The sequence below is a fragment of the Camellia sinensis genome, chromosome 2 (assembly GCF_055761805.1).
Source record: "Camellia sinensis isolate YWXY chromosome 2, ASM5576180v1, whole genome shotgun sequence".
Lineage (NCBI taxonomy): Eukaryota > Viridiplantae > Streptophyta > Magnoliopsida > Ericales > Theaceae > Camellia > Camellia sinensis.
The window spans coordinates 176,047,799-176,119,887 of record NC_138962.1 but is presented as its reverse complement, the minus strand read 5'-3'; the positions used below and the strand labels follow the sequence as shown (position 1 = coordinate 176,119,887).

The 72,089-nt window shown below is 37.1% G+C and overlaps 2 protein-coding genes across 13 annotated transcripts in view; both read left to right on the top strand.

Annotated features, from left to right (window-relative positions):
- Positions 1–3,037, top strand: part of LOC114264973 (B3 domain-containing protein Os04g0386900) — a 5,542-nt gene extending 2,505 nt beyond the window's left edge. For 2 of the 4 annotated variants that reach the window (XM_082916236.1, XM_028205706.2), the window contains exons 3-4: positions 2,138–2,312; positions 2,567–3,037. In XM_082916236.1, the coding sequence (XP_082772362.1) occupies positions 2,139–2,312; positions 2,567–2,875 (483 nt within the window). In that variant the 5' untranslated portion in view covers position 2,138 and the 3' untranslated portion in view covers positions 2,876–3,037. Of the gene's footprint in view, positions 1–2,105; positions 2,313–2,566 lie in introns of all 4 variants that reach the window. The other 2 variants (XM_082916237.1, XM_082916235.1) reach the window with 1 other exon arrangement.
- Positions 3,038–21,543: 18,506 nt separating this feature from the next.
- Positions 21,544–67,091, top strand: LOC114264955 (uncharacterized). Of its 9 annotated transcripts, XM_082916230.1 has the most exons (27): positions 22,603–22,850; positions 26,067–26,147; positions 26,536–26,625; positions 26,710–26,881; positions 30,446–30,556; positions 30,659–30,709; positions 30,807–30,907; positions 36,777–36,870; positions 38,591–38,722; positions 38,830–39,090; positions 39,196–39,274; positions 39,523–39,611; positions 39,696–39,779; positions 41,606–41,680; positions 41,796–41,843; positions 43,743–43,838; positions 45,320–45,549; positions 46,359–49,879; positions 50,023–50,102; positions 50,505–50,585; positions 51,416–51,487; positions 51,572–51,677; positions 51,767–51,821; positions 58,935–59,063; positions 59,173–59,290; positions 63,286–63,368; positions 66,447–67,091. In XM_082916230.1, the coding sequence occupies exons 3-27, from the start codon at positions 26,588–26,590 to the stop codon at positions 66,868–66,870; spliced, it is 6,330 nt and encodes a 2,109-aa protein (XP_082772356.1). In that variant the 5' UTR covers positions 22,603–22,850; positions 26,067–26,147; positions 26,536–26,587; the 3' UTR covers positions 66,871–67,091. The 9 variants fall into 9 exon arrangements, 7 of the variants coding, with proteins under 7 accessions (XP_082772354.1, XP_082772355.1, XP_082772358.1 ...); XR_014362098.1 differs by lacking the exon at positions 26,536–26,625 and having other exon boundaries at positions 21,544–22,850; positions 26,744–26,881; positions 59,173–59,437; positions 66,447–66,674; XM_082916228.1 differs by lacking the exon at positions 26,536–26,625 and having other exon boundaries at positions 21,544–22,850; positions 26,744–26,881.
- Positions 67,092–72,089: the final 4,998 nt, after the last annotated feature.

Below are 72,089 nucleotides of genomic sequence, written 5' to 3'. Positions count from 1 at the left end.
CCCCTAGCCACCTCTCCCTTTCTTGCTGCCCCCCTAGCCACCATTTTTTCTTTTTCTTCAAATCCTAGATTTGAAAACCTAAAACCCTCTCTTTCTGAGTCAGGGCTGCTGCCAGGGTAGTGTGTCATGGGGGTGGGGGTTGGTTGTGGGCCTAGGGAGCTATTGGCTGCATTGTGAGGAGGAGGACTGTGGGGGTGGGAGGTTGTGATGGCAGTACTCACAGGGTTGGAGGGTTGCTGGGTGGGTCATGGTCATGCTGTGGGGGGTGGTCACAGGGTGGGGGAGGACTGCTGGGCAGTGGTTGTGGGGACTGATTGAGGGCTGGGGGTGGTGGTCGGACGAGGAGGAGGGCTGAAATGTTTAGGGAAGAGGACATGTACTCACAGGGTTGGAGGGTTGCTGGGTGGGTCATGGTCATGCTGTGGGGGGTGGTCACAGGGTGGGGGAGGACTGCTGGGTAGTGGTTGTGGGGACTGATTGAGGGCTGGGGGTGGTGGTCGGACGAGGAGGAGGGCTGAAATGTTTAGGGAAGAGGACATGTTTGGAATTATGAGGGGTGTAAAGAGAACAAAATGAAAATTTTAAATTTTAGAATAGGGTGTAATTAGAAAGTGTGTAATGAGCTATTTTTGTTGCATAATTAGAATCACCCAACCCAACATTTTTTTGTTTCTCACCAAATCTCACCACTTTTGGTGAGAAACAAAACATGAGTTTTTAGAGACTTTTTTATTTCTTGCAGTTCTCTCTCTTTCATGCAATTTCTCACCTCCTTGATAATCCAAACAAGTGATAAACATATTTCTCTCTATTTGTTTTCTTCTCTCACCAATCACCTCAGTCCAAATGGGCAGTTACAGACAGAGATATACATATATATAGCATTTCATTTGTTAGAGAAGAAAGGATGATTGTTGTTTGTACAGATAATAGCATCTCCAATGGAGATGTCATTTTTTTAGGTGGCATATAAAATGGTAAAAAATGCAATAAGAACAGCTTCAATCATAATGCCAGATATGTGGCATTTGGCATTGCTTCTCCCATGTCATATTTGACATATTAAAAAAGGAGATGGCAGTTTTTTTTTTTAATGTTAATATGTGGGACCCTTATAAAATGGATTTTCCCCCTGATACATTTAAAACTAATATGATAAGTTGTTATATTAAAGTAAAAATATAATATAATAATAAATTTGACATATTGAGTGCAGTGCTTACTTTCAGAGGTGTCAAATTTATCTTTGACATAATTAAATTTGAAAGTTTGGTTGGAGATACCCAACCATTGTCCTTGCCTATTGAAGTGTAATGAAAAGTAAAAGGGTCTATGCAAATTGGATAAGGTGGATTTACATTATAGTTGTGCTCGTGCATGCACACAAACTGACAGAGAGTATCCAAATGTGGAGGGACTTTTCTTTCTTGTGGTCATGAAATTTTCAGCAAATTAAAATTAAGTGGAAGGAACTGTCAATTTAGTTGATTGGTTTGGACTAAATTTGTTCAAATTTTTACTTAATGGGAAAAATATTAAACATATATTGAGTCAATTGTTTGTATTTAATTAACAGTAGGTTGGTTTGTAGTTTTTATTATATATTCTTTCTTGATATTGTTCATTTTTAAAATAGAATTGATCTAATAATAAAGCTTTATTCTTTGGAACATTAGATAAATTCAATCCAATTTATTATAAAAAAGTTAAAATAGAAAAAAGGTCGTAGCGATTGCACAAGCCTCCTACTTTTTTATAGGTCTGGGTTGATATATCTAAATCAAAGTTCAAGTTATTGGATGATCCTATTGAAGAAAATTTATGGCTCCGTTACTGATGGTAATGCTGAGGAAGAATGGGGTTGGGGAGTTTGACCACTGTTGGTGACATAGAATGCACACAGCCCCATTTGGTTATCTACCATATATCTATGTAATGCTGTGTTCAAATTGACTCTCTTTGACTCTTATTATCATTTGGGAATTTCTTCACTACATCGGATGCTAAATTTCTGAGCTTTTTGTATTATGCATTCATGTTATCCGTACATCCTTTCGTACAAAGTAACCTGGGGAATAGTTTTTGTTGGATGGATACTTTGGCAGTTGTTCCTTACAATGAAATTGAAAATCCCCAGGATGGAGAACCCATTGGCACAATCTGTTGAAGATCTCCGGATAGATCTGAAGAACCAATGTATGTTGGATTCCGGAACAGCTGAATCTGAGGTTGATGAATTTTGGCCACTATCAGGGAAACCTTACTTTCATGTGTTTCTTTCTAAATCTCAGCTGAAACCCTTGTACCAACTGGTAATCACTGCCCTTATCAAATCCTATGATTTTAATCCAAAGTTTTTAAAGGCGAATGTGTAAGGTGAGATGTTTTTACCCCTCGTGAGATGAGGCATAAGCCTCAAGGTGTAGAGGTGTAATGTCAGATGAGCACAGTTAATGGCCACTCAATCGCACACTTTATTTTTATGAAGGCTTTACTAGAAATTGGGGTCCCTGATATGTTAAATGAACTTAAATTTAAATTATAGAAGTTTCTTTGATTGTGTCAGCATCTTCCGGTAAAAGCCCATCCAGTGCTTCCTAGTTCTAGAATCCCCGTGGTTCTCACCTATCGTGGCAAGAACTGGGAGATTATTTTGCATGGAGATAGCAGCCGCAAAAGGTTTGACCCCCCCAGTTGGAGAACATTTGCCAGTGACAATGATCTGAAGGTTGGGGATGCATGTTTATTTGAACTCGTGGAATTCAGCAGCTCAAATCACAAGTTTCGAGTTCAAATTCTCAGAGGTGATTTCCCATCAGTGTTGTTGGAAAGGGTAAATGGTGAGACTCCAAACACTCCTATTGTCGTTGATTAAGATCTCGATGCTGATATGAGGATTTGTCTAACTTCTGTGACAAGATTATGGCAAGTAACTTGTAGGTATATGTAATTCGTATATGGATTGTTTGCTGTTTTCCATGTTTATGTATATGGGCTTCAAGTTTTTTGTATGAAGATCATCTTTTTGTGCACAAAATTTGTGACTGGACTTTCTTTCCTATTTTAGGCATGTGTTGGGTACCTTGATCTTGTCAACAAAGCTATCCATTGTGTCTCATACATCCTCACTCATGCACACACTTTATTTATTTAAGAATGGAAGTGTGAATAACAATATGTTCTAACAAACTGTTAGTGAAACTGTAAAGGGGACCAGGTCAAGGGTCATTAGTTTAACCGATAGGTTAATTGTAATCGTATTCTTCTAATTGTAATATTATTGTTTCGTGCTTTGTTATTTGTTTTATTTTTTTAACTATTCATCAGTCACAAAAGCTTTGCTTTACTAGCACGAAACTTATTGTTACACTTTATGAACATGAATTCTAATAATCAAAATATTAACGGTTGTTATATCATTATACAATTAACATTGGTGATGTCTTAATTAGGAGTGTAATTTGGATGGGCTTAACTCGAGCAACTCGAGTTTATCCTGAATTTTTTTAGGATTTGGATAAGATATTTTTAAATTTGGTATAGACTTGAGCAAAAATTAAGTCCGAATTAAATTTGGGCGGACTTAAGTAAAGATATCAAACAATCTGAAATTCGAATTTTACATATATAGATATATAAAATTATTAAATATACATATAAATTATTAGCCATTACATGATATTAAAGTAATAATTTAGATTATTAAATCATATTGAATATATATTATATATACAAGTAACACCAAATCTTACTTTTTATTCTCACTCATAAATTGTAAAGACTATTATATCGGCATCTCTTTTACATTGTATAAATTATTTATTTTGATGTTATTACTGATTTTTTATTTAAAAAAATGTAAATAGAGTCTAATTTTAATAATTTTATAATTTAGCTGGAAAAAAAAATAAAAAAATAAAATTCATTTACAATTTAGGCAATTTGGGTTTAACTCCAGTCGGGCTTGGACGAACAACTTGGAGTTACAAACGTGGGGTTACAATTTAGGCTTGGACGGGCCTGGATAGGTTTTAACACAATTTGAATTGCGTTTGGACAACCTCCCAATTCAACCGTCGCTCAAGTTGCACTCCTAATCTTAATTAATTACTTGTAAATATATCATTCTAGTTACTGTTTTGTTTTGTTTTTTTTTAGATTTTGGATTTCGTACTAGTTACTTATTCATAAATATATTAAAATTATATTTAAATAAAAATTATAAGTATTCAGATGTGTCCAATTAAATTATTTTTTTATATTTTAATATACTGCATATATATTTACATTGATTAATTAATTTTTTTATAATACTTAATGTTTGAAAGAAAATTCATTGAGGGTTCGTTTGGTAATGACTTTTTTAGTTGATTTTTGAGTTTTTTTGAGTTTTTTAACTTGAGATTTTTTTATTTGTTTGGTTTTCTTGTTTGCCTTTGTTGACTTTTTTGCATTGAAAATGAGGAGCCTCTATTCACGCACCATATTTTATCTCAAGGCAAACCATTACTCAAGGCACACCTATAATAATTTAATAAATAAATATTTTGCTCAATACACACCATATTCTTCCACCTTTACCCTCACTCACTCACACACACACCCCACTCAAAATCTACCCACAATCTTCCATCTCTACCCTCACTCACACACCTCACCCACCAACGATATTTCATTTCCTCCCATTCTCTGTTTGAATAGTGAAGACCCATTTGCTAAATACACTTTTTTCCTCATCAAAGATGTTGTCGGTGTTCGGTGGTGCTCAACACAGTTGAAAACAACTCACATTGGAGATACAGTAGGTGAGTTCTCATTTAGCTTAGATTTTAGGATTTTATGTAGTGTTTTCCATTGCCATGAAATTTGTATTCGCATGATTGACTTTCCGAACTATTCGACATTGGATTTTTGAACCCCAAACATCTGTTCGGTCAATTTTTGTCGAACAATATGGAGTTCGACACTTGACTTTCGAACAAGAGCATTTTGTCTGGTCCATTTCTGTCGAACTTGTTCGATCTCTTAATGTCGAACATGAAGTACTAATTAATTCAGATGTACAATACCGAACAATAATAACATGTTCGATGTTGTATTGTCGAACACTACAAATTTTATTTTATTTTTCTTCTGTCTTATTGATTTATTGTTGTGAACAGTAGTTAGAGGGCCAGACCTATTCCTCTGATTAAATGGAAAAGTCTCTGTGTTTTAATAGGTAAAGCACACAGGTGTTCTACGTCCAGATCCAAAATTGAACACTACAAATTTTGGTTAAACAGTTGCATAATCTGGTTCACACAGAAATGATTCAGATTTATATCACTAGCAAGTAAATGAACTGGTGATTGTAGACTTCTATAGCTTAATGTTTCTTCAGCATACAATAAGCAAATAATTTCTTTGTTATTTATAGGGTAACTAACAAAGACAACTATACATTCTTCACCCAAAAAAAAAAAGGAAAAAAAAAAAAGAAAAGAGAATGAATTCGTAATAGGTGCTGGAAATTGCAGATGCTCAATTTCTAAAATGCAGTGTATAATTTATCAACGAGCAACTGCAACAACTATGTAGCCAATCAATACATTAACAGAGAAATATTTATTACCATGTGAGATGTTTCATTTTTCATTTGAATGGTCTATCATCATCAGCCATCAACTTATGAGCCCTCAACTCAAAGGGACACTCGCATTTCTTTGTACTTGTTATCTTCACAATTTTTTTGTTTGAATCATTTCCTTTTAATTTCTTATGAGCTCTATATTAACCACTTCTCTCACAGGCAAGATATATCCTTAGTGTCCTATGACCACCCCCCTAGTTCGATGTCTTGATGACAATCACAAACCCATTTTTCCTTCCAACATCCTGTACCCAACCGAGCAATTCTTCTTTGCTTTTGAAAACCTACAAGTCAAATTCACCAAAGTCATTAAACATGCAAAAAGAAAAAGAACAAAATACTAAATTTTGACATGAGACTATCTCATTAGTAATAAATTGATTTGTGTAGTCAACAAGACCCCAAGATCCAATATTACTACATTCCAAGGGCGCACACAGTTCTGGAAAAACCACAAAAAAAAATTATCAGTGTTCGGCAGTAGAGAGTCGAATTAAATGAAAATGTTCTATTGTTTTTAACCGAATATATGGTGTTTGTTCGATACTTACAAACCGAGTTATTGAACTATGTTTGACACTATAAATCCAAACAAATACAATTTGTTCGATTGTAGGTAGTCGAACATTAATATATTATTCGACCCTAGTTAACCGAATTAATACAAACAGTTTACCACTCAGCAAATAAACGAAAACGAAAAAAGAACAACAAAAAATAACCTTTTCCTTGCTCCATTGTTCCGAATCAGTATTGCCAAATGCATCATTCATTGAATCCAATCAAAATCTTCAATAATACTATATTTTTGGTTATTTGTTTGAGGGTTTTTGAAGTCTTGATAGATAAGATACGTAAGTAATAAGTTTGAGATTGTTGATGTGTACTATATTCATTTTTGTCCTTTATGGTAATTATACAAATGATGTGTATCATAACTTGTCTTCTGTAGTCATTTCACCTAAGGTTAAAATTGTAATAAAAAATAAATTAATTAATAGTGTGCCTTAAGAGGAAATGAGATGTGTAAATAGGGCCTCTCTTGGAAATGATGTTCCCAAAGTGAAATGATAAAATTTCCCTCCACTTGGAATTGATGCTTTTTTTAATTTTTGTTTGTATATGGGTCAGTTTGGTAATTTTGCATCCCAACTCAAGTGTTTTAGTATTTTATGATTTTATAGTTTTTTTTTTTTTTGTCTATATGATTATTTAATCCACAACAAATGTCAAACTGGGACTGAATATAACAAATATATGATGAAGTAATAAATAATTATCCATGTCAAACGCGCTTACCGTTTTAGCCTATTTTCTGAAGTCAAGCTGGCGGTTCGAATGGTTTTATAAAGGGAGGTTTATTAGAAAAAAAATAAATTCAAGTGCTTGTATTTTAATTAATACATAAGTTATTTTCGTATTTTAATAAGTTCTATTATTTGAATATTTAATCAATCAAATCTTAATTTTTATATTTAAAGTATTTTATGGACATTTATACCCTTACAAAATAATAACGGTTAATAATTTGGTGATGTGAACATTCATATTTTACAATGTGAATATTCATATTGACGTATAAATGTTCACATTGACAGTGTGAACATTCATATTGACATGTTAATATTTACATTAACGGTGTGAACATTTATATCATGAAACATTCACATGATAAATGTAAATATTATTGAGGGTATTTTAGTAATTATGTCACTCATAGGATTTATTGGAATATAAAAAAATAATATGGACTAAATAAAACATAAGAAGATAAAAAATAATTTATGAAAAAGTGCCCCTTTTATAAAAATGGGGAATCAAAACTCAGTGGTCTTTAACCTTTACTGTCTCTAACAACCGGTTCAAACGTTACTGTCTCTAACCTTTTCTGCTTCTAGGGTTTTCGTTTCGAAGCACCGTTTGGGGTGCGGGAGGGGGGCTCCGGGCTCCGGCCACATCTCTCCTCCTCTCTACCCCTTTTTTCTTCAGTTTCCCTCGGCCTTTTCTAGTCAATAAGCCTTGGAAGCTTAGCTTTCCATATTCTCCCTCCTTGTGAGGTGTTTCTTCCCCTTTCGATGGATTTAGTCTGGTTTTCTTCATTCCTTCTTCCTTCTGCCTTATCCCAGCCGAAGCCTTCACCAGATCCGTCGGCTCCATTCTCTTAGCTTCACGCCGGCGTCGCCACCACCACATCGACACCATATCTACCTCCTTTTGACGGATCTGCTGCCTCCACCACTGGCCTCCTGGGTTCTCCTCCTTCAGCCCGTTTGGTGAAGATCTGCTACAGATCTGCTGTCACGACCCAAACCCGCCCCTATGGGTTTAGCACCGTAACCGCCCAGTAAATCCGTGATTACCAAAGGCCTGCTCAACAGTAATAACAATAATACAGAGTACAGGGGCTGGCAGAAGCCAAAATAGTAATAAAAGATGTCCAATGAGCTGTGACAGTCTGTATGCAAAAAGACTTTTCATAACATGTTCACATTTGAAACAAAACAGTATATACATACATCATATACAGATATTCAGGTTAGGGACCAAATCCCTACCATAACAGTACAGTACAGGTACACATATCATTCAGTCTATACAGTGTTACAAAACCAGATACAAATGGGAAAAACTAAAACACCCCAAAAAGCCCTATCTTGAAGGACTTGGAACCTTGCAGTGAGGCACGGTGGTTGGCTTGACAAAACAAGAGCTAATCTGACGCTCCTAACTCCGGTCCGGTGCCTGAACACCTACATATATATATAAACAGTAAGCTAAAGCCTAGTGAATAACATATGCGCAAAGAGGTTAAGAATGAATGTCCTTTTAGTATTGAAAACAGTCGTTTATCAGTATATCAGTCATTCAGTTTGTGGCTCATAATTCATGCCATAACAGTCATTCAGAAACTATAATAGTCATATGTGGTACATCCAATAGCAAAACAGTACAGTAGGTCTTAACAGACCGAGCAGTCAATGATGGCCATCAAATCAGTAAACAGTAGTGGTTCCAAACATGGGAATCGACAGAGATCTCTGTAACAGTAGCAGTAATAGTTCAGTAACAGTAAATTGCTATGGATGCCACGAATACAGTTCACAAATAGGACAAACATTCATTCAGTAAACAATGTCATTTCATAAAGCAGTACAGTCATTTGTTCAGAAAAATAATCTTAATTGAACATATCTTTACAATATTGTTACTCACAGAGTTCTAGGCTACAAATAAAGCTAGTACGCATCCTCGGATGCCAACCCTATACAGTTATAGAACGAAGACACACTAAGCTACACAGTTGGGAAATAATAACTTGATTCCTAATTTGCCTCAGTGTGATTCTACATCAATACCCTCATTAAGATGCCTTAAACTAGGCCTAAGAATGCCTAGGATGGAATCAGGATGCAAAGATGCACTTTTAAACACTTTTCAAAATTTTCAGAAAATAGGGGTCTCGCTCGAGCGTGGCTTTCTACGCTCGAGCGGACATGCAGACAAATGAGCTCTGCTCGAGCGTGACTTCCGTTGCTCGAGCGGACTGTAAGCTACAGTAAAAGTACTGGATGCACAAAAATCACGCTCGACGGGCACTCGATCCACGCTCGAGCGTGAGACACAAGTCTTCGCTCGAGCGTGAACTCTCTCGCTCAAGCGGACTGTAAACACATGCAAAGTACTGGATACACGAATTTCATGCTCGAGCGTCACTTTCTACGCTCGAGCGGACTTCATGTATTCAGAGTGTACGCTCGAGCGTGGAGTTCCTCGCTCGAGCATGGGTCCAAAATCTGGAAATTCCAGATTCGAACCTCAAGCTCAAAACTCAACTTTAAATCATCAAATTCGATCCTCTTGGGCTAATTTTCTGGAAAACACTTGCAAACTCATAATATGACATGTTTCAAAGATCAATTTGAGAAATCAAAGCCCAAAAGTAGTTCAATTAAACACAATTTTCAAATAAAACTTCAAGAATATGATCAAGCATAGCATGCATATGTTCTAATGAGTTCAAAGCCCCTAATACATGCTCCAATGAGCCAATTCCCCCCAAAACAAGATGATTTCATGATCTAAAATCAAGATATGGACATGCATGTAACAAATTCCATGAAAACAACTTCAAAACCTCAATATAAGAGCATGCATGCATGATCTAGCTCTCAATTCAACATTGTAAACCAATTCTAGACTTAGATGACTAAATTACCATGAGCCATGCATGAATTAACTTAAATTCACAAACAAGAAGGTAAATTTTCTACCTTAGGTCTTGAATTCAAGATGTAGAAGCTCAAATATATAAATGCTCTTCCATTTCTTTAGATTCAAGCAAGACTTGTAGAAATCAACTCATTCTCCTACTCTCCCTCTCTCAATCGGTTTGGTCTCAAGAATGAAAGAGGAAAATGTGCTAAGACAATACAAATGGTGAGAGAATGAGTGGTCTAGCATAACCCACTAAGTGGCAAAATGGAAATAAAGGCAAACTAATGTGATACAACTCTAATTAATCCAATTTAATCATACCAAATCACATTTCAATCAAATATATCATAAAATTACATTAATTCTAGCTAGCATAAAACATTACTCAATTTCAGATTCGGCCGCCGATAAGGCCTTCAATTTGCAGTTTGAAACTTAAAACACAAACAGATCATTTAACAGTCAAACAGATAGAAATGCATTTAACTAACACGCTCAATCAATCAGTTCAGATTTTCAATCAATCAGTCAGTTAACATGCTTAATCATAGATTAGCACTAATCAGTGGTGTTATCAGTAAACAGGAGTGAGGGTTGTCACAGTCTCCCCTCCTTATAAAGAGTTTGGTCCTCCAAACTCGAATTACCTTCATTTTGGAAGAAAACAGGATTCAGTGGGAACAATTCAGGATATCTCTTCATCATATTATCTTCCCTCTTCCAAGTGGCATACACGCCACCATGGTTCTGCTAGTCAACTTTCACTAACAGAATCTCTTTATTCCTTAACTTCTTGATCCATCTGTTCACAATCTGAATAAGCCGTTCTTCATAAGTGTAGTTGTCACGACCCCAAACCGCCCCTAGTAGTTTGGTGCTGTGATGGCCAGTAATCCGTAATTACCGAAGGCCAACTTACAAAATTCACACACAATCAGAGTATTTATATAGGGGGCTCACAAATGCGGAAGCAATAATTCAAGATACAAGTGGTCCATAAGAGCAGTGCATAAGTCAAATGAAATGGCATACATCTTTACATAGCTTTACAACTTGAATACATGAAGAAATGAAGTACAAAATACATATCACATCTTAACGAAAGGGCTTCTCAGCCGACATGTTCAAATACAAAAGCTTCAAGATTGCCGACGTCCTCACTGCCGACATAACATGCATACAAAACACACATCTCGGCGTAGCCGACTTCTAACTTGTTACCTACATATATACATAGGGAGGGTGAGCTTGGATACTCAGTGAATGATATAAGTAATAAAGGGGTAAATGAATGATTTCCAAGGTCCTTGTCAAAACAATACATATATCATAGCTTGTTCAAAACATGGGATGAATCAAGTTCATCAATCAAATCTTGGTCTTTCAAATCTTGCTTGGGATGTTAATAACATCTACATAATACATGGGGTGATGACATTTCGGACAAGACAAGGGAATAATCGACCCGGAATCGATTAGACAAATCCACCCGTTCATAGACCGTCGGTGGGGCCATCCGTTCATAGACCGTCGATGACAGAGATCTCTCAAACATGGTGCTACATGGGCTTAGAGTCCCCTAGCATGGGAGGACTTTCCAAGAATGTCATCAAAACAAAACTTATACTTGATACACAAAATAGAGATAATCATTCATGCTTGATCAAATACTTTTCTAAAACGAAGCAAGGCTTTGTCAAAACTTTATAACATAACTTTATTAAAAATACCACTCACCTAGTTCTTGGGACGTCGGGATCAAGGCAAAGGTCCAAGTCCTACAAACACATGGCAAAGTCTATTGAACGCACTCTTAAAAACAAGCTTCACATGAATGCAAATGATCTAGGGGAAACATGCTGAAAACACCTAGGGAAAACATGCTGGAAACATCTAGGGAAAACATGCTGGAAACATCTAGGGAAAACATGCTGAAAATACCTAGGGAAAACATGCTGAAAACACCTAGGGAAAACATGCTGGAAACATCTAGGGAAAACATGCTGAAAATACCTAGGGAAAACATGCTGGAAACACCTAGGGAAAACATGCTGGAAACACCTAGGGAAAACATGCTGGGTACCAACCAGGTCCTGGAATGGATGCACAGAGATGATCTAGGCTAAAACGACCTAGCTGGGTGAACTCAAGAGGTCTTGGCCGAGGTCCCACACCTCTTGGCCGAGGTGTGGTTACCTAGGCTTCAGTATGCAGCTGTCTGCCGAGGTGTTACAAGGTGCCGGCATGGGTGTACCATGGTCGGCCTAGGTGTGCAGTGGTTAGCCTAGGTGTGCATGCAAGATAAACTAACGTGCAAGTGATCATGCAAGGTAGGCCAAGGTGAGATACGATGCTTGGCCTAGGTGTGTGATCTAGGCAAGAGTGGTGTCGGTGATCACACCTAGGGAAATGAAGCCTGGAAATCTGGGTTTCCTCCTTGAAGAACATGAAGAACATGAGCATGAAGAACATGAAGAACATGAATGCTAAAATCATAACTTGTTATTACAAGATCTGGGATTTCATGACATGAGTTCGAAAACATGGACCTGGGTACCCATACTTTGAAAATCATGCAAGAACAAACACAAAAACATGGATCTAGGCATGAGCTTTCGGATCAAAACATGACTTTTCTTGAAGAACACATGAAAACCATTTTCTCTTTCTAAAACCAAACTTCAAAGCAATGCATGGCTTACAAATCATATTCAATCATGCAATGCAATATCATAAACATATAGAACAACAAGAGCGGATCAAGAATCTAACCTTAGAACACGGATCAAACGGTTCGATCTCAAAGAATCAAGCTTGGAAATCCACTCTCTCTCAAGAACTCTTCTCCCTCTTCTAGAGCTTCTCTCTCTACTCTTCAAAACAAGATACAACAAATGAAGGGTTTCTCTCTCTGCCGCCTGACTTAACTCTCAGCTCGGACACGTGGCAACGGTTGGTTGGTTCTCTTCAAAAAGGTGATAGATTGACAAGACAAGGCCCTGACAAGGCGTATCTAGCAAGCTACTCGGAATGGCACTCCGGCAAGGGGTGACATCGGCTAACCACAAGACTTCGGCAACTAGGGTGACAATGACCTCGGCTAGGAAGGACAACACTTGACTAAGCTGTGCCACACCTCGACCTAGATGTGCCACACCTCGGTCTAGGTCATTCCAGTCCTAGAACAAGATCACTAGGTGCAAGGATTAAGGATCTCGGACGCCTAGGTGATAACATCTCGGCCAATATGCCTAGGTGACGGTGGAGGTCAACCAAAGGGGTTCCAAGATGGTCCAAGGTGTAAGAGGTTCAAAGGTGTGACCTAGGCTTAACATGACCTAGGCTTGGCATGACCTAGGCTTGACATGACCTAGGCTTGGCATGACCTAGGCTTGGCATGACCTAGGCTTGACATGACCTAGGCTTCACATGACCTAGGCTTGACATGACCTAGGCTTGGCATGACCTAGGCTTAACATGACCTAGGCTTGGCATGACCTAGGCTTAGCATGACCTAGGCTTAACATGACCTAGGCTTGGCATGACCTAGGCTTGACATGACCTAGGCTTGACATGACCTAGGCTTAACATGACCTAGGCTTGACATGACCTAGGCTTGGCATGACCTAGGCTTAACATGACCTAGGCTTGACATGACCTAGGCTTGGCATGACCTAGGCTTAACATGACCTAGGCTTAACATGACCTAGGCTTGGCATGACCTAGGCTTGACATGACCTAGGCTTAACATGACCTAGGCTTGACATGACCTAGGCTTAACATAGCAAGGAAGGAACAAAGCATGCATACAACACTTAGGGAAAACATGATAGCATCAAGACAAGACAAGAACCTTTACCTAGGCAAAACAAGTCCAAGTCTACAAATGCAAGCTTAACAAGACAAAATCATGCAAATGTACATGAACATGACTAAGACATGAATGTGGGTTATTACAGTAGTCATCACTTAGCACTACACGGGTAGGCTCAATCACATGGAAGGGATCCCGAAGGTATTCCCTCAACATTGAAATATGGAACACGTCATGCATATGCTCCATTTCAGGAGGAAACGCTACTTGATACGCCACTGGATTAATCTTTTCAATAATCTCATACGGCCCGACATATCTCGGCGCTAGCTTACCCTTGACTCCAAAACGAGTCTGGCCCTTCATCGGTGTCACTTTTACAAAAACATGATCACCTACTTCATACTCTCTGTCTCGCCTTCGGACATCCGCATAACTTTTCTATCGGCTTTGTGTGGTTTTCAATCTCTGTTGAATCAGTTTCACCTTCTCGGTAGTTTTTTGTACAATCTCGGGCCCAAGCAAAGGCCCATCTCCAACTTCTGCCTAGCAGATAGGAGATCAACATTTCCTACCATATATAGCCTCGAAAGGCGCCATACCAATGCTTGAATGAAAACTGTTGTTGTAGGCGAATTCAGCTAAAGGTATATGACTTTCCCAATTTCCCTGGAAATCAAGTACACACATCTGCAGTAAATCCTCCAAAGTCTGGATGGTTCTTTCTGACTAGCCATCTGTCTGAGGATGGTAGGCACTACTCAGTCTCAGTTCAGTACCTAATGCAGTTTGCAAACTTTGCCAAAATCTCGAGGTAAACTTCGAGTCCCTGTCAGAAACAATGGACACAGGCACTTCATGCAATCTGACGATCTCATCAATATAGATTACAGCCAATTTGTCCGCATTATAGATTGTTTTGACAGGTAAGAAATGAGCAGATTTAGTCAATCTATCAACAATAACCACAATCGAATCCATACCTTTACTGGAGTGAGGTAAACCAACAATGAAATCCATAGTGATATGTTCACATTTCCACTTCGGTATCGGTAAGGGTTGCAGTAAACCTGCAAGTTATTGATGTTCGGCTTTAACTTGTTGGCAATGAAGACATTTCGATACAAAATCAACAATCTCTTTCTTCATTCCCGGCCACTAGAAATTCAATTTCAAGTCTTGGTACATTTTCGTATTTCCGGGATAGATAGACAGTTTCGAATTGTGGCCTTCTTGCAGAATTCTTTTTTTCAGTTTATAATCACTTGGAACACACAATCTTTCCTGAAATTTCAACACATTATTCTCAAATTTGAAATTCAGCCTCTGTTTAGACTCTCGTTCTTCGATGATCTTTTTCAAAAAGTCATCATGTTGCTATTTCTCTTTAATCTCTTCAATCAGTGCCGGTTGAGCAGAAATAGCAGCTAAGGTTCCACCTTGTTCACGCAAAACGACCTCAACTTCAAATTTTTCGAGGTCACATAGCAACGCTTTCTGTCCAGTGAGTAAACAGGCTAAATTTCCAATCGATTTCCGACTCAATGCATCGGCAACGGTGTTAGTTTCCCCGGATGGTACAAAATTTACAAATCATAATCTTTTATTAGTTCTAACCATCTTCACTGCCTCATGTTCAGTTCTTTCTGTGTGAAGAAATACTTTAAACTCTTGTGGTCTGTGTGTACCTCACATGTAGACCCATAAAGGTAGTGGCGCTAAATTTTCAGTGCAAACACCACTACAGCAAGTTCCAAATCATGGGTCGGGTAGTTCTTTTCATGTGGTCTCAGTTGTCGGGAAGCATACGCAATAACTTTCCCATTTTGCATTAAAACACATCCCAAACCCTTATGAGAAGCATCACTATATACAATATAACCATCCGCACCTGAGGGTAGGGTGAGAATCGGTGCAGTCACTAGTCGAGTTTTCAACTCTTGAAAAGCTGATTCCCTCTGATCGATCCAGTCAAATGATATCCCTTTCTGAGTCAGCTATGTCAGTGGTAGGGCAATTTTGAAGAAATCTTTGACAAACCTTCTGTAGTACCCGGCTAAGCTTAGAAAACTTCGGACTTCGGTGACATTTGTCGGTCTAGGCCAACTCACTACTGCTTCAATTTTCTGCGGATCAACTGAAATTCCATCCTTACTGATCACATGCCCAAAACATAACATTGTCAAGCCAAAATTCACATTTAGTCAGTTTAGCATACAGTTTCTGTTCTTTTAGGGTCTGTAGGGCAATTCTCAAATGATGTTCATGTTCCTCCGTGCTTTTGGAATAAATTAAAATGTCATCTATGAATACAACAATAAAGTCATCGAGGAATGGTTTAAAAATTCGGTTCATAAGGTCTATAAATGCAGCAGGTGCATTGGTAACTCCAAAAGGCATGACTAAGAATTCATAATGTCCATACCTTGTTCGAAATACAGTCTTTTCAATGTCCCTTGTCTTGACTTTCAACTGGTGGTATCCAGATCTAAGGTCAATTTTGGAGAACACTTGGGCACCCTGTAACTGGTCAAATAAGTCATCAATGCGAGGCAATGGATATTTATTTTTCACTGTTACCTTGTTCAATTCATGGTAGTTAATGCAGAGTCTCAATGAGCCGTCTTTCTTTTTCACAAATAAGACTGGCGCGCCCCATGGTGAAGTACTGGGCCTGATGAACTTCTTATCTAACAATTCTTGCAGCTGAACTTTCAACTCTTTCAATACAGTAGGTGCCATTCTGTGCGGAGCTTTAGATACAGGCTGTGTACCTAGAATCACATCAATGGTGAACTCAATCTCCCTATCAATTAAATCCCCTGGCAAATCATCTGGAAAAACATCTGGAAATTCTTTGACTGTAGGAATATTGTCCACACTAGTTTTATCATCAGTAGGTACAGTTAATACAGAACACAGATACCCTTTATACCCCTTTCTAATCAATTTAAAAGCTTTCATGGATGAAATCAGGTATGAGGGAGGTACTACTCCAACTCCGTTAAACACAAATTCAGGCAGTCCAGGTGGACGGAAAATAACTTGTTTTGTTACACAATCTATGGTAGCATGGTATTTTGTTAACCAATCCATTCCCAATATCACATCAAAATGGTCTATATTCAATGGCAGTAAATCAATATACAGATGAACATCCCCAATAATAATTTCACATGCAGGGTACATATAAGCACAAGCCATGGATCCCCCAACAGGTGAAGATATAGCTAACAGATAGTTCATGGGTTCCAAGGGTCTATTCAATTTTTGCAAAAAAGCATGCGATACATATGAATGTGTAGACCCCAAATCAATCAAAACATATGCATTTTGAGCACAAATTGAGAGTATACCTGACACAACGGTCTCGGTATTCTGTACATCTCCCGATACGAATGTGAACACTCGGCCTTGCCTCATAGGCTCTTTTCCAGTCGCTTTAGGGTTGCGTTTTGGTGGAGCAGTTGATTCTGTTGCGCTTGGTGCAGCTTTGTTATTGCCTTGGGGAGCAGAAGGGAAATCTTTAACCATGTGGCCTACCTTGCCACACCTGTAACAAGCACCAGAGAGTTTATAACAAACCCCCTTATGATTCTTACCGCATTCGGAGCAGGGCGGTATAGAACGGTTTCCTTGACTAGAACTAGTTGTTGAGCCTGTATTTTGCTTTTTGTTCAACGAACTGTTCCGGCCTTTCTTAAACTTGAAGCCTCGCCTCTTACCACGCCACTCGGTTCCCGGTGTCTCAATTTGTTTCAGTGCCTCGATGTTCGACTCAGCCATTATTGCTCGGTCAAGAACATCCACATACTTAAGCAGTTTCAAAACATTAATTCTGTCAAGTATTTCCACATTTAGGCCGCCTTCAAACTTCTTGGCCTTCTTGTAGTCAGTGTCCACCATGTGTGGTGCATATCGGGCAAGTTCAGTAAACTTTGATTCATGCTCTGCTACCGACATGGTGCCTTGTTTCAGTTGTTCAAATTCAGTCACCTTTCGGTCCCTAACACATTGAGGAAAGTATTTCTCAAATAAGGCTCCCTTAAACTGAGCCCAATTCATAACAGTGTCGGTGTTACTGACAAGCATCCACCACCATCTAGCTTCCTCTTGCAAAGTAAAGGTAGCTAATAGGACTTTGTGTGCTTCAGAACACGGAAACACTTCAAATAACTTTTCTGTTTCAAGCACCCACGCTTCGGCCTTCAATGGTTCAAGGTCTCCCTGAAAGGATGGCGGTTTCATCTTGCTAAACTTCTGTGTCAGAGCTATTATATCATCATTAACAGGTGACTCTGGCTGTACTGGAGGAGGTGGGGGCTGTTGGTTCTGTTATTGCAGCCTTAAGGCCTCAGTCAACATTTCAACTGTTCTTTCTAGCCTTGCCATTCTGGCCTCAGATGATTCAGTTTCGTCAGTAGTTCTTGCATTATCCATTTCACTATAGACAATTATAACAATAATAAACATAGGTAGTTGCATACTTAACCACATTAGCACATTAGCACAGATATTCATGTCATGGCCACACACACTTTCATGCTCATGCAATGCCCTATTTACTTTTCTAGGACATCCTATAGCTCAGTTGGACACGTGTGTTCGGTATAACTCGTGGTTTAATATCGTTCTGATACCACTCTGTCATGACCCAAACCCGCCCCTATGTAGGTGTTCAGGCACCTGACCGGAGTTAGGAGCGTCGGATTAGCTCTTGTTTTGTCAAGCCAACCACCGTGCCTCAATACGAGGTTCCAAGTCCTTCAAGCTAGGGCTTTTTGGGGTGTTTTAGTTTTCCCCCTTTGTATTTGGTTTTGTAACACTGTATAGACTAAATGATATGTGTACCTGTACTGTACTGTTATGGTAGGGATTTGGTCCCTAACCTGAATATCTGTATATGATGTATGTACATACTATTTTGTTTCGGATGTGAACATATTATGAAAAGTCTTTTTGCATACAGACTGTCACAGCTCATTGGACATCTTTTATTACTGTTTTGGCTTCCGCCAGCCCCTGTACTCTGTATTATTGTTATTACTGTTAAGCAGGCATTCGGTAATCACGGATTTACTGGCCGGTTACGGTGCTAAACCCATAGGGGCGGGTTTGGGTCATGACACCTGCTTCCGATTCGATCGGCGGTTGAGTCTTGGCTTTCTTTTGTTATTGTTTTATTTTAGTTTGGTTTTGTATTAGGAATCCATCTGTGCGTAGTGTTGCTTACCCACTTTGTGTATGTATTCTATGATCTATCCTCGGCATGCTCTACGGCCGCCTGTCGGGCTTTGCTTGCAGTACGAGCACAAACACTAGTTGTGTAGCTGGGCATTCTTCATAGATTTACTCCTGTATTTTCTTTGATTTTTCATCTTACCTTTGATGGTGCAAGTTTGTTTTTTTTTTGGATGGATTCCTCTTCTTGTAGCTACTGTTGAGCTATTTTAATGGATATTCCTATTTTTTGATAAAAAAAAATTCAGTGGTCTTTTGAATTTTTTTTAGAGATAATGAAAAAAATGGAGAGGGATTTTATTTATTAAAGTTTATCATTAATGTGTACTTTTTTTTCTTCGAAATTTGTACTGTCATATAATTTTTTCTTATAAAAATAAACTTGTTTTTCAATCCGAAACAGGTTCGGTGATTTATCTCGATTGTCATGGCCTAGTTTTAATAATTAAACTTGTTTTGTATTTCCGTTTTGAGAGAGGCTTTTCTTCAGTTAAGTTTTCAATTGAAGAGTGTTGTTAGACTTTCGTAAACCCGCTACGGAACTCACATCGATGATTTGAACCATTAATATGTAGGACTCATCGAGTATTGCATTTCTATAAAAAAATCATGTTGATTGGATATAGATAGCCACTTGATTAGATCACATTTGTGTCAACGACCACTTGATCGGATCACATTACTGTTGACACAAATGTTATCTGACCAAGTGGCTATCTATATCTGATCAATGTGATATTTTCCAGAAATGAAGTATTCGACGAGTTTGACATATCGAACTATTTGAATTATCAACACGAGGTCTGTGCTAAGCCCACAAAGATCTAACAACAATTTTATGTCCGATTTGGACCGGGGAGAAATTTTCCCCTTTTGTTTTTGTCTATTTAGTTTTAGCCTAATTGAAGCTTGAGTTAATGTCTTATGACACTTCAGCCAAAGATGAGAACAAACCTGTCTCCTCATTTTTATTTTTATTTTAAAAAAAAAATTATGGTGAAAATATCATTTCATTGGGGGCGATGACTTTTTCTTATTTAAAATAATAATAAATTTATAAATTATTTTATAGACATCATACCAACATGAATTTGATTCATGCATTTGAAATGCTGACCATTTTTTTAAAAGTATTTGTTTTAGATACTTACCATTAGCGCACAAATAATATGATTTAATATTGGGATCAGTTTCACTCTTTAAAATAAAAATTATAAATTACATTGATATTTATTGAAATTTAGAAAAAATACAAAAATTTTCATAAGTTTGATATAGTTATACTGATACCTTTTAGTAGGATTATAATATGAAAATATAAATATACACAATGTAAAATTTATGTTTCAATGTAAAAGAAATGGTAACATTATTTTTTATTCGTACGATTAGCGAATTTCTTATAAAAAAAGGATCAAGTGTTATATGAATTAAAACTTTATGGAAGTCTAGTGCAATCATGGCAACTTTGTAGGGCTTATTATATTTTTTCTAAATTTCAAGGGAGGCCAGTGTAATTTATCCAAATAAAAAATAAAAAATAAAAAATAAATAAAAATGAAAGGTAAATTATGTTGATCTTTCTTGAGGTTTAGAAAAAATATAACAAGTCTTACAGTTTTAACATAATTATATTGAGTTCCCAAAAAGTTTTAATTCACATATTGATTAACCTCCATTTTCATTAATAATTTATTAGTTATATAAATAGAAAAATAATATTACTATATCTTTTTTATTAAAACATCTATTTTATCTTGTTTCTTTTTGTGCCATCAAATTGTTTGTATTAATTTAGATCATTTTAATCTTATTCAAAAAAAATTTATAATTACGTCAAAAGTGTAAACTTATTTTTATTTTCTCTATTTATTGTAATTTACTATAAAATAAATGATGATAATGATAATGACTAAAAAGAAGGTTGGCATCGGCCATCCCAACATCCATTGATGTTGATGCGTGTTAATTTAGTTGCATATGTATGCATCTCCTCAATTTCTTCGCACAATTTTTATGACTCAAGTTTCGTTCGGCAATTGGATTGGGTTGATTTTTTAGTTAAATTAAGCTAAAAAATTAATAAAATAAAATATTATATTTAAATCATAATCATTTCACTTTTTGCAAGGCATCTCTCCCCTCTCTCTCTCTCTCTCACACTCAACATGTTTTCTTAGATCTCACATTTCTTTGCTCACATCTCTACAGATTTATCTATGTTCTCACATCTTTGAAGATTCGGCAGACAGATTGTTTGGATTATTATATCTAGATTGTTGGACCTCAGATCATTGTTTGGTTGTATATATATTGTTGAACATATAACATATAAGACCTCATGTGATGCATATTTGTATTATCATTTGTATAGTTAACTATAAATCTGTATCTATATATATCTATGTATGTATTTTCATCGTTGATGATCTAAACCTACAAGGATCCATGGTTTGACAGTCCATTGTGTCGATTTTCCATTGTTTTGATGATGAAACAGATTGCCATAGATTAAACAAAAATTAGACAGATCTGTTTATATATGATTCTTGTTGATCTAGGTCAATACAAGGCAACAAAAGGAAAGAGATTAAGAAAGGAAAGAGGAAACTTGCATAGATTTTTTAGATCTAGATCTGAGTTTTTTTTTTTGTTAGGTTGAGTTGTTGAACAGATTTTTCAGATCTAGATCTGTTCAAATTATTACTATTATTACTTTTGTAGTTCTTGTTGTTTGTTGTTGTTGAATTTGAATTTTATTTGTATATCTGTGAGTGTGTGTATGTATGAGACAGATCTAGAAAAAAATCAATTTTGATGATGATGATTGCAACAGATAAATAAAAAAATTGACACAAATTTTCAACCTATAGAAAAAAAATGAATGGATAGATAGAATTTAAGAGAAAAAATTGAATACATAAATAGAATTAAAGGAAAAAATCGAACAGATAAATAGAATTTAAGAGAAAAAATTGAATAGATAGTAAAAAAATTTGAACAGATAGACAAAAAATTTGAATAGATAGTCAACAAAAAGTCAAACAGATAAAAAGTCAAGGGATAAAATTGAAAACAAAAAGTCTTGGAAGATTTCTCACCAAACTATTTCACAAAGTATGGATTTCTTACTAACAAAAAAATATTCACTAGACCTAATTCTTTACTGCTTTCTTAGATTGAATTTATTACTAATTTTCTCTTAAAATTATCCCAATATACAAATAATTTAACTAATATATATGTATATATAAGTATGCAGGTAACAATTTATAGAATGGTAGCGTCAATATTTTCAAAATAAATAATTAAAATCATACTTTAATTTTGATTTTAAATTAAAATTAAAGTTATTCTTTTACAATAATTATTCTACCATCAAACATTTTTTGAAAAAAAATAATACATACATTACACGGGTCAACTACTAATAAATATGAATTAACGATTTAAATTATTTTAATATTATTCAGTAGTTAATAATTTACATAAATATTTATATATACAATTTGAATTTTGTGGTGCTTTGTTTGACGTCCTATTAAAGTCCGATAAACTCTTAAATTTTTTCAAAAAATTCCGACCTGGATTGGGTTGAGGCTGTCCAAATTGTGCCCTAGATTTGCCTGCCTACACACTGGGCCCAAGCCCACATGAATGATGGATATAAAAACCCAGTTGAATCTAGTCTTCTTTTATCTCTGTCCGAAGTGAGGTTTTGCCCAGTACCAGTAGAGAGATATACTGATAGATTGAGAGAGAGAGAGAGAGAGAGAGAGCGCGATGGAGACAGAGCTGGAGCCAAGGGTTAAACCCTTATCTTACAAAATCAAGGGCATGTCTCGCGAATCGCCTTCTCAGAAGGCCACTCATGTCCTCGACCCTGACCTTCGAAATCACTGGTCCACTGCTACCAATACCAAAGAATGGATCTTGCTTGAACTTGATGTACGTTTCTCTCTCTTCCCTCTCAAGAAGATTTTGTTTCAATTGATATCTTCAGCTTTCTCATAATTCAATTCAATTCAGTTGTTTCATTTTTTGCTTAGGTCCATTTAATGCTACAGACTCCTTACTTTCCTTAAATTATTGGGTATTGTATTTATTCCATTTTAGAGAATTTGGTTGTTGTGTCTGTATTTTGCTTTTTGGAGTGGTCATTGTCATTTATTGATAAGAAAAAAAACAGATTGGGAAGAGCACTCAAACTTATGATTCTTAGGAAGAATTTTTTTGGGGATAAGCTAATCAACAGAGGTTTGGTCATATTCAACGGAGATCAACATATCTAGTAGTGAAGACATGCGATGCTGTAACGGTAGATGGAAGTGTTAGGGGACAGGGTAGGCCTAGATTAACGTTGACTAGCGTTATAAATAGAGATATGAATCTACTTAATTTGACTAATAAAATGGCCTTTGATAGGGCCGCGTAGAGAAGAAGGATTCATGTAGCCGACCCCATTTGATGGGACTTAAGGCTTGGTTTGGTTTGGTTTGTAAAAACTTCGTAAAATGCCGGTTGTTCTCGATGGCCTCCATTCAAATTAGCTGCACAACCAATGACACTATTGCGTTTTCTTTGATTCGATGAAAAGAGCTTTGAAATGATCAACTCTCAAGAGGTTTGACTTGAAAAAGAAACTCGTTTATGGTAAAGTGGAGAAGTAGCATGTGAATTACATGCTATAACCAAGGTTTTTAAAAATCGGTGACAACTGTTATTTTGGTGCTTACGTCCATTTTTTATGGCCATAATGGCCACCCAGTGTTACCAGAAGCGTTGATACCCTAGTGAATTATGTTTTGATATACACGTTTTGAAATATAGTACACTTTCATTCTAAAATGCTAAATTTAGTGATCCAAAGTGATCTGTAAGTTTTGTTTTCCCCCAATATATTTCCTCATAGTTTTCTTAGGAGAAAAAAAAAAAAAAAATCAAATACAGTGAGCTAGAATCTAAAGTGAGTGAAGTTTTGACGTAACAAAAAGGTCAAAAATGGGTTATAATGCTCGTAGAAATGCATTGCTGCATGATTAATTTGAAGAAAAAAAAAAATTCTACATTTTATTGGATGTCTAATTGTTAAAAAAAAAATAAAAAATTCAAAACTAGAAATATCTTAAATTCTTATAGTGTAAACTATACCAGTCTACCCTCATCGTACCACAATTTAGAACATGTGGTGTACAATATTCTCGTTCCCATTCCATGTACTAGAATGATCCATGTTTTAGGTAATATAGTGGCCACCATTGTTATGTAAAGGCTGCCGTACAACACAGCTATGGCCATAACGACTGTTACATTTGTATTTTTTGCAAATTTTTTATAAGGTCACATGTTTGCATTTTTTTAATTAAAAAAATATTAAAATCACTGAAAATGCACATAGACCTTATATGAAAAATAGTAAATCTACATGATTTGAGTGTCCAATCTTCAAGTTTTAATAGATTTGAGTTTCTATCAAAGTTGAATGAACTTAGTTTTCTCTCTCGCTTCAAAATTTCGTTACTTGTTTGCTTTTATTGACAAATTTTCATTACTTTGTAATTTGATTCCTTGAAAATTAACTTATATCTATTTGATTTTAGTTTAATTTGTTGAACAAAGTTTAGATATCATGTAATGTACTTTTACATTAATATGTTGACATTTTTTATTATGAACTTATGTTTATGAGATTATGATTTTTGATATTAAACATGTGTCAGTATTTATATTTTTTCATAACAAGTGGGAAGGTATCCATACGTGTAATCAATATAGTAAATAAAATTAAATACATCTAACAAAATGAAAAATTTCTACAGCGACTTAAAACCAGTGATGGAGCCAATTAAGGCCTAGGAGGGGCACCCTTAAATTTTAAAAAACTATTTTTTAGCTAAAGGTTTTGAAAATATCTTTCAATTTGTCTTCTCTAAGATTATATAGTCCCCGTAAATTTGTTAAATTTTGTAGCCCATCTTTTTTCTTTTAAAAATATAATTTAATTATTTATGTTATCTGCTTAAATAAATTAGGACTTTTTTTTTTGTTTGCCTATTGTATCATTTGAAATGTTAAAATTATGGACTGGTTGTTCCAATTATTAAGTTAAAACTTTTTCGATTATATTTCTAACAAACTTGATACACATTGACTCGAACACAGGCATAGATTGACTACTTGTTTGCTTCACAAGGAAATCTAAGAACACATCACCTTTTATTATATGTATTTTATTCACATTCTACATTTTTATTTTTTGTACTCTTATTGGTTGAGAGTTCTCTAGACTTAAATGTTACAATGATTTGTTGTAGTGATATGTATGTAACAGTTTTGAAATATTGATAATTGTTGTTTTACGAAACCAAACTTAACTAAATTGACCCAACCCAATATTTTGTTTTGATATTGCCCCTCTTAACCAAAATCCAGGCTCCACCACTACTTAACTAGTGTAAAAATTAGTATATATTGGATCATGTTTAGAAACTAAACAAAACTTACCAAAAATCATTTTGAACCCCACTAAAAGTGATTCCGAAATAAAAACATGCGTATCGGTAAGTTTTTCTAAAATTGTGCGAAGAAGTAAAAAATTCATGGCCCTGAATGGCCCCACCATTACGCTATGGCTGTTGCACCCTTCGACCATGTCAACAACACCGTTATCATTACAGCGGCCACTACTATTACTTTAAACCTTGGCTATAACATACTTGGAGACTTTAAGAATCTAGTACTTTTAGTTACTGTTGACATAAATTTTTGCACTCCCTAGATCTATTCTAGTTTTTTTTTTTTTTTTTTTGTGTGTGTGTGTGTGTGTGTGTGTGTGTTCTACTTAGTTTAAATTACTCCCTTTTGTAATTGAATTTTGAACTTAGAATTAAGGAACATTTCTTGTTTATGATGAACCGTTGCTATAATTGATCAAAAGGTTCATATATGCTATGTTAGATTTCATTTTCAAGCTTTTGCTCAATTACATGGATGATGGTTAAATTTGCTGAGTTTTTTACTTTTTTCTTTCCTTGGAGTTGGAATTTTTTGATCCGGGAGACTATCTTTGTTATGTATTGACCATTTATCATCTGACCTTTAATCCTTTGACTTCTTCTGACATGCTGCAGATGTAGTTGCTTTCTTACATTTTCTTTGTTGCAGGAACCATGCTTGCTATCACATATAAGGATTTATAATAAGTCAGTTTTGGAATGGGAAATTGCAGTTGGCTTGCGTTACAAGGTTAGGAAATTGAACTAATTGACCATCAATCAATCAAGTTATTGGAGCTGATTGTTTTTAGCTTAATATCCTGTACTGTGTTATTTTGAGATGCGTTTAAAATGTAAATTCTGTCTAGATTTACTGTTGTTTAGTCCTTTCCCTTGGATGACTCCATCTGTCTAGATGGGTTTTTTTTCGGGGCAGTGTTAGTCTGGTGGGTTACTTGATGGGTTCCTTCTTTCCTTTCACACTTTTATTTTAATTCTTCTTCTACCTTATTTATTTAAATTTTTGGGTTGGGGTTAGTAGTGTGAATTCTTTCTTTATTTAAAATGCATATCTCTTGAGTAAGTTTTTGGACACTCGATCAATGGCTACATTTTTATTAATGACTGTTTTAATGCAGAAGCCATATGCATGTGAATTCTTAATTTTCTAGTTGCCACATTCATTATGGCATGCTTGTGTTGAAAACACCATATTGCGTACCTTGGAGGTTATGGAAACTACTATCTTTCATGTTTTGATTGAATAATCTTATGTTGCCTTATTATTTATATTTATTTTTCGATATTAGCAGTTTGCATGCTTTAGTGACTGATTGTCTTTACCAGCCAGAGACATTTGTAAAAGTTCGTCCACGTTGTGAAGCACCTAGGCGTGACATGACGTACCCCATGAACTACACTCCATGCCGCTATGTGCGAATATCTTGTTTGCGGGGGAATCCAATTGCTGTTTTCTTCATTCAGGTCATATTTAATAATGATCATGTGTAGTTTTTGCTTTTGATCAGCACAACCATTTCACTATTGGTTCTTAGCATAGTATACAAGTTCGTTTCTAATTACTCCATAGATTTTAAACTGTTGTTGGTCATGATGTATCATAAAAAAATAGAATTTCTCCCCAAAATTGAGCTTCATATGTTGCGGATGAATATGAATTTTCTCCTGACAATTTATAATCCTCATCAATATGAGAATCCACATCAGTTGATATTCTAATTCCAGATCATTTCCAAACTTCTTACCTACTAGTAATGAATCAAGATTTGTGAGTGTTGTTATAGGTTCCTGGTATTTTTTTTTGGTTGTCATGGCCCATACACTTTCTCATGTAGTACTCAGAAGAATTTAAACATTTCTAACTAATAATATAGTCTATTGATTTTATTGTGTTCAATGCAATAAAAAATTGCTTTTCTTTTATGAATAAAGATTGAGAGCTCTAATTTTGGAGCTCTAAGGGGAGCTTTAGTGATGTGGCAAGGAATGGGGCCCACATGTGATGTGATGTGTGTGCCATTTTTTTTTTCCCTTCTTGTCACATCATTAGAGCTCTCTTTAGAGCTCAAAAATTAGAGCTCTCTATCATTGTGATTCTTTTATTGTATCTTTATTACCTTTCATGGAGCATGAATTTAAATATTAGATCTCTTGGTGTGAAAATTGACCTTGCATCGATGCATGCAATTTAAACAGCATTTTGCATCCTGGTGATAGTCCTATTTTTATATGATTAAAATACCTTGACCTCCTTATGGTTAAGAAGCTACTGTTTTAATATTCTAATCTGCATCAGTTTATATTCTAATTCTGGATCATTTCTTAACTTCCTTCCCGCTTGTTATTAATTAAGGTCTGTTAGTTCCTGGTCTTTTTGCTTTCATAGTTATACTTGTCCTTTGTTGATGTAGTCACTTTGTGCAGAGTTCAAAAAGTTGTAACTAATAATATTGCCTTTTGATCTTACTGTGGTCAGTGTAACAAAACTTGCATGGTTCTTTTGTTGTCTTTCTATTACCCTTCAAGGAACACGGCTTTAGATTTTATATCTCTCGGTGTCGAAAGTGACATTACACTGATGTATTCAATTTAAACAGCATTTTGCATTCCTATGATAGGCCTATTTTTCATATGATTATTCTACCTCTTCTTTTGGCGGGGAAACTACTGATTTTTGTTAATAGTGGAGAAGCGCTCAAAATATGGGGATTTCCATAAATTGCTCATGGATTTTCTTCTTGAATAACTGTTATGGATTTGTCATTGTTATGCAGAAACGTTAGTACGCAATAATGATGTGATATGTTTTTGGAAATCCTGCTCAGTACAGTTCAGATATGTCACAAATAATACATTAAAAAGAAAATGAAATTGATATAATTACAGAAAATAATATTAGGAGAAAATGATAATATTTAGCTGAAGAAGAAGTGGACATTTGTGAAGTCATTCAAATTCTTCTTCTTTTATCTCACTTCGTATATATGTGTGTATATATTTTGGGAGGGGGCTGCTTGTGTTAGAAGGCCAGTACTTTGTGGGACATATTCTAATTTTGTAATGAGTCCACTGTCTTGGCTAAGAGTAGTAGAGACACCTTTTGAAGTGGTTGTAGAAGCACTGAAGTTGAACGTGGGTAAAGCTCTTGGTTTGGATGGGATGATGATTACATTTTCCTAACAAAGTGTTGGCACATGATTGGCAAGTTTTGATGGTGCCTCAGTAAAAGGAGGCCCAAATTAACTGCTTACAAACCCATTGGGATAAATCAGGTCTTACCTTAGGTGGCACATATGTGTTTGACACATAACACAAACTCTTGTGGGACACATGCCAACACATGTCCTATTATTCTTTTTATTTTTCTAAAAATCTACATACACTTCAAAGACGTGTGACATGCATGTCTATTGTTTAGATATACTTGAGGCATATCTGGTGTCTTGACACAAGTTTGAAGAAAATGATTTGAAGGACAATGCCTAAAATAAAAAAGAAATATGGATTTCTACATGTTAATCCCTCCTTTATTTATTTATTTTTTTAATTTCAAAATTTAGAAGTTCAAAATTTATTGATAAAGGCATCAAGAAAGGATGCTACAAAGTACAAAGTAAGGGAAACCAAAAAAAAAAAAAAAAAACCTATACCCCACATGTATCAATTGACACCACAAAATCCAAAAATTGATCATGGACCATACACCTTTTGAGTATTTTCTTGAGTTGTCAATCGATGAGCTATTGTGCAAAGAATTGATCTCACAGGAGCAGTGATCCTTTGTAAAGTTGAGAAATGATACTGTACCTAAGAAGATGTAAAAACAATTACCATCCATCTCCCCCATTAAACTAATAGGGTTTTTTGCCCCCACTTTGCTTAATTCCTATGATCACAATCTAGAGAAGTAGCAGAGCTATATTCATCTTGCCAGGGGAATGGGCTAGTCAATAATCAATGCTTGAGTGTTTTCAATGAAAAAGCTTTTTACTTCTATCATTGTTTACTGAAAAGAAAAGAAACTACTGCATGGTCTGCAATAAGTCTACCACTAAATAAATCATTACATGTTTTTGAATAGTTAAAATAAGAAAACTCCAATGATCAGGAATTGTTCATAACTTAGGTTTTAGTAGATTTTTTTCTTCTTATTCTTTTTGTTATTGATATTGATAATTCGATTTCATAACATTTCAACTAATCATCTAATTCAATATAGCCATTTATTTTGTTTTTGTTTTGTTTTTTGATAAGTAAAATTCATTAAAAAAAGCACCACCAAAAGGTGCCGAAGTCCTTTTCATCATCTCAAGGCTAGGCATGGTGCCGATTCCAAGGCCCCTGTTCCTGACATGCAAATGAGCCCTTAATTCGTTTTTATCCAACAAGACCTTGAGATAGTATTTTAAGTTTAATGCAGCTGAGAAGTTTTCTAAAAGTTGAATAAAAGGCGAGGGATCAAAAAGTTAGAGGAATAGGGGATACACTTATTTTTGTTCTTAGAAATCATGGGTTCAATATAACAAACTTTCAAAAGTTAATACAACTTCTGCATTTTTTTAATTATTTATTTCAAAGAAACAATGACTTGCTGCCTAAGAAACATGGACACTTCTAACAAGGTACTGTGTCGTGTTCGACACGACATGACATGACACTCGTCGAACACTTCCTAATACCTTAGACACAGGAAACACTTTTTCAATTTGAATAAAATAACTTGCAATCCAAAAAAAAAAAAAAACCAGTTCTGGTCCTTTAGACTTTAAAAATTATTGTCTTTGACTTTCTGCTTATAAATGACATATAATAAATATATAAAATTATATATTTTGCACGTGTCCCTCACGTGTGCATCCTACATTTTTGAAAATTTCAGTGATAGTGTGTTGTGTTGTGTTGTGTTGTGTCATGTGTCCGTGCTACTTAGCTTGCTGCTCGTAGTAAATAGTCTGGAGCATTTCTGCATTCCATGAATTGTGTGAACCTCAAACTCAATCTAAATTTAAGGTTTGATCTTTGTTGCAGTTGATTGGGGTTTCAGTTGCTGGTCTTGAACCTGAGTTTCAACCAGTTGTTAATCACTTGTTGCCGCAAATAATATCACACAAACAAGATGCTCATGACCTGCATCTCCAGGTGGTTCATATTATATTTATATGCAAACATACACACCTTACTTGATTATTTATTTCCTCTGTTATCATAAACCCTTGCCTTCTAATGCCAATTAGTTTGTAGTTGCTTCAAGACATGACTAACCGGTTGGTTGCATTCCTTCCCCAACTTGAGGTAGTTTACTCAAAAAGATTTAAGAGTTCCGTTATCACTGCCTTTTGTATTCTATATGCTATGATTTTGTTGTGCATGTGAATTAATTATTTTGTAGGCAGATCTTAGCAGCTTTTCGGATGCTCCAGAGCTCAATCTGCGTTTCCTTGCCATGCTTGCGGGCCCTTTTTATCCGATTCTTCATATTGTGAATGAAAGGTTGGTACACTTTCTCCAAAATATGGTGTAGGCCCTAACCTAAGATGTTGTAGGTTCCATAGCATATTCAGATTAGGTGTTTTGATCATTTGTAGCTCCTTTTGGAAACCAATTGTCAGAATTTGACTTATCTGACATTTGAGAAATAGACTTGTCAGAGTGCCGCTGATTATCTGTTTCATTAACCCAACTCAGTACCGACTCATGAATGGTGTGCCAAACTATGAACAGCAACCCAACCCGGTCCAATCTAAAAAAAAGAACAGGTTCCACAGAAACAAAAAAAAAAAAAAAAAAAAAAAAAAAAAACCCAGCAGCTAAATTATATAGGCCCTGTTTGGTACAGCTTATTTCAGCTTTCAGCTTAATTTAAGCTATTGTGATGTGTTTGGTTTAGCTTAACAATGCAGCTTATAGCTTTTTGTAAGTCAGAAATCAGCTTATTCTTTGAGTGGGGGCAGGAGAAGCTTAATTTATAAGTCAGAAATCAGCTTATGTTCATAGTTATAAGTTATAAGCAGTTAAGGCATAAGCTATAAGTACTTTCTCACAGCTCTACAAAACAGGGCCATAGTAGCTAAAAAATTTGCTAGTCCCTTGGACTTTAACGACTAGAGATTCTAGGCTATTAGATTGTATAAATAGTAGTTGCTTGGTTGTTCAGTACATCAAAGTCTGGATATTCTAGGCTATTAATAATCGTTGATACTGCCCACCCTTCCTATTGTAAGAGATATTGATAGAGAGAGAAAGAGAATAAATTGTATTATTGATTGATTGTATTTTGATATATATTACAATGATTCATGATTCCTATATATAGAAGAGGGTGAGTGTGTAGTAGGTAAGGAGTAGGTGAAGTGGAGGTGGTAGTGGTGTAGTGGGTTAGGTTTAGTGGAGTAGGTTTAAGTGGGTGAAGTAGGTGGAGAGTAGGTGGATTTTAACAGCCCCCCGCAAACTCAAGGGGGATAGGAACTAACCAACTTGAGTTTGGAGAGAGTAACAAAACAAGAAAATACATAAAAATAAAAGAGGATAAGAGACACTGTATGGTCGTGTCAGACCATTGGTGAAGACACTGGATGGTGGTGTCATAACGTTGTAGAGGACACTGTATGGTGGTGTCATAACCATGTAGAGGACACTGTATGGTGGTGTCATAACGGTGTAGAGGACACTGGATGGCGGTTACGGGGTCATGTCGGACCGTTGTAAAAGACAGTTTACGGGGTCATGTCGGACCGTTGTAACAGACACTGTTGTGACAGTTGTTGTGACAGTTTACGGAGTCTTGCTGGACCCTTGTAGAAACTAACCGGAATCAATGTCGGGACAGTTTATAGAGTCTTGTCGGACCCTTTGAAGGAGCGAACCGGAATCAATGTCGGGACAGTTTACTGAGTCTTGTCGGACCCTTGAAGGAGCTAACCGGAATCAATGTCGGGACAGTTTACAGAGTCTTGTCGGACCCCTGAAGGAGCTAACCGGAATCAGTGTCGGGACAGTTTACAGAGTCTTGTCGGACCCTCAAAAGGTGTGCCCAATCTTTCAAAAGGCGTGCCATCAAAAGGCGTGCCCAATCCATAAAAAGGCGCGTCATCAAAAGGCGTGCCCAATCCATAAAAAGGTGTGCCGGACATGATGGCGATACACGTGACGACCTTGGCTTGCGCGCCCATGTTGTCGTCTAGCGCCGAGCGGCACACGATACGCGTGTCTGCCTTGGCTATTTAACCATGACGGAGGCTGAGGCTGAGGCAGAGGCTGAGACAAAAAACCTGCTAAAATCCTTTGAAAAACTCTTCCTTTTCTGAGAGAGATACGCTGTAACACTCTGTTGCCCAGTCCTTCTCTGAAAGTACCAGTCAGAAATCGCTGCTTCGCTGAAACACTCAGTAACCCAAAAAACATGGCCTCTTCTTCCCGTCCAGCTACCCAGAACATGGCATCCTCTTCCCGTGGTCTGCTCACGCTCTTTCCAGACCTGAACGAGTCCACAAGAGAAATAACTGGTGCGAGGGCCAGTGAACCTCAACCAAGCGCCCCAGGGTTTGCTCCGTTGAACTTTCCTATGCGGTTTGTGGAGCAAAAAATGGCAGTGCAAACGGACATTGAAGCCAATCAGTATACTTTGAAGTCCTGTGTGGAGACGATGACGGCAGTCACAAACCTGTCGCACCGGCTGCAGAGTAGGACAAATGAGGTGCAGCAGTTAAACGCCCAACTGGCTCTGCTCCAACGCATGTATAAGGATGTGCGAGCAGAGATAAGTGTGCTAAAGGCGGAAAATAAGGAGTTGAAGCGGAAGGCCACCGTTATGTTCCGATTTGGAGGTCCGCCATATGCTGTAGTGGAGGAGCAGGGTGGAGTGATCGTGCCCAGTGGAGTGGGAAACACGGAGGCAACACCGGCAAGGGCTGTCCAGGACGGAGGCAAGAAGAAGAGACCTGCAGCAGAGTAGAGAAGAAAAAATCCCACTGTGGATGTGGGTGTGTTGTGGTGGTTTGTTTGTTTGTTTGATTTTTTTTTTTTTTTTTTTTTTTTTTTTTTTTTTTGTGTAAAATTGTGATCGGGGTTGATCCCTGACATGAATAAAATGAGTTTGGTGTGCAGTTTTACTTCTTCTGCTTCGTTTCTGCCTTTTTTTTTTTTTTTTTTTTTTTTTTTTTTTTTTTAGAGTGGATATTTGAAAGAGATGAAAAGTGAGTTGGAGAAAATAAATAAAAAAAATAATGAAGTTGGAATCAAACGGAGGAGAGAGGGGACAAGCCCACATGGGTGTCTTGGGAATGAAAATTCAACACATGAATAACAGAGTGTGTGTGGATTTTTATTGTTGGTTTTTTTGTTTTTTTTTTTTTTTGTTTTTTTGTTTTTGACAAAGAAGAGTAAAAAATAAATAAATAAATAAATAAATAAAAAGAAAAGAAAAGAAGGAAAAGAAGAGAAGTACCTGGTGGAAATATATATAAAAAAAAAAAAAAAGGTGTAGTGGGTATGAATGTGAAAGATGGTTTGGTGGGAGAGATGATTATGAAAACAACAAAAAAGATAGAGAGTATTTAAATGATAAAAAAGATAACATAAATTAAAAATTAAAGGGGTTGGAGACAAGTTGGGTGGTGTGGTGTGTAAAGCGTGAAGTGAAAGATGAAAGTTGATGATGATAAAAAAAAAGTGTGTCTGGGGAGGTGCTCCTATATATATATATATATATAAAATCAACAAAAGAGTAGAGTGGGGATTGTTTAGCCGTTGGGGTCCAGTTGGTGGTCTGTGGATGTCAATATAAAAAGAAAAAGAAAGAAAAAGAGAGGGTTTAAAGTGAGAGAGAGAAATTGAGTGGGTGCCCCCATGTGCTGTCAACCCACGTACAGCACCTTGGTGACCAGGAAACTGACAAACTGTGCCTGGAAGCCATGTCCCAAAGCCGAATGTCTCCATCCATAGAACCAGAAAATATTCCTTAAGGCATCAGAAGAATCAACGCCAGTCTGCTCTGAAACCCCTGCCAATAGACCATTTAGAGCAAGACTATGAAGAACCTGAGACATAACACTTGCTGCATCAAACTGACCATCAGCACCTTGCCCTCCCATTTGGACACTTTCCATGATACGCCCAAGGGCAGGAGGCAGCTGTCCTGATGATGTGGAATTTGTATTCCTCATGTTGGCAAGAGATTGCAAAATCTGCTGGCCATTCGTTCTTGTTTGTTGATTTTGACTAGGAGCACTAGAAGTTGCATCACTACCCTTGCTCAGTGATCTTGGTTGCATACTTCGTCTCTTAGGTTGCAAAGCTCCCAGCCCTAATCCAAGTGGAACAGCTGTGGCAACCTCTGGATTATCATTCCCGCAACCAGATCTTGGAGCAGCACATTCTGAGCTAGTAGAAGGTACATCTTTTGAATTCACATTGGCCTCAAGAGAGAGGATTTAGGCAGTGATGGGAAGGTATGTGTAGAAAATAAGCGGAATAGGTTGAGGTCCGGCGGGCGGCTAAGGTGAGGTTGCCGCCCGCCGGGGAAGCGAAAATACTTGGTTCTAAACCTGCTCTGATACCATGTAAGAGATATTGATAGAGAGAGAAAGAGAATAAATTGTATTATTGATTGATTGTATTTTGATATATATTACAATGATTCATGATTCCTATATATAGAAGAGGGTGAGTGTGTAGTAGGTAAGGAGTAGGTGAAGTGGAGGTGGTAGTATTCTGACAGTTGAGAAATAGACTTGTCGGAGTGTGGCCTTCTGAGCAGCGGAATTACTCGTGGTTTTCCCATGCAGTAATCCTCTGAAAGCATTTGGCAAGATAACGTAGAATGGTGGAGCCTAGTGATAAAAATGCTATCACCTTCAGTTTCAGCTCTCTGCAGAATGACTCCTGGTTTTCCCATGCAGTAAACCTCAGAAAGCATTTGGCAAGATAATGTAGAATGGTGGAGCCTAGTGATAAAAATGCTATCACCTTCAGTTTCAGCTCTCTGCGTTGCACTTAATTGGGATTGTTATTTTCATGCAATCAAATGATAACTGATGAATCGACCACCAAGTATTTGATCCTTCCTTTAAGTAATACTTGTGCCATACACTATATGAATTCCTGCTGAATGGCATTATTAAGGATGAGCTGTCTTATGTGAAACACCATAACAGTGTTCATGGAGAGATGCTTGAAGTGCCGTGAGTTCATTATTATCTCATACCTCTTTTTAATCTTGGAGACGGTTAATTTGCTGCTATCAAGAGTGAACCTTGCACTAGATGCATCTGTTGTAGCTATTCATGCAATATAGTTTTGAGGGCTGGAGTTTGAAATTATTGTGTGGAATATACTGGAAAGCTACGTGATCCCCTTTGACACTGGTTCAACATATTCACTTTAATCTCTGATAGATGTACATATAGTGTGGGAATCTTTTGGAGTTGTTTCCAAATGGTTTAGCAGTCTTCTGAATCATTTTTTCCCATTCCAATCCTTCGAGGTCATTTTTCTTGTCTGGCTTACATCTCTCCAATTAGCACCACAATTGTAATACTTGTCATAGATGCATATATACTGCCGAGCTCGGACATCTTAATTTCCCTGTGCTTGTGAAATTCATTGTTTTATCCTTTTTGCTACACTTTGGTGGAATCGCCAAAATACATTGAGAAAGCATTTGGTTGAGGATATGATAGGGCTGCGGGTTGATAATAGTTGGTTGTAGCTGATGCCAAATAATTGGCACTATCTAGGTGTTGAGCTAAATTTTCAGTAATTGGTGACATATCTACGTTGCTTCTACATTTTTTCCATACCTTGTGATCTTAGAGAACATATATTTATCCTAGATTTGGATTTCCTCTTGGGAATTAAAGGATAAAGATATTTTATGGATCTTTTAGTTTGGGTTTTGTAGGGATTAATGAATAAGAATATATGTTATTGGTGACGAATTGTTACTTTTGTCGCGAGAATTTACTAATTTGTTTTGACAGTTTACATTTAAGATATACATTTACAACTTAACAACAAAATATTTCTTAAATATAGATACTTACCTAGGTGCTCCCAATCCTATTCTCTTCTATGTGCTGCTTCCGTTCCCGTTCCTGTTATAGCCTTCACCCTTGCCCCTGGTTTGTGCAACTAAGCATGCAATTATGTTTGCAAGAGCTTAGCTTGTCTTGGAGCTTGATTCCTATTCAGAAAAGGACCAACCTGTATCTGTTGATTATCTTATCTTATATTATCTTCCTACATCTATAGATTCTACAATATTATATGGTTTTTGTAGTTTATATTATCTTAGTGTACCAAATATTATTGTATACAACAGATAACATTAGTGATTTTTTTTTTTTTTTGGTTGTTGGTTCAGAGAAACCTCCAGGTTGGCTGGAAATATTTCGGACAGTGAAGCTTCAAAGAATAGTCAATCATCATCAGCTTTGACTGTTTCATCTAATTTTGAGGTAGCTTCTATTCTCTTTTCTTTGATCTTGTCTTTTTGTCGTTCAATAAATTTTTGCTTTAGCTGTAGATGCACAGTTAATTTTTCACTGCGGAGTATGCGAATAAGAAAAAGGACATAATTGGTAAATTTGTATGGGGGCTGCTTGAGTACCTCATTTGATATAATAATTCTGATATTACATTAGTTATGGTTTAATATGTTGTTTGTTGGTACTGTTTTTTGATAAGTAATGAAGTGTATTAGTCAAAAATGCCAAAAGGGGCACAACCTTGTATACAAAAAGAAACAGATAAAAGCTCCTGCTATATCTATAGGGACATATCTCCAAAAAATCCGCAAAGATGGAGAAGCGCAATGGAAAGTCAAAACACTTTCCTTCAGAGCACAAAGGGGAACTCATTATTCGCTCAAAATTATCTCTGGTTCCTCTCCCTCCATATGCATCACATGAGGCATAAAGGAGCCACCTCCCAAGCCTTCTCCTGAGAAATCTAGAACTTTGGCATGCAAAAAATTTGTTTACTGACCCTGGCATCACCCATGTAGTACCAAAAGCAGAAAGCAATAAGCTCGAAATATCCCATGCCATTCGACAATGCAAAAATAGATGGTTCTGCTTTTGTATTGCTCTTGTATTGTGTTTTGCTTATACGCTTTTTCATGTTTGATTCAGAATAATCTTCTTCAATGTGTTTCTGTTTGTTTGAGAGAAATTTACCTCACTCTCTTTAGATTATCAATTGTGAGAATAGCGTCCCTAGTCGACGTCCATGTGAAGAAGGGAAACTTTGGGATTTGAGCACCACACTTGCACCGCTAATACAGTTATATAAATATTTAACTATGCCCTAAGAAGCTGGGATATTTTTGTAATTTGAGATTTTTTTGACAGGGCTGCTGCTAGCTAGAGGTAGTTTTTTGACAGGGCAGGATAGGTCAAAATGGTTTGTGGGTCACAGTAGGCCCACTTGAGCCAAACTCGGTTGTGAAGTTGGGTGGTTAAGGCCTGTGCAACGTGGCATGTAAAACCCATTTAAATGGATCCATTCCCCCTCCTTCAAGATGATACACAACTACTAAAATGATTGCCTCACAATCTTAAAAAATATCTAGATGGTTTTTGTTAAAGATTAAAGAAAAATGAATAGGCAGACTTTAGCATTCACATATTGATGTTAGAAAAGGACCCAAAAGGGAAAAATCAACAAGAAAGCTACTCGAAGACAATGATAAATATTTCATTTTGGTGTGTTGTTTTCAGTTCGTTTGGAAATGGAAACAATTTGGAGATGTTTTAGAAACACAAGGGAAACAACAAAAAGTTTTGGAAATGTTTGTAAATTGAAACTAAAGCCTATATAAATATACAAGGTCAATAATTAAACAGTTGAACATGTTTGAGGCCGATTACTCTTCAGATAATGGGCACAAGTGTACAATGTGGAAGTGAATTGAATGTGACCCTGGAATCGTTAAATTAATGTCAAATAAATTAAACTATTAAGACAAGTGTATAAGATTGTAAATGTGCATAAGTTTCCAGCCAAACTCTGGTGTTATTTCCAAATCAAATCACATTATTAGATACACTAAAAATCACTTTAGGGATTAACTATATTCAGCCACTTTCACAGACAAATTAAGTTGCTTAGTTTTACAAATAATAAACTGTGAAAATGGCTGGTGATTAATCCTATTCTTTTCCTTTTCATGCCCAGCCAAGGAGATCACGCAGCACATCACCCTTTTTCTTGCCCACAGCAAGTTCCATAGTGTTCCGTCCTGATGTAATCTTTATGTTGCTGAGGAAGGCTTACAGAGATGCTCATCTGGGGACTTTTTGCAGATTGGTAATGTACCTGTTAAAAGATGTCCTTAATTTTACCCTCCCAGCCAAGGTTCAAGTTTCTTTAGATTGCTCGGTATTCACTGGTCCATATCTTATGCTTTATCTCAGGCTTCTAGAATTCTGCTGAAGCTTATAGAACCCCTTAAATTGCAACAATCATCTATTCCTTCATCAGACACCACATCTTCTCCTGATGAAGCATCGAACTCTGAATTATCTAATCCTCCTGTTTTAGTTGATTACTCAAACTTGTTTGGGGATGAATTCCGGATACCTGAGGATCATTGGGATGCCAACTATCTCAGCGTCTTAGATGTTGGGGCAGTGGAAGAAGGGATATTACATGTTCTTTATGCTTGTGCATCGCAGGTGAGCTATCATCAGTCTTGGATCATCACTGCTTCACTGACTTGTATAGTTGTGATGTCTGTCTTTTGTCATCTTGACCATCAATTTAAATGTTCTGTGTTACAGCCTTTGCTCTGTAGCAAGTTGGCAGATAGCATGTCTGACTTCTGGTCTGCATTACCACTTGTACAAGCATTATTGCCAGGTCAGTGGCTTATTGCCTCTTCTTTAGTGTAATCGTTGTTCAGAATTAACATTCAAGGAATTGAAGGCTTTCTTCGCTTTGATTTTTGATATTTAAATATTATGAGATCCTGTTACTATAAATTGTTTCTTTCAACTGGAGGAATTTATTTTTTTAGCAGTATTAGTCATAGTTTGTAAATATTTTTTGAGATCCCTCGTGAAATTGCATTAGAGAACTTTGACTTTCTTTTTTTGGCTGTGTAATAGCTCTTCGTCCTAATGTCAGTGGTCCGGATCATGTTGATGATAATTTCTCAATATGGAAGCAGCCTTTTGTGCAACATGCTCTGTCTCAGGTTGTTCTGTGGTTTTAGTATGATTTTCATTCCAATACTTATCATTAAACCATATTGTTCCGACCATTTTAGTTGTAACTGCAGATTGTGGCAACATCTTCTTCACCGGTATACAGACCACTGCTTCATGTTTGTGCTGGCTACTTATCATCATTTTCTCCGTCACATGTGGGTTACCCTTCCCCTCTAGGATTTCTTAGGATTTATTTCTGCTTTTTATCTTTTAATTTCTATTTATAGGAAAATTATGAAAAATCTTTTATTGTTCTCTCTCTCTCTCTCTCCTCTCTCTCTCTAACCCACACACACCTATGTTACATGGACTCAGGTGCGGGTATGTATCTAGATGTTGGACTCATAAAACAATAAATTTAAGGGTATGCTGACTCAGCAAAAAAAATGTCATATTTTATTTTTAATCAAATATGTGCGATAAAATGGTAATATATGTAACTTATAGTATTAAAAGTCATTTACAATTATACAACAATAAGTAGATATAATAATAACGTTATATACAATTATATAAGAAGTATCCGTTGAAAAATATCCGACACATATCCCATACCCTTGTTCGAGTGTCGAGTGTCCAACACGGTATTTGATTTATTTTGAAAAGTCCGTGTAACATAGACACACACACTCAAAGACATTCATATACACACCTGGAACCCATACTTGTATTTGTTTCATTCCTAAGTTTACAGTATGGAGTACGCATGAAATCCAAAGCTGGTATTGCTTTGATCACATGTTTCATTCATATCCCATACCCTTGTCCGAGTATCGGGTGTCCAACACGGTATTTGATTTATTTTGAAAAGTCCATGTAACATAGATACAGACACTCAAAGACATTCATATACACACCTGGAACCCATATTTGTATTTGTTTCATTCCTAAGTTTACAGTATGGAGTACGCATGAAATCCAAAGCTGGTATTGCTTTGATCACATTGTATCAAACATGTTCACAGCCTTAAAATGCCTTAGTTGCTACTGTTCTGCCAAAAGGTAACCTACTCTCAGCACACTAGATGTTAATTTGTTTCCTAATAGTTATAACTGACTTTAGTCGTCTCCTCTTCGCATGATACAATACAGAATTCCATACCCAAGTCTATAACTATGTAAGATAAAAGAAAAATACTGAATGTCCGGTCAAAAAGTTTTTTCAATCAAGAAGACCCACAAAAATGTTATTTTGATCTACTATAGCCACAAAATGAGATCTATATAAAGCTGACTGTTTACTTGCATGCAATTTCGTTAAATAAAGACTTAAAAAAAAAACCCAAAACCCATTAAGTGCGGCTAGTTGAGCCACCTTTGTGTTCACTCATTGGTAACAACAAGCATATAACACAACCCATTCCTCTGCGCATGCAGTGACATCCTACTCAAATTCAATGCCTATCTTGGCAACAATTGAATGTTGTACTTGTACCACCTGAATTTGATGAATCCATTTCAAGAACACCATGTATACCTCCAACCAACTTCTCAACTACCAGTTTGATCTGTAAGACAAACCATCAAAACTATTTTTATGTTTGTACCATCTGTGGATCATCAAAACTACCATTTTCATCCCCATTTCCTTCTCTTTTCAAGAGCATTTTTATTCTATACCACAGAAGCTAAAACACGAGGTAATCTCTTGAATATGCTGCTAGGTTTTTCTTAGTGGCTTTAAGTAGATATCTCATTTAGATTGTTATGTCTTCTAACTTTCTAAATATACTTTGAGACGTTTTTTTTAAAAATTTTGGATTCATAACCTCTTCCATTGTTATCATCCTTAATTGGATATGTTGGCCATCAAACAATGGAAATGGGAACCTAAGGAAAGTGATCAGCCTGGGACTATAAAACCTCATGTTTCTTTTTATAAGTTCAAATTCTATAAACTTCTAATGCTGATTTTTGTTGTTCATGAACTTATTTGTCCTCACTTGGAAACAAATGGCTTTAATCTTAATTTCTCCCACAGGCTAAGGCTGCATGTGTTCTCATTGATCTGTGCTCGGGTGTGCTGGCACCATGGATGGCTCAAGTGATTGCAAAGGTCAGAGTTTGTTAGTACTAGGCTGTATAACTTGATGATGGTACAGGATTGCTGTGTCCTTTTGTTTATTTCTCCTAGAATGCCTTTCTCAGACTTGGAACCAACTCTAATACAGGTGGACTTAACTCTGGAGCTTCTGGAGGACCTTTTAGGTGTAATCCAGGTATGCTTAACAATTTTTTTTGTGTATAGTTAGCTACATATTTCAAGTTTAAACACTTCCTGGGTGTATGTGTGTTGTTAGTTATTTGTTGAACTCAGAATCACTTAGTTTACATCTTACATGTGCTCTTAGAAAATATTTTACTGGAGTAGTTGTACAATGCATGCTTTTGAGCCACCTCATTGCTGCGCGTTTGCAGCTATATTGAGATTCAAGCCTTGTCTATTGAGACTTGCAATTCTTTGGGATCTTTATGCCTTTGTTTGGGAGATGTGTTGATGTGGCTTTAAAAAAATTTCTATACCATAATGGTTTCTCAGGATCGAGTCCCAAGCATATTAGCTATTCTATTTGGTGCAAAATTATATTTTCTTAGAATTAGTATCCTTAATTCTTACAGATGCTGTATGATGATAGCTTGCATTTCATATTTTGGGGTACAGCTAGTAGCACCCACTCTCTCTTTGGACCTCTCATTTATTTGGACCCCCACCAACGAAATTTTAATTTTGTAAAAATTCTTCGGACACCCCACTTGATACCAAAATTAACCCCCACCCTCTCAAATCCTAACCACCACCCACCACAAGCAGCTTTGGTCACCCTCCCTACCTCTTTTTCCACCCCCAATCTGTCTCCACCCTCCAGCGACACCTTGCAGTCCCTCCTGCCAACCCCTAGCCCCTCTCACTACCCCTAGCTCCTCTCCATCCTCTGGTGCCAACCTCTAGCCCTTCCCCACCATTTGGTGCAATGTGAGCAGGGATGGGGGTGGCAGTTGACTACGGGGGTGGGAAGAGGGTGGGGAGGGATGGGGGACGCTGGAGAGGGTCTAGGGGTGGCGGCCTGAGCTAGGGAGGGGCTAAAGGGTTGTGGCGGCCGGAGCTGGGGAGGGTGGCCGGAGTTGGTGGTGGCTGGGGTGAAGGTAGGGGTAGGGTTAGAGTTAGGGTTTGGAAGGTTAAGGATGGGGGCATAATTGGAATTTTATGATAGGATAAATTTGTAATAAAAAGTTGTTTGAATAGGTGGGGGTCCAAAGAATAAATTTGGGTGCTATTAGCAACAGTTATAATTTGTTAGTATTATTTTGATATGCAGCACTACACTGTCTACCATCATGATCATTAACTAGTTTAATATTCTAGCTGTAGTTAACACCCTTGATGTAGGACAGGGATAGAAAACTTGGTAAAGCTGCCTTTGATATGTTGTCATTTGGCAAAACCTTTTTAGTTGGCTTTCTTGAGTTGGGACTTTTTTAGCTTGGGACTAAAAAGTTCGTTTGGGTTGGCTTTTTTGATTTTTGTGAGAGAAAAAGTGAAATAATTATGGTTTGAATGTGACATTGGCTATTTTGTCTTTTGTGCTTTTCTAGTCCTAACCTATGTTACATGGACTCGAGTACGGGTGTCGGCTGTGGATATGTATTTAGGTGTTGGACTCATCAAACAATAAATTTAAGGGTACGCTGACTTGGCAAAAAAAGGTCATATTTTTATATTCTTAATCAAGTATGTGTGATAAAATGGTACTATATGTAACTTACAATGTCAAAAAGACATTTATAGCAATTATACAACAATATGTAGATATAATAGTAGTGTTATATACAATTATATAAGAAGTATCCGTTAAAAAGTATCCGACACACATCTCATACCCTTGTCCGACTGTCGGGTGTCCGACATGGGCATTTGATTTATTTTGAAATTCTGTGTAACATAGGTCCCAACCAACTTATTTAGCCTTAGCCAAAACAAACTTAGTCCTTGAATATGCTTCATATTGTTATGGTATTTTTTTTTGTCATGTAAACTGTGTACTTGCTTCTGAAAGCTTCTCTTCCCCTTATTTTTCTGATAGATTGAATGTCTGATTGTTGGCTGACATTTGTGTTAGGGTGCTCGCCGTTCCTCATATCGTGCTCGTGCTGCCCTTAAATACATTATATTGGCTCTATCTGGGCATATGGATGATATAATGTCAAAATACAAGGTGTTGGATCATATTTTTGGCTTTTTTCTCTTGTTTTCTTATCTTGCGTAATGCCAAATCTTTGCTTGAAGATATCTTTAACTGAGCTCAATTATTTATTATTATTGCAACTAACCAATTTTATAGGCACAAAAATCCTCTTAGTCAATTAGTCAATTCAGCTAGCACATTTTTATTCTTCTTCTTGGCTAAATGATCAGTTTGTCTCTCAAACTTTGAATGCCATCACCCCCTTTTTTTTATATTTCTTTTATATGTTTCCTCAAACTTTCATGTGTAAAAGTAATGCAGTCTAGCCTGTTTATGTTACTAGATGTGAGAAAAACTACGTCACATGAGAGTCATTAGCTGATGTGGAACAGTGGTGAAAAAATCATTGTCATCTTGTTTCTGTTGCAGCTTGAGCTTAATTCACTGAAGTTGCTATTGGTGTCTTCTGTCCTTCTTAGTTTCTTCCTTCAGCCTAGGCCTGTAAATGGAACGGATTTGGGTTGTGTTTGGCAAAATCCAATCTGATCTGATCTGATTTCTTGCTGATCCGAATCCAAATCAGATTTGTACGGATATCCATTCCGTTTTTGTTTTTCCTTTTTTGAAAATCATCCAGCAACATTCACCCACAAACTTTGGAATACAAATATGGTAATTAAGTGAATTCAAAGACAAATCATCTATTCTTTTTTGCAAGATATACCAAAGCATCACCTTAGTTCATTGTTTAGTAAGCGTGGGTCATATCTATTGACTGAAGAAAACATCATCCAGGTAATCACGACTTTCATCTTCATCCTCAGCCTGATTGGATCGGATTAAAGTGGAACTCCATACCCAAGTTTCTATATTTGATAGTATTTCTTTAAATTAGAGCAAGATACAGATCTAAAATCCAGATCTGAGTGTGCCTAGATATATATTATATCTTGAGAAAGAATAGAAAAGACAAATCCAGATCTGAGCTTGTTTCAACGGAGCCGGAGAAGAAGTCTTTTCGCCATTGCTGACAATTGATTGCACTGTGATGAGAGAATTGCAAATCGCGACTTAACATCTAGTGTATTGCAGATAAAACATTATAATCTGGTCCGATAAATAATTGGATCGGATCGGATTTATCTGAATCTGTTTTGTTTAGATTTGGGCTATATTGGATTCGGATTTACATAAATGAATCGGATTCCGGTAAAACCTGATCCGTTGATAGGCCTACTTTATCTCTTAGGTTGAACCCTGAAATTAGCTGAAGAAACATGTGATGTAATAAGGACAGCTTTTCGTATTTCCTTTAGCAAACTGGACTGCATTGTCTTGCTTGTGAAAGTTTGAGTGATATTGAAGACTTTAATGATGGGGGGGAGGATACTGAGGTTTTGAGCATTGGGACAAAATGATAATTTAGCCTTTTTTTTTGGGGTGTGTAGCTCGCCTATTATTTTAACTGTCAGATGTGGTTGCTATAAAACTCTTTGTTTTGTATGTTTCAGGATGCCAAGCACCGAATTCTCTTTCTTCTGGAGATGCTAGAGCCTTTTCTTGATCCTGCCATAACACCAATAAAGAGCACGATTGCCTTTGGAAACGTGTCTTCAGTTTTTCAGGAAAAGCAGGAACACAACTGTGCAATTGCACTTAATGTAATCCACACAGCAGTAAGAAAGCCTGCTGTTTTACCATCCTTGGAATCTGAGTGGAGGCGTGGTTCAGTGGCTCCTAGGTAATAGATGCCTATCACATACTTGCTCTCATTAGTATTTCTTGGTGTGAAATGTTCTGAGAAAATTTTCACTTAGCAAATTTGGAGGATTCCTGTCATAATGGTTGGAAAATAAGGCTTTGCACTGCTATATTACCTACGCAATTCTCCTTTTACAAGGGTTTACAACTAGCTAGGTAGAACTTGAGATTATTCTCCAGTTATAACAGCTTTTCTTTGTAGAGGACATCTTGTCCTCTTTTTGTTTCTTCTTGTTACTTATCAATAAAATTTCTCTTGTTGCCAATCAAAAAAAAAAAAAAAAAAAAAAAAAGAATGATTCAGAAGATGCAGCTTAGATAAAGCAGATCAAAAAGAAAGATTAATGAGACCATCCCTAGTAGTTGAGATACGAGCCTTTGCCAAGTAGAGTTGTATAGTACTTGTAAATCTATCAACAAATGGTGTTAAGTGGAAAGAATGATTCTATATCAAACACTAATGTGCCATTTATTGAAAAAAAAGGAAAGGAAAAGAAAAGAACAATATACACACACACACAGACATATCAAACATTGATGTGGCAAATCTAATCATGCTTATTTATTTTTGTTAATTTAAATGCACAGGAATCTTATGAAATATTAAGTAAGAATTAAATACAGACTTGCCTGTTGTACACTTCTTTTATTCATTACCAAGTTAATGATCTCAGAAATTGCCTGTTGATCTGTTATGGGCTGTTCTAAAGTACTCAATATTAACGTTGAGGAATATACTATATTTTTTGTAATGGACTATTAATGAATAGATGGACATCTTTTATGCAGTGTACTTCTTTCAATATTGGAACCTCACATGCAGTTACCTCCTGAAATTGACCACTGCAAGTATTCCATTTCTGAGCCTCTTGGGCAGGAAACAGTAAATGTTTCACCTGTGTCTTCTGTGCCTCGCTTTGGAGGAGCCTCTTCAAAATTTAATAACCAAGATGAAGCTGATGGAAAGACTGATGTTTCTGATACCGGTGCAAAGATGGATATTTTTGAAGATATCAGTTTTTTCTTTGCATCATCAGAATTGAGGAGCATGGCACTGACATCTGTGTCTGGCAGTCCAGACAGAAAGAGCTTAGATTCAAAACATGGAAATATTAGCACAGAAGAGAAATATGTAGAGAAAACTATCAATAATTTGGTTAACAATAGGTTAGTATTAGATGCTGGTTGTGCTGCGGAGTACTATAATTTGCATGCAGATTACATGCAACTTATTAACTATCGAGATTGTGAGTTGCGGGCTTCTGAGTTTCGGCGTTTGGCTTTAGACTTGCACTCACGACATGATATTACTCCTGAGGGTCATGATGCTGCTATCGATGCTTTGCTTTTGGCAGCAGAGTGCTATGTTAATCCCTTCTTTATGGTGTCTTGTAGAGATGTACCAAAGATAGTCAACAGGATGAACAAAGATGCTGAAAAAAATGAATTTGCAGATGTCAACATTATTTTGAAAAAGAATGATAATGACTTGGAAACAGTAGCTCATCTTGAAAGGAGAAGGGACAAAGTTGTTCTTCAAATTTTGCTTGAGGCTGCTGAATTGGACAGGACTTATCAGAAAACTATGTCAGATGGGAAATCAAGTCTCTTCTATGCTGAAGAGAATGAAGAGGTCTTAAGTTTATCTCAGCATGATATTGTATCAGCAGATGCTATCACCTTAGTTCGACAGAATCAAGCACTGTTGAGCAATTTTCTGATTCAGTGTTTGCAAAAGGAGCAACATTCCATGCATGAAATTCTTATGCAAAGTCTTTTGTTCTTGTTGCAGTCAGCAACTAAACTGTTCTGCTCTCCTGAAGACGTAATCAATATCATATTAGGATACGCTGAGCACTTTAATGGGCTGCTTACAACTTTTTATCATCAGTTCAAGGAAGGGAATTTGCAGTTGGATTCAGGAAAGGTAAATGAGGTGCAACGTCGGTGGATGCTTCTTCAAAGGCTAGTAATAGCTTCAAGTGGTGGTGATGAGGGTCCTGACTTTTCAATTAATATAAATAATGGTTTTCGGTTTGCAAATTTGATTCCCTCTGCAGCCTGGATGCAGAAAATATTTACATTCTCTTCTTCTACTTCCCCTCTAGTTCGGTTTCTAGGTTGGATGGCTGTATCTCGTAATGCTAAACAGTATCTGAAAGAGCGGCTATTCCTAGCATCAGATCTGTCACAGCTGACATATTTACTATCTATATTTTCTGATGAGCTTGCTCTAGTAGATAACATTGTCGAAGAGAGAGATGAGAACACAAAGATTGAACAAGCGGTAGTCAAAGAAGCCAAAAATGTTGAAAAAGGTTTTGAACTTCCTGGTCAACAGTATGCAGACCAATCTTTTCGAGCCATGTACCCTGATATAAGTCAGTTCTTTCCAAGTATGAGAAAACAATTTGAAGTTTTTGGAGAAACTATCTTGGAGGCCGTAAGATTGCAATTGAGATCACTTTCTTCTGGTGTTGTGCCGGATTTGTTGTGTTGGTTTTCCGATTTATGTTCATGGCCATTTTCTTGGAAGGAGAAGGATCATCTTGTGATCAAGAATAATGCTGATTACTATAAAGGTTTTGTTGCAAAGAATGCCAAAGTAATCATCCTATACACACTTGAAGCCATTGTGATTGAGCACATGGAAGCTATGGTGCCTGAAATACCGAGAGTGGTACAAGTGCTTGTATCCCTATCTAGAACCTCATACTGTGACGTGTCATTCCTGGACTCTATATTGCGTTTGTTAAACCCAATCATCTCATATTCTCTACATAAGGTGTCTGATGAGGAAAAATTATTGATTGATGATTCATGTCTGAATTTTGAGTCTTTGTGCTTTGATGAGCTTTTTGCTAATATTAGACACAATAATGAGAATGAAGGTACTCCATCTGAAAAAGTATACAGCAGGGCACTGACAATTTTTATTTTAGCTTCTGTTTTTCCTGATTTGTCGTTCCAGCGTAAGAGGGAAATTTTACAGTCTTTAATGGCATGGGCTGAGTTTGCTACTTCTGAGCCAACAACTTATTTTCATGATTACCTTTGTGCATTTCAGACTGTTATGGAAAGCTGCAAAATTTTGTTAGTTGAGACTTCAAGAGTCCATGGTGTTATCCCACTTAATATGCCTATGCGTTCTGATGTAAGCACTGGTGTTCTCTCTGATAATAGCTCAGAATCACATTCTACGTTTCTCGATGAGATCTGCCAGGGCGCTTGTGCAACTCAGGTGACTGAGAAACCAGAAGGTAACAGCTTTGATGGTGTAATCTCACGTCAAAAGGTTTGTCATTTATCTGTTGAAGAAGTAGAGGATTTCTCAAAAGACTTGGAGGGGCTTGTTTCCAAGCTTAATCCAACTATTGAGCTCTGTTGGAAGATTCATCATCAATTGGCAAAGAAGCTAACACTAACATCAGCAGAGTGTTTTATTTACTCAAGATGCTTGTCTTCAATTGCGCAAAAAGCTTCCATTTCTGCTCGGATTGAGGATGAGAGTATCCTTCCATCTAAATCAGCTGACCAGTCCACAGATCATTGGAGGGTTGCTCTGGAAGGACTTTCTGAGATGATTATGGTATTGCAAGAAACCCATTGCTGGGAAGTTACATCTGTGATGCTTGATTGTCTACTCAGAGTTCCTCAAAGTTTTTGTCTGGATAGTGTGATTGGTACAATATGTACTGCAATAAAGAATTTTTCATGTAGTGGACCGACAATTGCTTGGCGTATGCAGACTGATAAGTGGTTGTCATTTTTATTTGCAAGAGGCATCCACAACTTTCATGATGGTGAAATTCCTTTGATCAATCTGCTCTGTGCAATGCTTGGTCATCCAGAACCAGAGCAACGCTTTGTTTCCCTACAGCACTTGGGACGACTTGTAGGCCAGGATGGGTACAGTGGAAAAGCATTACTGTCATCAATGTGTCGTGATAACCTTTTAGTTATCTCTGTTTCTGAACCAATTTTGAAATCTCTGGTTTCAAGTACATGGGATCAGGTGGCTTTGGTGGCATCATCTGACACCTCATTACTTTTGAGAACTCGTGCAATGGCACTTCTGGTTGACTATGTTCCATTTTCTCAGAGGCACCAGTTACAATCTCTTCTTGCATCAGCTGATACCATTCTTTATGGTTTGGGAAAATTTGCACACTCAACATGTGAAGGCCCATTGGTACAACTTTCGTTAGCACTCCTTGCCAGTGTTTGTCTGCACTCTCCTGCTGAAGATATTTCTTTGATTCCTCAAGTTGTTTGGAGAAACATTGAAACTTTGGGAATGTCAAATACGGGTATGGTTCTATTCATTTGACATCGACAACACTTAATTTGAAGAATTTCTTGATAAAAAAAAGATAAATAAATTATGAAGGGTAGAGATTCTTAACGGCATGTTGTTCATTATGCCTTTTTCCTTTCAATTTTGTCTGTGTAGAAGGTAAGCCTGGAGATCTTGAGAAAAAAGCTTGCCAAGTTTTGTGTAAACTGAAATATGAAGGGGATGAGGCTAAAGAGGTAAGTACTAATAAGAGTTTTAAGCATAGTTGTCAAATCGAGATTCGAATAGTAAATCGAAATGGCCTTGTACTGAATCACAAGTTGAATCAAATCGTGAATCGTAAAGATTCAGCCACTTTTTCTAAATTACTTGGAAAAATAAATCTACACACTTGGATGTTAAATATATCTTATGAATATGAATATTTAGACTTGAGTCAATGAAAATGTTGTTTTGAATGATGATCATGTAGTTTAATAGATAAGAAGTTAACAAAGGTTCCTCTATAAGATCACCATCTTACCTTTTTCCTTTTTTAGATACTTCTTATCAACCATTCTTAATAAAGATAGTAAACAAAGCCCCTCTTATTATGTACTAATCGTGAAATTATTGACAACCACATTTTGGCATGTAAGAACCTGAAAGAAGTTCTCTCATCAAGTTCTTCAGAACAACCAAATCCAGATTTTGCAAATACTCGTGAATCGATTCTTCAGGTTAGCAATATTTCCGCTGTCATGTAGAGCTATTTAGTTATCACTGTTGATTGTTATTGCGGTAATTCTGTTTGGATTACATTCTCTTTTACTCAGCAACAGTGATGAGAGGTTCTTGATTCCAGTGCAACTTGATTTCCTTTTTTCTTTGTTACTGGCTAATACATATGTTGTAAATTATGATTTGAATGGCATGTTACATTAGGAAACCTCACACGTCAGCCCTTGCTGAAAATAAATGTCTTTATATGCATCCATAAGTTAGTCTTGAGCATTTACACAATAAGCATGCAGTTGGTCTATTAACTAAAAAAAGTTCTCGACATAGAGTTAATACTTAATAACTCTTACTAAATTGGCTATCGAAAAATTGTTTTAAGTTGATAATTAACTTCTTGTAAACCGTCTATTATTGTTGACACTTCTTTAAGTTCTAATGCAGTTAAGTTTATCATTTTTTTGGTTGCGAGATTACAGAAATTTTGTTTCATGCAATCGTAACATAGATTGATTTTTATATGTAAAAAGATCATTAGAGATGGCTTGTCTTGCAATATTTTTATGACAAAGTATGCAATTTGCTCCTCAACACTATCATCGCATTGATATCATTCATATTGACTTACGCATTATAGTTACTTATCTGTCTCTTCTCAAATTATTTGGTTTGGAAAAATAACTTTGCAATATTTCCACTTGAAACTTCATTTCTATTTCTTTATCTGGGTGGATTTCAGGTTTTCTTGTTCACATGACTATATCAGTTACCTTTCTATTTTCTTGAAGGTAATTTACTTGTTTGTTTTTCTTTTTCTATTGTTTGGCGACAGGTCCTTGCCAATTTAACATCTGTTCAGTCATACTTTGATTTATTTTCGAAGAAAATTGACCAAAAGGTTATGGTAAGCCTGCGCATCCCTGGTGCAAATCTTTGTTTCTCTCAAGTCTTGACTTCTAGATCAAGTGATTTAATTTAATGTGTTTAGGAGCTAGAGGAGGCTGAAATGGAATTAGACCTTCTTCAGAAAGAGCAGGCGGTTCAGGAATCATCTAATGATCGCAAAGAATGGTGTCAGCTTCCCTTTCTAGACAGTAATAATTTGTCACTAAAACTGGCAGATTTGATTCTGTGACTATTTATTTATTTGTCATGTACTATTGTACCACTTTATGCCATGCAGCTTATGCGAAGGATGATGACCGCCTTCAGCAAATCAAGGATAGCATTCAACAACTGTATGCACCATCTTTACTTCCTTTGTTCACTTAAATAAGTTGAATTTATTACAAGAAAGAGAAAGGAAAAATAGATACCAGTATGCAGCTTTGGTGATTACTCCTTTATCTAGCCCACAAGTCATTATTCCATTTTCAAAAATATACGATCTTTGTTTATTTAGCTTATGAATCATGTATCCATTTCTTGTATTATATAAAATCTTTGTAAACTATGGTAATGGTACTCAAGTGGCATTGGTCTTTTACACAAACAATTTACTAATGTTCTGTGAAAATGGGATGACAAATCACAAGACTTGTTCACAAAAACTTACCAACTTACCAGAAAAATTGAAATTGTGAATAACCTAGCATTGAGCTTCAAATAAGCAGTGGTTAGGATCCAATCTATATTTCTGAAATTCTTAACTTCCCTGAATTGGATAACAGACTATTGATGCGAGATGATGTGTTTAAGGCTCTAATTAATTTTTTTTTTTTGATAAATAAGCAATTTATTAAAAAAGCATCAAGAAGATGCAACCAATACAAGAAAACCACTCAGCAGGCAACCAAGAAAACAAGAACTAACCAATCACCTCATCTAGAAAATCTAAAAACACAAATAAATCTGGATCGACATGCCCATCCAACCAACTATATAAAAGGAGACGACTTTGTAACCAAGAAACACTATGAGAAACATCTAAGAAGGTGCGTCGATTCCTTTCCATCCAAAGCAACCACATCAAGCAGAACGGAACCAATAACCAAGCGCGCCGCCGCTGCCGGCCAAGACAGACACCCTGCCAAGCCCAAAGGAAATCAAACACCCCTTGTGGCTGAACCCAAGCAAATCCAAAGAGAGAACAGACGAAGCCCCACAAACGCGAAGCCACCGAGCAGTGAAGAAATAAATGATCCACTGACCCCGCATCCGCGCAACACATACAACACTGATTCACAAGAATGTGCCCCCGCCGCATCAAATTATCCAACGTAAGATTCTGACCTAAAGCTGCCGTCCACATAAAAAAGACAACCTTCGTCGGAACCCCCGAAACCCAAACACTTTTCCAAGGGAAGGCCCCACCAACATCTCCCATCAAACCCGGATAAAAGGAGGCTACTGTAAACCGCCCCTTGGCCCCTACCCTAGTCCATACCAACACATCGGGGCCAACCCCAACCGTACCCAAACCATATAAAAAACCCCACAACTCCACCAACTGAGCGACTTCCCAGTCATGAATCTGTCGCCATAACTGAATATCCCAAACTACCACACCCCCACCATCCAAATAGGAAGTCACCAATGCATCTGGATCTAATGCAATATTAAAAATCAAAGGGTAACGGGTCTCCAACACCAACTCCCCACACCACAAGTCTTTCCAAAACCGCACCCTACTCCCCGCCCCCACCTTAAACCCTATCCACTTCCAAAACTCCACCCTTCCCAACCAAATCCCTTTCCATAACCCACACCCATAAGTACAGGTCACAGACCCAGAAACCCAAGCCCCTCTGCCCAGCCCATATTTAGACGCCACCACCTGCCGCCACAATCTGTAAGGCTCCAAAGCAAAACGCCAGAGCCACTTCCCTAACAAAGCTCGATTAAAAGTCACCAACCGTCGAACCCCCAGCCCTCCAAACCGCTTGGGTTGACAAACCTTACCCCAATCAACCAAATGATACTTAAAATCATCACCACCACTCCCCCACAAAAAATCTCTCTGAAGCTTTTCTAACCGATGTGCCACTGACACTGGAATAACATGGACCGACATAAAATACGTGGGGATACTACTCAGCACACTCTTAAGCAATGTTAAACGCCCACCTTTCGAGAGATATTGGCACTTCCAACCTGCCAAACGGCGTTGCACCCGATCCACTACTCCATCCCACACCCTCTTTGCCTTAAAAAGAAGACCCTAAGGGCCAACCCAAATAGGACACTGGCAAAACCGAGACCTTACACCCCAAAACTGCAGCCAAAACAGGTAACCTAGCAACCGCTCCCACTGGAATAAGCTCCGACTTCCGCAAGTTAACACGAAGGCCCGAAACCACCTCAAAACAAAGCAAAACACAGCGCAAATATCCAACCTGCGCAGCTTCTGCACCACAGAAGATCAAAGCGTCATCCGCAAATAACAAATGTGAAACCCCCAAAGGAACCCCCGCCAGTGTCCCCACAACAAAACCTCCCAAGAAGCCCTCGCGGACAGCTTTATCCAACAATCTACTCAACGCCTTCATCACTAAGATAAATAGCAAGGGCGACAAAGGATCCCCTTGCCGAAGGCCGCGATGTGTCTGAAAGAAACCCGTCGGAGTCCCATTAATCAACACCGACATCCGTACAGTCGAGATACAGAACTTGATCCACTGACACCAAGTCGCCCCAAAGCCCATACGATCTAATACATACAAGAGGAACTCTCAATTAACATTATCATACGCCTTCTCAATATCCAATTTGCAAATCAAACCAGGGCGCTCCTGGCGAATCCGAGAATCCACACACTCATTGGCAACCAGAACTGCATCTAAAATCTGCCTCCCCCCAACAAACGCATTCTGAGACTCGAACACCACAGTCGATAAAACACCTCGTAAGCAATTTGCCAATACTTTAGCAACTAACTTATACACACTCCCCAACAAACTGATAGGCCTAAAATCCCGAATATCATCAGCCCCTCCTTTCTTCGGAATCAAAACCAAGAAGGTTGCATTGAAACTTTTCTCAAAATGCCCAGACACCAGGAAGTCCTCCATAGTTGCCACGATATCACCTTTAACCACACTCCAACAATGTTGGGAAAAAGCCATAGTGAAACCATCTGGACCTGGGGCTTTATCCCCACTCATACCCCCGCAAAGCTCCAAACACCTCCTCTGTAAAAGCTCGCTCCAAAGTCTCCCGATCTTCTGCCAGAATCGTAGCAAACTGAACACCTTCTAAACCCGGCCGCCAAACCCCCTCTTGAGGCCGGAATAAATGCTGATAATAACCCACTACCCCATCCTTAATCTCGCTATCAATGTGCAGCTCCCGACCATCCACCCATAATCTACTAATCTGATTAACTCTGCGATGAGCATTAGCCATTCGGTGAAAGAATTTCGTATTCCAATCCCCCTCCTTTAACCACAAACATCTAGACTTTTGACGAAAACAAACCTCCTCCATACGAGATATACGAACAAAATCCTGTCTAGCCGCCTCCTTACGAGTACTGGCCTCAGGAGACACCTCATCTTGCACCTCCAGCTCATCCAAGGATTGAAGTAAAGACACCACTGCAGCTTTTTGACCCTCTAGCCGACCAAACACCTCCTTATTCCAATTTTTTAAGGTCGCTTTCAACATCTTCAATTTTTGAGCCAACACACAACTAGGAGAACCACGAACCTCGTAGCTAGTCCACCAACCATGAACCAGGTTGAGAAAACCCTCGTGTTGCAACCACATATTCTCAAAACGAAATGGCGTAGGCCCACGTCGGATCCCCCCACTGTCCAACAAAATTGGCCAATGATCTGACACAGGTCTTGGTAACCGAAACTGAACCACCTCGGAAAAGTGCTCCTCCCAGCCCACAGTAACCAAGAACCGATCAATGCGAGACAAACTCCGACTATTTGACCAGGTGAAGCTGCCTCCCTGGAGAGGTAAATCAACCAACTGTAAATCATCAATGAAGGAACAAAAAGCCCGCATTGCTCCCGAACACCTAGCATGCCCTGCCTTCTCTGAAGGCCAACGAACAACATTAAAATCACCCCCTACACACCAGGGGACATCCTAGCGAAAGGCGATGTTCTTTATCTCCTCCAAAAACAAACCCCGCTTAGAATCCTGCACAGGCCCATATACCCCAGTAAAACCCCATCGGAAATTATCGTCCGCACAACGGACCAAACAAGAGACAGAAAAACCTCCTATCTCCTCCTCCTCCTTCACCACCACCCTCTTATCCCAACAAAGAAGAACCCCACCTGCCGTGCCTAACGAAGGCAAAAAGGTCCACTCCACAAACCTCCCCCCCCCACACCTCGCGAATCAACTCCACTCCCACCTCTGCCATCTTCGTCTCTTGTAAACAGACAATGTCCGGGTTGGTACCCTGCAAAACCGCCTTCACCGCCACCCGTTTATCCCTATCATTCAACCCTCGCACATTTCACGATACAATTTTTAACTTCATTTCAACAACAATGGGCCCCTCTGATCTCACCTTTCACCCCGTCCTACATCCTTCAAACCATGATCATAGTTCACTAAGCATTCCAAATTCTTGAGCTCCCGATATCCTTTGGAAGGGGTCCCCAATGAGCGAGAGACCCTAGAACTGGGAGTCCCTGGCTTCTATAAAGCCTCCACTGCTGCAAAAAGACGCATTGCCTCAGCTTCATGGCCTTCAAAGGACAAGCCCAAACAACGACTAACTTCACTAATTCGATCCAACACCCATTGGGACATAGCTTCTGCCGAAGGAATTTCCTCCCCCGAGAAACCCCCTATATCCTCAAACCTCTGTTTTTGTTTGAAACAAGTGACCAAGTCACTATCTTGCACTGCTAAAGGCTGTAACTCCAAGACTTGGGACTGACCCACACATTCGTGCCCCTGTCCTCCCTGGGCAGCCCATGATTCAACGTGAGGCATCTCCAACACCACTGGGGACTATCGTTCCACCATCTCTGATTCCAACGCTTGGTCCCCCACCGACAGCGTACTGTGAGGTATCTGAAGCTCCAACTGGGAATTTCGCTTAACCGACGCTGATCCCGCCGAAGGAGCCAATTCCGACGACACTAGTAGTCGCGAGCCTGAGTCCTCCGCAGATGACGCATCGCGAGACATCACCAGGTCCACCGGGGACTGACATGCATCTAACTTCGAGGCCACCATCTGCGAAGTGCTGCTGTCCGACGCCTCTACCAGTCGCGATCCAAGTTCCGCAGCAGATGGGGCACGGTGGACCACCAACTCCAAACCAGACGGCGACACCGAGCCTCGCTAAGAACCCCCTACCCCAAACGAAGCAGCCCGACCCGACTCACTCAGATATGGATCGCATGAAGGCCTACAACCCAAACCACCCTCATTCCGACCCATACCCGTATTAACAAGAGGAGTGGGCTGCTCTGACAAGCCCAAATGACCAACCCCTTTGAGGCTTAAGGAACCACCCTCCTGTGGGCCGGACTGATTAACCGCCGATGTCAGCCCCTTAACCAAACGGGCCCCCAAATGAGACCCTTTATTATTAACCACAGCCCACCTACGGTGACCCATCTTGCCATTATCAAAAACATGGGCCCTTCTCTAGCCCAACTGCCTTTCCTTAGGCCCACGTGAATGACCCAACTCAGCCCCCAAACGCTGGGTGAAAATACCCTGATAACCCATGGACCTTCCCCCTTTTCGAAATTGTTGCAAATATTTGTTCACTCCCATACTCGGCCGAAAAATCTGCCCTAATTGCGCAGAATCCGTTGTTACCAAAATCGGCGCAGACTCCCCAGCTTTCACGTTCGCCGACGACCACCGTTCCACCACCGGATCATCTTCTACCCAGACTGGCAGTGAAAACTGCCACAACCCCCAGCGGAAGGAGACTCGCGAAAGCATAGCCTCGGAACCTCGCACACGAAGTCGAATGGAGCCTAGATCCACCGACGACTCGTCTACCTCAATGCAGCCACCACAGCGATCACCGATGAATCGATACACCGCCTCCCCTCGAAGATGAATAGGCAGACCCATCAACCGAATCCACACTCTTCTCAGGCCGCGACGTCTTTGCCGGAGTGCAGAGAGCTAGTGGTGACCACCACTCGAGAAATAAATCACAGCCTTCCACTGTCCAACGCCGTCACAATAACGCCTCCGCCGCATCCCTACTTGACAGAACAAACAGAAAAGCTTTATTCCCCACAGGTCTGACGTCCACCTTCCCCGAATGCTTCCACCACCGGGCAACCCAATCAAAAATGGTTGCAAAACTCAGACCTTTGCCCCCCAAACCCCCCAATGTACCCACTAACGACCTATCCAAAATGCGAAACCAATCGACCTCCACCTCCGAGCAGACAACCCCGACGGACTTACAGTTGTCAGCAGAAGTGGATGCAACCTTCGTCAAGCCAATGGGTCGAGAGGCCTTTGCATCACACAACCCAAAGCCATCGACAACCAACGCCACCCCTTCCCATCCATCGCCGAACGCAGACACAGTTATGTAAACTTGTTCGTGTCGCTGTCTTGTGGTAACCACAATTTGAAAAGAAGTCCCCCCACCTTCCTCACCTCGTACCCATACCGCTGTAGTCCGACTACCCCCACTGGGCCGGCCCCAAACCATTAGACTGCTGGGCTCCTTAGATGCTAACCTCATCCTGACCGCTAACCAATGAACTTTTGAAACATTCAGCACCACCGCCCGGCGTAGCCCCTTCCCGCTCTCAACAATCGACAACCCACACTTCCCATTCGCTCTGTCGGACTCCTCAAACTCAAACGACCGGCCACCAAGAAACAAAATTCGCCGGCGTGGCCCAACTTCTTTCCTTACTAGAAACATTATGTTCCTATAATTGCGGAGCACATTTCTAGAGAGAGAAATCAAAATTTCTATAACTGCGGAGCACATTTCTAGAGAGAGAAATCAATGCATTTAAGGCTCTAATTAATTTGCTCTCCCAAATATACCCCGAAGGTAGAAGGTGATCCTTTTCATTCTTTTGAAACTTAAAATTATTATGATGAAGCATAGTCTGGCATTCCCAACCATTTGACCATCAGGATGTGGAACTAACGCATTTAATTCATGAAAGTGCCTTCTTTTGACTTCTTTACATCAGAGATGACACTATCATTGAGTTTCTAGAACCTGTGATTTGTTAGGGCTTGTTTTGGTGGTTTTATATTCGCTGCTTCAAATGCATTGACTTTTATTTGTAGCAGATGTTGCTTATTTTTTGTTTTCTTGAAGGATGTACTTTGTTCAAGGATTACACGCTTATGTTTTCTAAATTTTTTAATTTTTCTTTTTTTGTTCTCTCCCAATTTTCTTATAATATAATTGAATGATACTCCTGTCCGATCAGAGAGAAGTCCAAGATCAGAGAAGAGATAATAGGTCGCAGGCAAAAGAAGCTACTTGTACGACGTGCCCGTCAAAAATATTTGGAAGACGCAGCTTTGCGAGAATCAGAACTTCTTCAAGCACTTGATAGGTTTTACTTCCTGATCTGTAGCTCATCGTGTGTCCTTAAATTGTGATGGTTTCATGGTTATAAAAGATTGGATTTTCTTAAAAATAACCAATGCCCTCCTGTGTGTTAGAGAGAGGATGACTGAAGTAGAAAGGGAGATTGAGAGACAGCGGTCGCTGGAACTTGAGCGTGCAAAAACGAGAGAGCTGCGTCACCATCTTGATATGGAGAAAGAGAAGCAATCACAGGCAAGGCCAGAGGATCACAAATTAACCCTGAACTTTGTTTATCTTCGTTTGATACTCTTTATTTGTCTGTTCTTGTAATAGAACCTGTTACATAAATGAAGAATATGGCTGAAACGTTTCCTGAAGATATGATGATCAGGGACAATGGTGTGTCTTTGGTTATATTGTTTGATATGGTTTAATATATGCCTTTCCTTATGTTCTCCCAGTGCATATAGGATCACTGTGGTCCTTGGTCCTTGTAATTTATAAGTCATAAAGAAACTCTTTTGATCACTGTGGTCCTTGGTCCTTATAATTTATAAGTCATAAAGAAACTCTTTTCTGATCTCTTCGTGTTTACTTTTTTCAAAACATGTATGCAGATTAGGGACATTCCCGCTTTTATAGCCCATATGCTAAATTTACCAAATTTACGAAAAGATTTGTGTAGTCAAAAGCTCTGCAATTTTTTATTAAACCAGGACAATTGCAGCAGCTAGAGCTGAAGAATGTTACTTTCCCCTTTTAGTACCAGTAGCTAGGGTAAGGTTTTGGGGATGAGAAGTTACAGGTTTAGGGACTATTTAAGGCTATTCTAATATAGCAAATAGGAAACACAGGGTGATGTTCATGTCCTATTTTTGGTTGGTTGAATGGAAAAAGTTAGGCTTGCCTACAGGGGTTCTAAGAATGAGAAAAAAGCAAAAGAAAGCTAGGGAGATATGGTTATGGGGATTTTAAATGCTAAAAGTGCAGAATAAAAAGAAGAGAAGAAGAAAGTTAGAAATTCCATTAGACTATCTTAAGGGAGCTTCAAAAGATTTACAAATTCCCTAAACAGTCTTTATTTTAATTAGAAGAATCATGTGTCTATTTGTAGCCTTTAAAAGACTATGCCAACTATAAGCTAGTTTTAGAAAGGAAACTAGACTTTTAAAAATTTGACTGACTTATGAAACCTATCTAAATATATCTTCACAACAAACCAAACCAAACCAAGCCTTAAGTCCCATCAAATGGGGTCGGCTACATGAATCTTTCTTCTCCACGTAGCCCTATCAAAGGCCATTTCATAAATATATCTTCACAATATAGTGACAAAAATCTTGTTATGTATAAAACTTGGCAAAAGAATATAAATGAGAAACTTGTAAAGATATGCATATATATGCGAAGAAAAAAAAAGTAAAAACGCAGTTAGAAATGTTAGATTGGAAGTACATGATGATCTTTACAATAAGTTTTGTAAAAAGGATGAAAGTATAGACTTGCTAAGTTGAGGGGGAGGTAAACTAGATATTAAGTGTAACAAGAACGAGGATTCATGAATACTATTGCAAGAAGAGTAAATCAAGGAGAGGTGTAGTAGTTATTAAATTGAAATCATATAGGTAACTTGCTGTTAGAATAAAGTGGTAATAGTAAGGAGAGAGTTGGAGTAAAATTTTTCACAGAATTAGGGTGTTAGAAACGGAGACCTCACTAAGAAAGATAAAAATGGGAAGATCTCTAGGGTAATATGGCATTCCTATTGAGATTCAGAAGTGCATAAGAGATGTGTGTCTTTGTTAAATTTTTTAATAAAATTATAGTAATAAAATGCTAGATGAGTGGAGGAAAAGTATTTTATTACCTATGCAGAAGTAATGGATATCAAATAATCAATTTGGATTTATGCTTGAAAAATCTGCATTGGAAGTGATTTGTTTGTTGTTGAGATTAATGAAAAAGTATAGAAAAATAAGAAAGATCTCCTTTTCTTTTTTGTAGACTTGGAGAAAATTTTTAATAGGGTTTTTAGAGATTTATTATGGTGAGCTCTGGAAAAGAAAGGTGTCACAAATAGATAAGGATTTATTTAATTTAAGGGAAAGTTTCACCTTACCCCCTTGTGGTTTGCCCCATGTGCATGTAACCCCCATAACCCCATGTACTTTGTGGACTAAAGTGCACAACCCCCTATGCTTTATTCCATATGTGATTTACCCCTTTGACATTTGAAAATGAGTATAACCCCTTTATGTCTTGGCATGTGTTTCACTCTTGCTGTTAACTTGGACATAATGCATGATGGTGCACGTTAGCTATGAAGCACGGACACGTCCCTGAGGCTTGCGTATTAGTGTCGGACACGTGTCGGACACGGACACGCGTACGACACGCTGTTGACACGTGTCCGACACTCTCCCCTGCGTGTCCCCCTTTTTTCAGAATTTTTCAGAGTCGGACACGAGGTTGGACACACGAGGACACGATTCAGACATGCAGGTGGGTGGATCGAAGAAGCCCTAGAACTGTTGGAGAGGAGAAAGAGAGAGAGCCAGAGACAAAGACATATCGAGGGAAGAAAGAGAAAGGGAGATAGGTCGAGGGAAGAGACAGATTGAGGACAGAGAAGAAACCCTAACCTGTTCGTCTTCCTCGTCTCCCTCTCTGCGCCTCAATCGACCATCGATCGCCCTCGTTTGACCCTCGTTTGACCATCGATCGACCATCGACCTCATCTCCCTCTCTGCGCATCGTTTGACCCTCTCTGCTCTCTCTCTCTCTCTCTCTCTCGCTAAACCATCGATAGCTATATACGTTATATACTAACAATATATATATATATATATTTATATACTAATAATAAATTATATACTAATAATAAATAATATAAATAAATAAATAATATAACCCCTAACCTTTCTTTTGGTCTTAAATAATGTAAATAAATATAAATAATATATTTATTTTTTAATTTTACATATAATAAATAAAATTAGTATATATTTTTTAATTTTGCATATAATAAATTAAATAAATAAATAAAAATAAATACAAATAGTATATATTTTTTAATTTTACATATAATATATAAATAAAATTAATTATGTATATTAAACGTGTCCCTAGCGTGTCGTGTCCCCTATTTTTTAAAAATTTGCGTTTTTGCGTGTCCGTGTCGTGTCCGTGTCCGTGTCGTGTCGCGTGTCCGTGTCCGTGCAACATAGACGTTAGTCTACAAACAACAAGGGTTTATGTGCTTGTTTCCAAATGATAGGGGGGTAAACCGCTTATGGGCCAAATCATAAGGGGGAAAAGTGAAGTTTTTCTTTTTATTTAACTGAGCATATAACCTTTGACAGAGTAAAATGGCAACCAAAAAAAAAAACAAAACAAAAAGATTTATGTAGCCAATCCCACTTGATTGGGGATACAAGACTTGGTTTAGTTTGGTTTGGGTATGAACTTCCATGGGTTTGTGACAAGATATGGGACGTAGTGGAGAGTCCGTATAGTGATTGGTTTCTTGGAGAGTTGAGAGGAGTTCATAAAGGGGGTATATGTTTGGTTCGCTGAGGAGAAGGGCTAGTATACACTGATCTGGGTGTTGAAAGAGTTTGGCCAATTTAGTTATGAAAGAAAGCTCTGTTGCAGAGCTTTATCTGCATGAGGTGAAGGTGGAGAGCTGGCTAAAAACTCTTATTTGCATACTAGATTTCAGGGGACAACAATGTTCAAGTTGACATATAGTCATGCTCAGAAATTGTGTCACTCCTTGGCCACTTTATGGTGGGTCAAATTGGAGAGTGGAATAGACTAGACCTGGCGCCAAATTTTCACTTCGTTCTCTAGTTGAAATTTTATTGGGTTCTGTTTTTAAAATACTATGACTGTCAATACATAAATCTTATTTAGCGTATGTTGTCAATTCTTTGTATTATTGTGAGATGTTACAGTTTGTTTGACAACCATCCTATCCAGAATCTGTTACCCTTCTATTTTTCATATTTTTGTTGGATACTTTGAAAGTAGCATCTAATATATCTATGTAGTACCTTACATGCTATTCTTTTTGTTTTGCAAGTATAAAATCATTTTCCATGACTATGCGAATGCTGCACTATTTCATTTCATATTTTTTAAAGATGGTATGAAATAGCATCTGATATATCTATACAGTTATGTGTACTTTTTGTTTTGCAACTATTAGATTCTTAAATAATAAATCTTGAACACTTTGAATGTAGAGAGAACTCCAACGTGAATTAGAGCAAGTGGAATCTGGAGTCCGACCTTCGCGACGAGAGTTTTCTACCTCCACTCATAATAGGTACGTTTACCCCCCTCTCTCTCTCTCTCTCTGTGAATAACACACTCACATTTGAAGAGATCACATTGGGCACAAGTCATGTACAAGCATTGTTTTATTATTCATTTTTGAATAAGTTTAAAATTGTATTAAAAGGATGCCAAGGGGGTGTCACCCCTATACAAGCATCTTATATGATAGTCTGACCTACAAACCAAACCAAACAAAGCCAAGCCAAGCCTTAAGTCCCATCAAATGGGTCGGCTAACAAAATAAAACAAAGTTCTCTACAAAATTCTCAAAAAACGTTTTGAAATGGATTTGCCCTCGTTAATCAACTCAATAACAAACCCAAAAGTTTCCCTATAATTATGAATCTAAAGGAGATAGTTATGAATCTAATGCAGGATTTTATTCTCAGCACCAAAGCAATGAATGTGCAGCTTAAGAGCTGGATTAAAAAAATAAATAAAGAGAAGAAAAGAAAATAAAAAAAGGGAAATATAAAAAATCTCATAATTTGTTTTTGCCTAAGGAAAATGCATTGCATCACACACCACAAATGTAGAAGACTCTAGCTTGGAAGCTAAAGAACTTGATAGCCAAGTAAATCTCAAGACTTGAACTTTTGTATGGACCCTTTGGACACACTAAATAGTCACCACTTGGCAGTCCACAGGAGCTTCTATTTATACCACTTGTCTCATTGCACCCATCAAATTATGACTCTTTTTTTTTTTAATTACAAAAAATACCTTTAAGCGAAATTATTTTATGGACAGAATTTATTCAATTCAATTCAAAAAAAAAAAAAAAAAAAATCTATACACACACCCACCCTACCATGCCATCACCCACCATCATCCCTTCCCTCCCCCCCTCCTACCACCACTACTTTTGCTCCACCCACGACCGCCACCGCCTCCCCCTTCTCTCATTCTCTTTGCCCCATAGCAACTCTCACCACCACCATAAGAACATAAAGAAAACAAAATTATAATCATCAACAAGAATTAAAAGAAACTAAAAAATTCATTGTTAAAACATATATAGGATAATTGTAAATAAAATGAAACATAAATTCTTTTCACTCAAACACACTGCATGACGCAAAACCTAATTGGCTTTGACATCTTATGTTTCTCTGTCTATTTTATCTCCTCCAACAACTCTCAAGCAAAGCTTAGCCACTCTATTTGTAGAAACACTGCTGTGACCAAAAACAGAAGACTGTCTCATATACCTCCTTGTCACTCAAATAAACAAGAAGGTAGTCTTCTTCTGTCTTCTGTTGTCTGTTGTCTGTTGTCTGCCGTCTGCCTCCTGCCTTCTGCCTTCTTTGTCCTTGTCCGTTATTATACTACTACATTCATATCGGACAATTATTTTTAAATTTGAGACTTTTCCATTAATAATGAATATGAGTTTAACATGAGAAGACTTTCAGTACCACAAATGAAATATTAAAAGAGAGTTTGAAACTTTCAAGATATAAATGGCAGAATGCATGCCTAGCCTGGGCAAGAAGCGGATGAGGATTTCATGTTTTAAGATAAATAAAACTCTTGTCCTGGAGCATGTAGTGGTTTTCATAAACCCAAATAATAGAGTTGTTGATTTTAGATGTCACTTGTCCACATTTTCTCAAAATTTTATTGTCGCAATCCTGTGTGTAATACCATATTTATATATTCATCTGGTGGGCCATCTTCATCGCTTGAGCGGTTAATTTTTTGAAGACACGATAATGGTTAATTTTGCTCAATGTTTAGTGGTGTCCTCATATGGGAACTGATAATACTAGGTGTAGGCAAATGTGAAAGCCATATTTTTTTTAACGTGTAGCCTATTGTTGACCTAACAGAGCTGAAAATGAAACAAAAGGAAAATCTCATAGACGAATTTTCTCAAAAAGATGCAAGGGATTATTAGTCTCTGCAATATATAGGAACCTCTCTGGTAGGAGTTGGGTGAAGCTATATTACAAGCAGAACAGGTGCTGCAAAAGATTGAAATCCAATTTAACAAATGAATTTGCCTCTTAAACAGCTTCTTTAAGGGAATAATTCAGCACTGACCGAATCAAATTCCCAATTCACAAACTGTTGCTGCTGAAAATAGCTTGGATTAGATTTAGTCACATTGTAGAAAAGAATTTGATGAATCAAGCCAGCATGGTACTTCTGTCTCACCAAACTTCAAGAAGCCTCACCTTGGAAATTAGATCAAGATTCACATTTCATAAGTTCAAATTATTATGATTATTTTTATTTCAAATATTAAAAACCAACTATCCATGTTACGCCTATCAAAACCCATGAAGTTGTTGCTATATCAAGCTTGAAGAAACTAGTTGGCTCTCTCCAATAGCATAACATTACTACTTTTCTAGGGAACGGCTGTAGCAGAAAATTTTAGGATTCTGAGTTCTCCTTTTATGCATAAAATTGGTTCAACTTTGAGTTTGAAGAGCACTATAATTTTTACAGTCTGCCTTGTGTATCTGAAAGATCTCTCAGATTTGCACCTGTTTGACACCAGCAAAATTTTCTAGCAACCTAGCACCACTGCATTTGATGATGAACATGGAAAGAAAAAAAGTGGCAAATTTGGAATTTAATATGGAATGCACCTAGGGCTTCATTTGATTATATTTAGGGTTAGTTTTGGGTCTTATTTTTATATATTTTATAGATTAGAATGTTGTTGGACAATTGTAATAATGATTTTTTATTTAGTTTTAGTAATTAAGGATATTTTTATAATTTTGTTAATTGTTGGACGCTGGCTTTAGGGGTTGCCAATAGGTCTTCATATGGTTGCTGCTAAATGTAGCTCATTTCCCTCCCCCCCTCTAAACAGCCAATTGGTGGAATTTTTTTTTTTTTTTCAACATTACCCTTATGCAAAACTACATTTAAGGACACAAAATTTACTTAAATATAAAACCAACGTTCTTTCCTCGGCCACCCTATATACACCATTTATCTTAAACCCCAATTCCTTCCATAAAACTTTTCGCCTTTTGAGCTGCGGAAATAGCCCCTCCCATTGTACATAATTTGGTGGATTAACCCTTTTTGATGATTTTAAATGCAGTCGTCCTCGGGAAAGATATCGTGAAAGAGAAAATGTACGATCAGGTAATGAAGGCAGCTTAAGAGGAATTAGTGGCAACTTGCAGACAGAGACTGGAATCAGCAATTCATCAGTGACAACCATGCCGTCGGTGGTTCTCTCTGGATCTCGCTCATTTTCAGGCCAAGTTCCGACCATTCTACAATCGCGTGACCGTCTAGATGAATGTGGCAGTAGTTATGAAGAAAATTTTGATGGAAGCAAGGACTCAGGCGACACGGGTAGCGTTGGCGATCCAGACCTAGTCTCAGCATTTGATGGACAATCTCCTGCAATCGGGTCTGATCGAAGACACGGGTCTAGAGGGAGCAGCAAGTCTAGACAGGTGATGGAGCGGAGAGAACGGGATAGTAGACGGGAAGGAAAATGGGAGAGAAAACATTAATGAGTTGTAAGATGGAAATTTATTCGCAAGATTAGGAGATTTAGCTCAAGTACGTAGTGCATGAAAGTTGTGTAATGTCACCTAGTATTGATCTGCTTGGGAAATAGAAAAATATTTAGGAATTTCAAGTTGTGTTTTAGTCAAAGCACAATGTAATTGTATAATGCATTAAAAAAAATATCATTGTTATATGTTTAATGTTAGAATATTTTCATGTTAAATGAGTATTGTTTGTTTTACTAGTCGTTGTTGCATCTTGGGAAGAGAAAGCTAATGTGGAACTTGGTATTTTTGTGACAAAGCACAATGCAATTTGAATATTTGCGTATGTTCCAACTGATGACTTTTCAATTGTGGAGAAGTGAACAAAGTGAAAGCTTAGTTGGTTGTGCTCTCATGCTTTTGAAAAAAAAAAAAAAAAAATGGAAAATATTGTTTTCGTCTTGTATGAAAATTGCTTTTAAAAGTGTTTTTTAGAAAAGCATTTTTTTGTTTGTTTTGTTTTGTTTTGTTTTTCATTAATTAATAAACATTATGGTATGGTAATTGTAATGTTAGTTACTATGGCCCAATCTGTATTATTGTACATCTTTATTTTTTATTTTGATTTTTAAGTGGTATTGTAACTAGTAGTTGCAATTCTTGATAGGTAAGGATCATCTGTTATGATTTTTTTACAATAATTTTGTTGTATACTGCATTGAAAAAACATCTCGCAGTAGTTGTTTTTCAAGTCTTCATGACATCAAATACACATAGAGTAATGCTATATAAATCCCTTAATAGAGGATTAAAGAAACAAAAAAAAGAAAAAGAAAAAGGGGAAAGCTTAGGTGGTACTCAACACTTATATGACAAGCCACAATGCAATTTGAATATGTTCTCTTCTCTTGTCAATTGTTCAGACTCCTTCATTCATGACAATGCAATCTTAAATTTTCATTATGTTTGATATGGTCACTTATCAACAAAATAAAATGAAGTAAAAATCTACTTAGTTTATTATTGCGTTAATTACACTAAGATTATTTTAATTATTAAAGAATATCAATTTATCTCCTTTGTCTATGAACTTGTACATTTTTCCCTTCTTAACTATTAAAATCTTACAAATGACTGTAAGCATATGTCTCCATAAAGTGACTCACATGCCGCATTGTTTTTATTTATATTATTATATAAATATTATATACATATTTTAGGCAAAAATATTTTGGGTAACTAACATGAGATATACCCACTACCTAATAAAGCGGTTTCATGAAAGTTACAACTTCCTCGATGGTGGGAATTTATGAAGAGTTATATTGGATCATGAACCTATCTATAAAAGTCAGTGATTACTACCAAAACATAGACGAAGTTTTGGAATAGAATAAGTTTGAAACTTAGTTCCATCACATATTCATATGATTTTGTGAGAGTGTGTTTACAGTATATCTATGAGAGTTTGAATACATATTTCAGACTTGATTAATTGGGAGCGTGATTCAAAAATTTGAACAACATTACAGGAGGTATTCCTTTTTGTTATTAAATTATTTAAGTTCTCATAATGACCCCTTTTGGAGGGATAGAAATGATGACTTTTTTTATAGTTAAGGAGTCAAATATACAAGTTTATAAATGAGGGCGTAAATTAATATCTGAGGTCGTCATGGCGTGTTTAACCTGTTATTATTTTAAGTTAAGTTTGAATGACAAAATTTTAAAATAGAATGATTAGGTCCGTTTGAAATAGATTGGAATAGAAAGGTGAATTTTGATGGTTGATTTAAATAAGAATCACATTCTCAAACCAAGTAGAAATTGTAATTTTTCATGAGAATCTTACATTCTTAAAAGAATATTAATTATTTAAAAACCATATGAGATTCCTCCTTTCACTAAGGATTTTTGTCATCAAAAAAATATGATTTTAAAGACTCATGTACAATAATTTCTTTTTCAAAGCTTTTGGCTTAATGTACATTATTCACTAAAACAAGCTCAGAGTAAGTTGCAATTAAAACAAGAAATTTAGCCAAAATCCAGCTATTAGATCATTATTTGGTGAAAATGACAACTCAATTTATTTTGTTTCATAAACTCCCGAAAAAAAAAAACACATAATTGAGTAAGGATAAAGTAATATATATATATATATATTTTTTTTTTTCTTGTATAATATCGCTAGAATAACATGTTATTGTGAACCAGAGTAACATGTTATTGTGAGACAGAGTAATATGTTAGTCTCAAACAGAGTAATATATTAACATGTTGTTGTCAAACAGAGTAATATGCTACTATGAGACAGAGTAACAAAATGGTATGTGTTGAACTTTTCAAGAATATTTTTTTTATGATTGTCCTTAATACATTAAAATTTTATTATGAGGGAATTTTGATCAAATCCCCCATTAAAAACAGGCTACCAGTAATGAAAATCCTCTTTTTCCTAAGGATATTTGTCACCCAAATATAATTTTAAAGACTCATGTACAATAGTTTCTTATCCAAAGCTTTTGGTTTCGTGTACCTCGTTCACTAAAAACAGGCTACGAGTAAGTTGTAATTAAAAACAAGCTACAAGTAAGTTACATTAAAAAGCTTGTTCACTAAGACAGATTTTATGTACCTTGTTCACTAAAAGCTTTTCAGTTCATGCACCTTCTTTTCCAAACCGGGCTAAATTGCAATTAACCTATTTCTAACCAGGCTTTAGTTATTGGTTACATTTTATTGCATTTTTTTTTTATTTTTTTGACAAGTGACTTATTGATACTGTAATTAGATGAAATTATATAAGATAAATTACACCGACTCCTTAAAATTTGGTAAAAATATAACAAGTTTTACAATTTTGTCATAATTATAACAATCTCCGTTTTAGTATCAAAGGGATCAAAATTAATATAAATGGTGTAAAGATACAAAAAGTAAAATATATATTTTACTGTAAAAAATATGATAATACTATTTTTTCATCAATATAACTAACGAATTACTAATAAAAAAAATAAATTAAATATGATCTTAAGTAAAATCTTAAAACAACCTCAATATAAACCCAACTAATAGAGTCATTAATTTTTAGATATCACTTGTCCACATTTTCTTAAAATTTTATTGTGGTAATCCAGAGTGTAATAGCATACCTATATATTCATCGGAAAATGTTTGAGGGCCATAAAATTAGTGGCTCAAATGGCTCAAAACTGCCAAAACGACGTCGTTTTGTGTTGTTTTACATCCAAAATGACGTTGTTTTGACAGTTTTAAACCATTTGAGCCACTATTTTTGTGGCCCTCTAGCATTGCCGATATCCATCTGCTGGGACAACAACATCTATTGGGTGGTTAATTTTGCTCAATGCTTAGTGGTGTCCATACACGACAAGTGATAATACTAGGCGTAGGTAGACGTGAAACCCCTATTTTTTAACTAGTGTACCCTATTGTTGACCTAAGAGCATCTCCAATCATAAGTTATTGTCATTGTTATAATTTGACAATGAATAGTATTATTTTATCAAATTATACTAATGGTGCTCCAATGGTCATTTGCTATTTTAGCAAATCTTAATCAACTTTCCCTCCAAATTTGTAGGTATTGTTTGGATATAGATTTTTCAACCATTTTATTTTTGTTTATTTTTTATCTTTTGTGACATTTTTTTACTTGTTTGTTAAAAAGATTATATATTTATATTATTCTCAACTAAACAAATATAAAAAATTAAAAAAAATAAAAAATTGAAAAAGCAATTAAATATAATTCACCCCACAAAAAAAATATATTAGTCAAATATATTATCTTTTATTTTTTTATTTTATCTTTTACCTTTTTATTACTTTCATTTGAAAAAATATATTTATTTTTTTATTATACTTTATTGAGAAATTTAAATTATACTAAAAATTAGTCAATATTATATATTACAAAAATAAAATTACATTTTGTGTAGTAGAAAATACTCAAAAATAAAAAACAAACAAAAATAAAAAAACATGAAATTTCATTACAATGGCTCTTTTTATAAAAAAAATGATATTACATTTTGTTTTTATTTTTATTTTTAAGGACAAAAGAGCCTTTTGTGTTTCCAAGGCACCATCACCACTATCCACGTACCCATTCACCAACAATTGAGATGCAATTGCATTCCATTCCAATAGGGCTGCTCGCGAGTCGGTTTTGGCCGGGTGCGGGTCAAAATCGACCCGACCCGCACTTATGCGGTTGGGGAAAAATGGACCCGCAGCCGCCCGCGATGCGGTTCGCGGTTTGTGCGGGCGGGTGCGGTTCGGTTTGCGGTTTAGTGTTTTTTTTTTTTTTTTTTTTTTTTTTTTTTAACTTAAGCAAATTTGACATTTTTTGTTACTTTCTAAACACTTTTTTTTTTTTTAGAAGAGTTATAAATTAAATTACAAGATATACAATTCATGATCATAATAAATAGTCCACATGTTAGATAAGATGATATGGAACCATGCTTGAGGATAGTAATTAATCTTCCTCCTTAGCTTGCAAAAACAAACCCTTAAAAGTCAAACTAGTAACACTAATTTAAATATGCAAAAACAAACCCGTAAAAGTCAAACTAGTGCCACTAATTTTAATAGTGGATTAATCTTCACTGTTTAGTTTTTAATATGCAATAATGTGATAATAGAATGACAATTCAAAATATCATATTTAACTGTGTCTACTAGACTAATGGAATATAATGATTTTTTTTTATATGTATAAATAAAAGTCAAACTAGTAACACTAATTTAAATATCATTAGATCATGATAATGTATATAAGTGCCCATATAATAAATTTTACTTTCATCCAAAATGTAAAAATAAAAATAATAACTAGTTATCTCCATCCATCCAAAATGCAAAAAATAATAATAATAATAACTAGTTATTTTTTCTTAAAAAAAAAAAAAAAAAAAAAGATGCGGGTTGCGGGCGGGTCGGGTTCGACCCGAACCCGATCTTTTGCGAATTTCTTGACCCGCACCCCCCCACCTACCTACATCGAAACCGCCCAAAGCACTGCGGGTAGGGTAGGGTCGGGCGGTTTGTGCGGGCGGGTGGGTTTGTTGCCCAGCCCTACATTCCAAGACAAAACATATCTGTCTCCTTCTCTTCCAAATCAAACGGAAGTCGACTCTCTTCCCTCTCTCTCTCACTCTCCAAAGATCAACCTTCTTACCTCTGATTCTACTCCTTTGACCCTC

Excerpts from the sequence above, each read along its gene's own strand:
- LOC114264955 (XM_082916228.1), top strand. The coding sequence starts at position 22,686 with ATGGAGACAGAGCTGGAGCCAAGGGTTAAACCCTTATCTTACAAAATC. Across the intron at positions 39,091-39,195 it reads TTTATGCTTGTGCATCGCAG|CCTTTGCTCTGTAGCAAGTT; the intron begins GTGAGCTATCAT and ends TCTGTGTTACAG. Across the intron at positions 49,880-50,022 it reads TTTGGGAATGTCAAATACGG|AAGGTAAGCCTGGAGATCTT; the intron begins GTATGGTTCTAT and ends TTGTCTGTGTAG.